The sequence below is a fragment of the Mustela erminea genome, chromosome 4 (assembly GCF_009829155.1).
Source record: "Mustela erminea isolate mMusErm1 chromosome 4, mMusErm1.Pri, whole genome shotgun sequence".
Taxonomy (NCBI): domain Eukaryota; kingdom Metazoa; phylum Chordata; class Mammalia; order Carnivora; family Mustelidae; genus Mustela; species Mustela erminea.
Window position 1 is genome coordinate 16,638,823 of NC_045617.1, and position 60,948 is coordinate 16,699,770.

A 60,948-nucleotide genomic window follows, 5' to 3' on the forward strand; every position below is an offset into this window, starting at 1 on the left:
TGAGTACCATTAGGATTTTATAATACCTCTTCTGCATAGAGCAGTCTAGATAAAGTTGAAGGTCATTTAGTGACACCTGGATGGCTCAGTCTGTTGAGCACCCAATTCTTGATTTTGGCTCAGGTTATGATCTTAGGGTGATGAGAACAAGCCCTGCATTGGCATCCACACTCAGCAAGGAGTCTGCTTGAGATTCTCTCTCCCTCTCCTTCTGCCCCTCCTCCTGCTCATGCACGTTCTCTAGAAATAAATAAATAAATATTTCTTAAAAATTATAAAAAATGAATTAATGAATCCATTCTTTTCTCCTCTTCACATTTTCCTACCTTTATACTGTCATTTTTGGTCTCTCCTCTCCACTCAAAGAGTCCCCTTTATCATTTCTTGCAGGTCTGGTTTGGTGGTCATGATCTCCTTTTGCTTTTGTTTACCTGGGAAACCCTTCCTCTCCCCTTCTGTTCTGAATGACAACCTTGCTGGTTAAAGTATTCTTGACTAGAGATTCTTCCCATTTCCCACTTTGAATATATCATGCCATTCCCTTCTGGCTTGTAAAGTTCCCATTGAAAAAGGTTTTCCTAGCTTTATAGGTTTTCTCTTGTCTTCTTTTGTCTTGTTCTTTAATTTTTTTTCTTTATCACTATATTTTGTCAATTTAATTATGATAGGTCTTCATAATTAAAGTCTATTTGGTTAATTTTGATTAGTTTTGTTAATTTTGATTGCTTTTATTAATTTGGGGGGAGATTCCCTGTGACTCCTGGACCTGGATATCTGTTTCCATCCCCAGGTTTTAGGGAAGTTTTCAGCTATTATTTCTTCCAAGAAACTTTCTGTCCTCTTTTCTCTTCTTCTTCTAGGACTATCCTAATAAGAATGCTATCATGTTTGATGGAGTCTCTTAATGTCCTAAGTCTATTCTCATTTTGCATAATTCTTTTTTTCTCTCTTTTGTTCAATTTGGTTACTTTCCATTACTCTCTCTTCTTGGTCACTAACTCATTCCTCTCCTCTTCCATCCTGCTCTTTATTCCATCATGTGTGTTGTTCACTTCTTTTATTGTGCCCTCTATCTCTGCCGTGTTATTCCTTATCTCTCTGTTCAGCATCTCGATCATAACTTCCACTCTTCTCAAGTCCAGTATCCTTATGATCATTGCTTTAAATTCTCTACCAGGCATCTTACTTGTATCTGTTTTACTTGGATCTCTAGCTGTGTCCTCATCCTGATCATTCATTTGGGATAAGTTTATGTCCTCATATTGTCTGCCCCTCTGTGTTTGTTTCTGTGTGTCAAGAAAGTCAGCTGTGTCTTCTGCTCTTGAAAGTAGTGACTTTATGAAAAAGAGTTGCTGGAGATCCCTACAGTGTAGTAATATCCCCTGTTCATCAGAACCTAGCACATTAGGAGATTATCCTTTGTGTATTGCTTATGACTTGCTATTGTTTGGGGGCCACCTGCACAGACTCTCTGCCTGTTGTGGCCTATGATTGCTCTCCATGGTATTAGTGGAACCCAGACACACCAGTTCTAATGGAGCACATCCACCAGGGAATGTGGGAGTGGGGCGGTGGTGTTAGCAAAATTTGCTTTGGGCTATGCATCCTGATCCCCGGGAGGACAGTGGCAGTTGGGGGCTGTAAGCCAGGGCAGTTGAGGGCTGAGACTGGATGTGTCATGTGTGTGTCTATGCCTAGGCACAGTGCTTGATGATATCTGGGCATGGCTGGGCCTGGTGGGAGACAGCAGGTGAGAACATGCTTCCGCCTAGCGGCATGGGAGAGGTGACTCAGCACAGGGCTATAACTGGGGGTGGTGCAGGGCAGCTGTGGTGCCTTGGCTGCTGGGCAAGATATGCCTGTGCACACCCACTGCTTTAACACCATTTGGCCTGAGCCAGGGCCAAGGCCAGCAAGCACAGAGTGGGTGAGCCATCATAAATCATGGATGTGGCACACAACCTTCCGGTTAGGTAGCAAGTGTCTGTTTAACCCCAACACCAGGATGGCCTGATGTTTATGCTGGGGTATGTAGGGGGAAAATGGCCCTCCCTCATTTTTGAAGAAGTCCCCCAACCCACTCCAAAATCCATATGAACAGATCTGTCCCCCTTATCACCCCATCATTATATAAGCTGCCGTTTTCTTGTTGCCTCTCTGCATGGGCTCCTGTCCTTTAAACATCATTTGCACTGACATGCTCCTGGCTCACCTTGTGCTAGGTCAGCAGATTTCTTTCTTAAGATTTTATGTATTCATTTGAGAGAAAGAGAAGAGGAGGAGGACCAGAGGTAGAGGAGCAAGCAGGATCTGCTCAGCATGGAACCCTGTGCAGGACTCCATCCGAGGATGGTTAGCTTATGACCTCAGGCAAAATCAAGAGCCAGATGCTTAACCAACTTAGCCACCCAGGTGGTCCAAGTCAACTGAATTCTAAACATCCAGGCTCCAAGTCTCACTGGTTATATCAGCTTACAGAATCCAGTCCACCTTGTTTTCAGAGCCAAATATTATAGGTATTAATCTTTCCTTTGGGAGGGGAAGAGTCCAAGATGGCAGACAGTTAGGAGGCTTTAGATATGTCTTGTCCCTGGAATTCTGCTAGATAGCTATCATATCATTCTGAACACTTAGGAACTCAACCAGAGATCTAAGAAAAGAATTGCTGCAATTCTACAACTAGAAAAGCAACCACTTTGTGCAAGGCAAGAGGTGTGGAGAAATGAATCCCAGGTGATATATGGAAAGATAAGCCACTGGGGAGAGGGGGAGCCTCCAGAAGTCAGCTATCAAAAAGTGTGAGAGCAGCAGAGCACAGTTCGAACTTTTAGAGTCTATTCTGATGAGGGACCACCCTGCCTGAAAGGCACTCAGTTTCTGAAGTGGGGCAGAAGTCTAGTTGGGACAGTGTGGTCTTGGGATCCCCCAGGTCACATAAAGAATAAGGGTGCCTGAGTGTGGCAGAGCTCCCAAGCAGTGGAGCAGGGAAGCCAACTGCAATCAGAGAGCCCAGGAGTGGCCTCTCAGACACATGTTGCCATATACACCAAACCATGAACCATGGTATAGTCCGACATCTGCTCTCCAAGCAGGAGCCCATCAGGTGAAGAACCATGTGAGATCACCCTTCCTCTCCATGAAGAGTAGGGCGGGAGCACACTGCATGGGTCTGTAGGGTTCAGAGACTCAAAATGGGGTTGTGTCCCTGAGTAAGAAACAGTCCATCACAGGCTGGGTAAGCAGAGAGGAATGCAGACAACAGAGACCAGGGAGATGGGAGTGATTGATTGCTTCTTCCTGAGGGTGCGGAGAGGAAAGGAGACTCAGTTCAGGAGGCTTCTTGGTTCATTTTCATCTTCTAGAGAACAGAAGCCACAGAGAGCAATCTGGAGCAGAGACTTAGGTTGGCCCCCTAGCAAGGGAAGTATAATTCTGCCCTGGGAAAAGACACTTGAGAATCAATGCAACAGGCCCCTCACCCAGAAAATCAGCAAGAACATCCAGCCAAGACCAAGTTTACTGATCAATGAGAACCACAGAACTCCAGTGCTAGGGGAAAATAGTATATAGAATTCATGGGTTTTTTTCTCATGATGCCTTAGTCTTTCTAATTTAATTTATTTTTTTCTTTCCTTTTCAACCAATTTCTTATTTTATCAACTCTTTTTTTTTTCATTTTTACAGTTACATTCTATCCTTTCATTGTATGTTTCTCTGCAATTTAGGGATGCAGTTTCTTCTAACAGACCAAAATACACACAGAATCTAGTGTATGGCTCTGTTCTCTTCATCTGTCTGTTTATATTTTTTTAAACTCTTCCTTGATTTTTATATTTACCATTACATTCTATCCTGCATAGTATGCACTATTGTATTTGTATATATGTAAGTTTTTCTCCCTTTACAATGTTGGGATGTAGTTTCTTCTAACAAACAGACCACAATACACCCAGGAGATACTTACTGCTGTGTTCTGTTCACCTGGCTGTTTATATTCTCCCTCTCTCTTTCTCTCTCTCTCTTTCTTTCAGTTTCTGATCTCTCCTGATTTGTTTATTGTGTTTCCCTAGGATCATTGCTGCCATTTCATTGAGAGGCCTGTATCCCTGCTCCCCTTTCTCTATTTAAGATGGTATTTAAGGCAATTCTAAATGGCCTCAGAAGCTATTTTTTCCCTGGGCTTCTCCCATGTGCACATGAGGTGTACATAGTAACAAATTTATGTTTCTTTCTCTTTTGTTAATCTGTCTTATGACAGCGGTTTTGGCCAATAACTCAGAAGGGAAGAGTGAAAATTATTTATCCTCCCCTGCAATACTAATATTTTAAAAAAACCTTCCATTCCCAAACTGAAGGTTTATCTAGCTTGTGCCATGGTGGCCATGAGAACGTGGCTCTCAGATCTTCAACTACAGGGTACTCACTTGACCACGGCCCCCCGGCCACACTCTGAAGCTCATTGTGGATGCACTAAGGTCACTCTCCCTAGGGCTGCTCCCAGCCTGACAGGGTACTAAGGCAGGCCTCTTCCTGGGAGACACGGGACTCCTCTGATGGCCCACTTCTCCTTACAGACTCTCCTGAGACCTTGAGGGACTTTCCCTAGACTAGATGGCAGTACAGGATGCCATCACACAAACTCTGCCCTTCATGCACTTGGAGTCAGAGCCTTTGATCTGAATGGTCTCGAAGACACCCCAGACTTTGATCTGAATGGTCTCAAAGACGCCCCAGACTTCCACTATTATTCTCAAGAGGCTTCACCCATTGACATCCCTGCATGTTAATCCCAGCGAGGTTTCTGCTTCTTAAAATTGACCGTCAGATGGATTTATTGCCTGAAACTCTATGTCATTATATTTCAAGTTCTGATAACCGCTAACATTGAACATTTCCTCTAAACATCAAAAGTGATAAGCTGGATTACTTAGTCATTGGGGCTCTTAAATTCTTCTGTAAATTCAACTTATTGAATTGGTTTTCATTTTATGTGTAATTTGGCAATGCTATAAAATGACATTGTTTGTTCAGTCATAGCTCTGGAAAATAGAAATCGCATCAAAATGTTATTCATTTGTCAAACCTTGAAAAAAAAGTTTCACATCTTCTGGCTAATTCTGAAGCTTTGTTTCAGTTGGCACAGGAATCCATAAGAAGGTAGAAAGCACCAACTCTTATTTGAAAGGTGTATGGAGGTAAAACTATTAATAAACAAAGTTCAAGATTCTTTGGTAGACCTGTTCTTGAGTAAATTTCTCAGTCCCTGTGGAAGATGGTCCTGAGCTTTCTGCTTCTCAAGTGCACCACAATGTCTGGGAAGGGGACACCGTCTGTGTCATTGCAGCTGAATAGCTCCTCACAGTTCTTTGCCCACAGGTGCACAAGTTCTCATGTGTACTGGGGACCCACATCCAGCCTGATATTTTGATGTAATATAATAGGATATGGATTTACAACACCAAAAAGAAGTAACTTTGCAAAACCAACATCGAATTGAAAACTAATCAAGTCTCCAAATCTAAAAGCTGGTTTATAGAAAATATTGTCAGAAGAACAATAGAAACAGGCACAGGGATTCAACCAGCCAAGTCCTAAATATGAAAATTCTCTAAGACCATCTTGTTTCTTCAACACATTAAGTACAAGTAGAAAAATAAGAAGGCAGAGCATAAAAATGAAACCAGGCCTTCCAGATCTGAACTGAGTCATGAGTGTGGAACGGAGCAAAGAGAGTGAGCACCGCTGAGGGAAACAGGTGGGGCCGGATGGGGAGAAAAGATCCTTTTAGGTCCCCCAGACTCTGTGACACCACAAGGAACCCTAAGAAGGGCTGGGCTACGAGACGGAGGAGCGTCCCTTCTCCATCTCTCCATCCTCGGCTCCGGATCCTCAACTTGATCCCCCTCCAGCTGTCTGAGGTTTGGGGACAATAGCAAATTCTCCAGACCATGCAGTGTGTCCACTGCTGCCGGTGTGTTCATTTGACAAGCATTCTGTTCATTGTGACAAGCAGAGCATGGGGATGGGTAGAGGGTGAACTGCAAGAGCACAAGACAGTTTCTGCCCTCTCACTGAGGTTGGTTCCTGTGGCCTATGATTCAGATGAGGAACTGCACTTGGCACAGAGCCTGGGGCCACACTGAACGAGGAGCTGAGGTCAGCAAGGGCTGCCAGTTTCCCCTGCCTCCCCAGCTCCCCGTCCTCAGCCCTGCCCCACTGCCTAGTAGACACTTATTCAATACATTATATTCAGTAAATGTCCCTTTTCTGGTCTTAATAAAAAGGGTATCAGTCCAACATCATCAATAGATGCTAAAATCATGGGCTGAATGGTTTTTGGGGAATAGGATATTCACATAGAAAATAAATTTTGGCCCACATTTAAAAAAAAAAAAGATTTATTCATTTATTTTAGAGAGAGAGCACCTGAGCTCGCCCAAGTGAGTAGCCGGAGGGTCAGAGGTAGAGGGAGAGAAGAAGACTCCCCAGTAAGCACAGAGCCTGACTCAGGGGGCTCCATCCCACAATCCTGAGATCAGGACCTGAGCGAAGACCAGGAGTCAGACACTTAATGGACAGAGCTTCCCACGGCCCCTCCAACCACATGTTTAACATGCAAATGTCACACAACCAAACTCAGCTGTTATCACCATTATCATCATCATATTTGTGAGTCTTTGTATCTGTTGACATTCTGGAGACTGGCTTGGGACGAACTCACCTGGCTTTCTTTTACCCCGGCTGAACAAAACCTCCACCTCCTTATGCATGTGGCTGTGAGGTTGCCACAGTCTGTATTTTAAGCTCTCAGTCCAATGGTGGCCATGACCAAGACTGCCTTAATGTTCTAGTTTCCAGCGGGACTAAACTTAAAATAATCTCCTTCCTGGCTCCAGCCTCCTGATCTCCCTTTTCTTAGAATATTTTATTTACTTATTTTTTCCTTCTACCTTTTAAGTAGGCCCCATGCCCAGCATGGAGTCCAACACAGGGCTTAAACTCATGACCCTGAGATCAAGTCCTGAGTTGCTATCAGGAGTCAGATGCATAGCTTTACTGAGAGTGAACCACCCAGGAGCCCCTAGAAAGCTTTTCTAAAAAACCTAGTAACTGTAAATTCTTTCTCCTCTTAACAGTTTTATAATGTATGACTATCTTTCTTAAGGTCCCGGGAGCCATCTTTTTCAAATGTGAACATCAAAGGAGATGGGGTCCTCACCTCCCAGTCTCTGCAGGAGGGAAGGAGCCTTTATTTGATAAGACGACCATAAACTGGGACACTTAAGCAACAGAAACATTTTCTACTTCCTCTTTTTTTTTTTTGAATGAAGTAGCATGATTTTATTGAAAAGTTTTAGTATAGGGTTGTATGATCTTAAAATCCTCTGTTCTAAACCAATATGAGCACTGTAAATTACAGACTCCTGAAACTAGTAGGCATCTAACCAGAGGTGAGTTCTAGCAGGATTATCTGCAGGTTGATTAATGCACTTTCCATTGGAGGACGAGCAGCATCAGAGTGTGTGTATTTCTGTGGTTCCCTTTCCTGTCTGGATACACATGAGTCCAGCTCCATTCAGCAGAGTTGCACAGAACTGATAAATCTGGTGGTTTCGCTTAATGTTTGCACACAAGCAGCAGGGGCTACACAAGTTTTGGGCCACTCCAGAAGCCACCTTCATCTTTTTTAACTAAAACCATCAAATACTTGAGGTCTACATTGCCAGTGTGTGGGGCCAAGTCTATTAGGATTAGCTAATATATCAGAACTACTTGAAAACAAAAGGGAAGGCTAAAAGGAAAAAATCAGTTGTTAATTCAATAATGATAATGCAGATTTTTTTTTTAATTTTTTTAATTTTTATTAGAAGCCTTTTTTTTTAAATGAAATACAAATTTTAATATTTTGAAGTAGCAATATTTAAAAAAATGAATGTTTGTGTACTCATATACATTATTGGTGGGAAAGTAGATTAGAAGAGTTTTTCTTTTTTTTTTTTTTTTTTTATTTCCAGCATAACAGTATTCACTATTTTTGCACCACACCCCGTGCTCCATGCAATCCGTGCCCTCTATAATACCCACCACCTGGTACCCCAACCTCCCACCCCCCGTCCCTTCAAAACCCTCAGATTGTTTTTCAGAGTCCATAGTCTCTCATGGTTCACCTCCCCTTCCAATTTCCCCCAACTCCCTTCTCCACTCTAAGTCCCCATGTCCTCCATGCTATTTGTTATGCTCCACAAATAAGTGAAACCATATGATAATTGACTCTCTCTGCTTGACTTATTTCACTCAGCATAATCTCTTCCAGTCCCGTCCATGTTGCTACAAAAGTTGGGTATTCATCCTTTCTGATGGAGGCATAATACTCTATACCCACGATAATGCAGATTTTTATCTGATGATAATTTTGAAACTATCGCTCTCTCACTGAGGTCGGTTCCTGGGACCTGTGGTTCAGATGAGGAACTGCACTTGGCACAGAGCCTGGGGCCACATTGAACGAGGAGCTGAGGTCTGCAAGGGCTGCCAGTTTCCCCTGCCTCCCCAGCTCCCCGTCCTCAGCCCTGCCCCACTGCCTAGTAGACACTTATTCAATACATTATATTCAGTAAATGTCCCTTTTCTGGTCTTAATAAAAAGGGTATCAGTCCAACATCATCAATAGATGCTAAAATCATGGGCTGAATGGTTTTTGGGGAATAGGATATTCACATAGAAAATAAATTTTGGCCCACATTTAAAAAAAAAAAAGATTTATTCATTTATTTTAGAGAGAGAGCACCTGAGCTCGCCCAAGTGAGTAGCCGGAGGGTCAGAGGTAGAGGGAGAGAAGAAGACTCCCCAGTAAGCACAGAGCCTGACTCAGGGGGCTCCATCCCACAATCCTGAGATCAGGACCTGAGCGAAGACCAGGAGTCAGACACTTAATGGACAGAGCTTCCCACGGCCCCTCCAACCACATGTTTAACATGCAAATGTCACACAACCAAACTCAGCTGTTATCACCATTATCATCATCATATTTGTGAGTCTTTGTATCTGTTGACATTCTGGAGACTGGCTTGGGACGAACTCACCTGGCTTTCTTTTACCCCGGCTGAACAAAACCTCCACCTCCTTATGCATGTGGCTGTGAGGTTGCCACAGTCTGTATTTTAAGCTCTCAGTCCAATGGTGGCCATGACCAAGACTGCCTTAATGTTCTAGTTTCCAGCGGGACTAAACTTAAAATAATCTCCTTCCTGGCTCCAGCCTCCTGATCTCCCTTTTCTTAGAATATTTTATTTACTTATTTTTTCCTTCTACCTTTTAAGTAGGCCCCATGCCCAGCATGGAGTCCAACACAGGGCTTAAACTCATGACCCTGAGATCAAGTCCTGAGTTGCTATCAGGAGTCAGATGCATAGCTTTACTGAGAGTGAACCACCCAGGAGCCCCTAGAAAGCTTTTCTAAAAAACCTAGTAACTGTAAATTCTTTCTCCTCTTAACAGTTTTATAATGTATGACTATCTTTCTTAAGGTCCCGGGAGCCATCTTTTTCAAATGTGAACATCAAAGGAGATGGGGTCCTCACCTCCCAGTCTCTGCAGGAGGGAAGGAGCCTTTATTTGATAAGACGACCATAAACTGGGACACTTAAGCAACAGAAACATTTTCTACTTCCTCTTTTTTTTTTTTGAATGAAGTAGCATGATTTTATTGAAAAGTTTTAGTATAGGGTTGTATGATCTTAAAATCCTCTGTTCTAAACCAATATGAGCACTGTAAATTACAGACTCCTGAAACTAGTAGGCATCTAACCAGAGGTGAGTTCTAGCAGGATTATCTGCAGGTTGATTAATGCACTTTCCATTGGAGGACGAGCAGCATCAGAGTGTGTGTATTTCTGTGGTTCCCTTTCCTGTCTGGATACACATGAGTCCAGCTCCATTCAGCAGAGTTGCACAGAACTGATAAATCTGGTGGTTTCGCTTAATGTTTGCACACAAGCAGCAGGGGCTACACAAGTTTTGGGCCACTCCAGAAGCCACCTTCATCTTTTTTAACTAAAACCATCAAATACTTGAGGTCTACATTGCCAGTGTGTGGGGCCAAGTCTATTAGGATTAGCTAATATATCAGAACTACTTGAAAACAAAAGGGAAGGCTAAAAGGAAAAAATCAGTTGTTAATTCAATAATGATAATGCAGATTTTTTTTTTAATTTTTTTAATTTTTATTAGAAGCCTTTTTTTTTTAAATGAAATACAAATTTTAATATTTTGAAGTAGCAATATTTAAAAAAATGAATGTTTGTGTACTCATATACATTATTGGTGGGAAAGTAGATTAGAAGAGTTTTTCTTTTTTTTTTTTTTTTTTATTTCCAGCATAACAGTATTCACTATTTTTGCACCACACCCCGTGCTCCATGCAATCCGTGCCCTCTATAATACCCACCACCTGGTACCCCAACCTCCCACCCCCCGTCCCTTCAAAACCCTCAGATTGTTTTTCAGAGTCCATAGTCTCTCATGGTTCACCTCCCCTTCCAATTTCCCCCAACTCCCTTCTCCACTCTAAGTCCCCATGTCCTCCATGCTATTTGTTATGCTCCACAAATAAGTGAAACCATATGATAATTGACTCTCTCTGCTTGACTTATTTCACTCAGCATAATCTCTTCCAGTCCCGTCCATGTTGCTACAAAAGTTGGGTATTCATCCTTTCTGATGGAGGCATAATACTCTATACCCACGATAATGCAGATTTTTATCTGATGATAATTTTGAAACTATCGCTCTCTCACTGAGGTCGGTTCCTGGGACCTGTGGTTCAGATGAGGAACTGCACTTGGCACAGAGCCTGGGGCCACATTGAACGAGGAGCTGAGGTCTGCAAGGGCTGCCGGTTTCCCCTGCCTCCCCAGCTCCCCGTCCTCAGCCCTGCCCCACTGCCTAGTAGACACTTATTCAATACATTATATTCAGTAAATGTCCCTTTTCTGGTCTTAATAAAAAGGGTATCAGTCCAACATCATCAGTAGATGCTAAAATCATGGGCTGAATGGTTTTTGGGGAATAGGATATTCACATAGAAAATAAATTTTGGCCCACATTTAAAAAAATTAAAAAAAAAATTAGCCTCAATCTTAAGAAGAAATAATATTATGTTTAAATCAACTTTTTTCAGTCATGTCAACGTGTCTACGTTTGTATGGCGACACTGTCTACCTGTGCATGTTTGTAACTGCATTTTCATTGGTTTGTGCATTTCATTTGCATTGGTTTCTTGGAATCAAGAAACATAAGCCCCCATTAATGGAAACTAAAAATTACATACATCTGAGAAGGCTCTTCACATGATTAAAGCAACTCTTCCTAGATAGAGTCAATCTATATGACATAGCTGAATCTACCAGGCTAGAATACCATTGTTTGTCTCAAAAACCATTTTAAGCAACAGGAAAATGCTAGTCTCTGCAAAGACCAAAACGAACATTTTCTCCCAGTTCTAGAGAATGGACGTCCATGATCAAGATGCAGGGCAGGTTGTTTCTCCTGAAACGTCTCTCCAGGGCTCCCACATGGAGGCCTTCCTGCTGTGTCCTCACATGGCCTTTCCTCTGTGTGCACACACTTCTGATGTCCCCTACCCTTCTCAGAAGGCACCAGTCCAACTGGATCAGGACCCCACCCGTGTGACCTCATTCATCCTTACTTACCTCTTACAGACCCTGTCTCCAAATACAGTTACCCTGGGGGTGAGGGCTTCAAACTGTGATTCTTCAGGGGACACAGTGGAGTCCATAACAGGGACTAAGTTTGACGGGAGCCACTAATTACAGAGTGGTCTAATTACAGAGCAGTACCTTTAAAAGCTCAGGAAATAACTCCATGTGCTCAACACATCCTGTTGCTCAATGTCCAGGACTTTCCCAATAGCTTCCTCACCTCTTAAACACCCCCTGCCCCTTGTTTCAGTGGAGCGATGTTCAGGCTGAGTACAGGCCTCCCTCCCCTATTACAGCAGCCTTCAATAAAGTCTTCCTGGTCTGTTCAATGGTGTCTCATGCACTTTGGCTTTCACAATTGTTATGTAAAGATGTAGATGGGCTCTCTTTCCTACTAACATCCATGATAAGTTTCTGCATACTTTTCTTCCAAAAGTTACCGTATTTGTTATGGATGTCTCTGCTTTATTTAGCAGAAATTATCTTGTTCCTTTGGAGCTCTTAGGAAATTATATTGTGTTGGTGCCAGAATAATTTTAGTACATTTTCCCCCAACATTTATAAGCTAATTTCAAAAACATACAGGGAAATTGTTAGAATTTTATAGTGAATACCAGTATACTGATCCCCCAAGATGCTACAGTTAGCATTGCACTAGACATGCTTTATCACAGATTATCCACCCGGTCATTCTTCCCTTCTTCCTTCAAGGTATCCTATTTTCTGCATCTCAACGTGGAAAACATTACAAAGTTGTCCCAAATGCTTCAGCTGGCACGTCCATAACTAAAGTTCTTATCTGCCTCTGAATGTGACCAAAAGGAATTAGTGAAACTCATGATAACCAGGTTGTCATAAATCGTTAATATCAATGAGGAACTACAACATACTCATCCCAAGAAAATATTAGTTAATGCTAGTCTATTGCATTCCAAGTTTACTGGGATCCTTCTAATTTGATGTTCACGGTGTTTCTGTGTAGATGTAATCCCCTCCTGTTGGCTTCTGAAACTTTGGGAGGGAAGTTGTGTGGAGCAGAGCCAGACGTCTGTGCCCCACAGAGAAGGGGAAAGGTAAGCCAGGGGAGAACAGCACATGAACACACTTGCACTGTATGCCCAGGCCTTCCAGTGCGGCCTACTTGCTGATTCCACCCTCGTGCTCATCTTTGTACTGACTCTGGCTCATCTCTTTGTCTAGATTATTTTATTATTTTTTCTGTCTGAACAAGTGATAAAATTCCTGCAGGGCTCAGATAACATCACCAGAGTTTTCCCAACCATTTCTGATGGAATTAATTTCCTCTCTTCTATGTTCTAAGAGTTCTGGCTACTGTAAGAATACAACCAGTGTTCTGGGTACGTGGACATCTAGCTGGCTCTCACCCTGGGTTCATTAGTTCTCTTAGTTCTCTTCCTCAGAGAAAATGGAAAATTCTTGTTGCCTTGACTCTCTAGGAGAAGATCTTAAACATTCTAGATGTTCAGTGAATGTTTAAGGAATTGATGTACTGAATTACTTTGGATGAAGCAGTTGCCAAGGATAGACTCTCCTTGGTGTTAGGGAGTTGACAAAAGCCTTCACTGGGTGTCTCTCAAGCCTACAATCCATGGCCCTAAGCATGTCTCTGGTGTTCTCTGGAGCACCCGCTCCCCTGCTCACCCTTTCTCACTGAGTCTTCTCTTGATCTATAACTAACTAGGTATACAAGAGCTCCCACTCTTTCCTCTGAAATTTCATGTCTTGGACAACCTTGGCTCTGAAGGGGAGAGAAGAGTCCTGGTATTTCACTTTTCCTTGGAGTCCCTACTGGTAGCTTCCTTAGATGCGACAGTTTCTTCAAAGCTCTTCAGACTTTCCCTGACTCTTAGATTAATGTGCTCCCAGCATCCACCTACTTTCCATTTGCAAAGCCACCCGCACAGTTAGTTCCACTTCCAAGTACAAAACTCTGTGAATTATGATATTGAATTGCACTGAAACTATGAATAGTAGCATTCTCTAACTCTGAATATAGGGGAAGGTCTGAGGTGTACAGAGATGGGGGAGAGCCTAGCCCCAAGTGGAGTTTCCCTAGGTCCTTCAACAAATGCAGGTTTCTCTCCTGAAGACCTGAGGATCATGTGAAGACCAGAGAGTTCAGCTCAGTTCAGCTCAGCTCAGTAATAATCAAAACAATGAGCAGATGGGTTCCTGGGTGACTCAGTGGATTAAGCATCTACCTTTAGCTCAGGTTATGATCCTGGATCTGGAGACTGAGTCCCGCATCAGGCTCCCTGCTCAACAGGGAGTCGGCTTCTCCCTCTGCCCTTCCCCCGACTTGCGCTCTTTCTCTCCCATTAATAAATGAAAGCTTAAAAAAAAATGGGCAGCCATTGTTTCACTTTGTTTCTCTGCTGGACCACAGGGAGATGTCTCTTAGCTACAACCCTGGCCTTTGCCAGCTCTTACAGTGAATATTGAAGGCACTCTCCTTTTATTCCCTGTCTTATCCTACTGGTTCTGGGTACATGGAAAAAATATTTCCTTGTGTTTTCCTCAATCCCAGTGCCATCCAAATGAGTCCTGTTGGAGGCATTCCTTCTGGATTCTGACTCCCACTCATGTTGTGTACTGTCCCCCTCTGTCCACAGGGACAGCCCTGTGAAGACAAGGATGACCCGAGTAAAGGAATGGTGACTGCCTACCTACAAAATGGCTCTCAGTGATTCTGGCCTCCTGGTACTCATGCCCCGTGTAATCCCCAGCCACAATGAACAGGGATAATGGATTCAGCTATCACGATAGAATGCAAATACTGAAACATGACTTTCAAGTCAAGCCACAAAAGACATTGAGGTTTCCACCTTTCTCTCTAGGTTCTCTCACTCTGGGGAAAGCCAACTGTCATGACATTTTTGTTGCATTTTGTTTTAAGATTTTATCTATCTGAGAGAGACAGCAGGAGAGAGAATGAGAGAGCACCAGCAGGGGGAGGGGCAGAGGGAGACAGAGAAGCAGACTCCATGCAGAGCAGAGAGCCTGACACAGGGCTCCGGGGATATTGGCCTGAGCCTTTGGCAGATGCTTAACTGACTGAGGCACCCAGGGGCCCCGGATCTCATTTTCCTGAAGTAGCCCTATAGAGAATTCCTTGTCATGAGAAGCTGAGGTCTCCTGCCATAGATGGGATCCAGCTTAGAAGCACTATCCAACCTGTATGCCCTATAGGCCCATCAGTAGCCCCAGTCAAACCCTCTGATGAGAGCAACCTTAGTTAACACTTGACTGCAGCCTCATGGGGGACTCTGAGCCAGAACCTGCCTGTGGTCCTGCTCCTGAATTCTTGACCCACAGAAACTACGGGAGATAATAAATGGTTATTGGTGTTCTAAGCCACTAACTTTTGGGGAAATAACAACACATATAAAGAAATATAAAATAATAGAATTGAATTAATAAAAGGAAATAATGATTCCATGTACCCTGAACCAGTAGGATAATATAGGGGATCAATAGAGCATGCGTGCCTTCAATAGAAAAGATCTGGAAATTCCCAGGGTCCCAGCTACGAGGCAGCTCCCTATTGTCCAGGAGAGAAGAAAAAATAAAACAATGACTGTCCGTGTTTTTAAGCTTTTATTTATTAATTTGAAAGAGAGAGCACAAGTGGGGTGAAGGGCAGAGGGAGAAGGAAACTCCCTACGGAGCAGGGAGCCTGATGCAGGACTCGATCCTGGAACTCCAGGATCATGACCTGAGCCAAAGGGAGATGCTTAACCCACTGAGACACCCAGGTACCTGTCTGACTATTGTTTTGATTATTACTGAGCTGAGCTGAACTCTCTGGTCTTCACATGATCCTCAGGTCTTCAGGAGAGAAACCTGCACTTGTTGAAGGACCTAAGGAAACTTCACTTGGGGCTAGGCTCTCCCCAGTTTCTACACACCTCAGACCTCCCCCCATTTTCAGAGTTAGAGAATGCCACAACTCACAATCTCAGTGCAATTCCATATCACAAGCCTCTCCTCATGGCAATCAGTGTGTTTGGCCCTATATTTTTCCTCCAAAACAAAACACCTAAAATGAATACATTTACTTTATTTTAATAGGATATACTTGATTCTTCAAAACCTAAATCAATTAATATTTCTATTGAGGGAGACAGTGCCAATTGTGAAACCACACTGGTCAGAGTCAGTAAAACACAAAAGAAGCCATGCTTTATTCTCTCCAGGGGGAAAGTGAAGACTATATGGGAGATAAATCCTGGGAATTAATGGGAATTATGGAAATTATGGGAATGGGAATATAAAATTTAGCCGGGTGGGAAAACGGGCAGAGCAATCTCTGGGGAAAGAATGAAGTCAAACTAAAGAGCTTACAGGCATCTCTGAGTCAGAAATCTTGAATTAGATCAGGATGACTGGACCATGAGTCATTGTGGAAGAAGATCTTATAGTGAAAAGAGGTGTCATGAGAACAGGTGGGAAATATCTGGAGTCATAGATGCTGCACAGAGAAAATCCACAAGACATCCCACCAATAATCCATCTGTCCATCCATCCATCCATCCATTCATCCATTTCTGCATTTCCTAACATATATTTTCTCTCTCCTCACCCCAAGCACAAAAGGGGTAGTTTGTAGCATTCTGAGCATTCTAGGTTCAGACCCAGAGACTGCTCCGTGACAGATCCAAGTGCTGTATGAGCCGCTCTACAGTCGGCATACATTCCAGCAGATTTAATGGTGCCTAAAGTATCAATGGTAGATACGGATGCTATTGGTTTCTACAGACTTTTTTTTTTCATTTTTCACATTGGAATAGGTTTTATTTAGATTGAAAGTTTTTCAATTAAATTTTTAGTTTGAGATAACTATACAATGAATTCATAGACAGCTCTTACAAATAATATAGAGATGCCCCAGGTATTCTTTCCCTAGTTTCTCCCAAGGGTAACAAATTACAAATACTGTAATACAATATCGTACCCAGGATATTGACATGGATACAATGCACATCTTATTCTAAGTAAAGATGATACTGGAGCCTTTGGCAAGCCTCTAGGGGTAAGGCACAGTGTCGGCCTCTTAGGATGGGGAGCAAGTCCCTGCCATCACCTACATAGAGCTACTCTCTTTTTGAAAAACCAGTCTTGGCCTGCCTGGGGCCCTCATGGGGACTGAACACTGATTGTGGGCCACCGAGTCACCAGGTGACCTGATCTGCCCCTCATGATCTGGGTGCTTTCAGGCCCATCAGCCTGAGGGTGGTAAGCACAGCAGCCCTCCATCAAATGGAAGCCATAGGTACATGATCTGGCCTGATCAGGCCCCGGGGCACAAGCAAGTTCCCTGAAGAAGTTGCCTGAATGCTCGTCATCCCCACTCCTACCCCACAGCTTCCCCTCTCTCAGTCTATATCTACTGCTCATGGGAAGGTCGCAACTATCAATGACAAGGGAATAGAGGACAGGGGCCCTGTTTCCAGATGCTTCTGTACGATCCACAGGTCCTGCCTAAAAGGGAAGAGCTTCAGTATTATAGCCCTTCTCCAGACTATTCCTGAAGGACAGTGGGTGAGGGAAATGTTCTCAGTGGACACAATGCTAAGCGGTACCCCAGGTGGTACACTTTGCTGGGGAAGGAGAAATGCACACCTGTGCAAGTAGATGTCCATTTCAAAGGTTTGGCTGGATGGCCAGGGACTTGGAAAATCCAAATGGAAACTTGGTGACATAGAAATTTGGGGGAGAGGTTTGTGGATAGAATTCTCTGAGAACAGAAGGATAATTGTGTCCCGTGGAAATGCTCCCCAAAGGGTGACCTCAGAAGAGGACAATTTTAAGAATCAACTCACTAGGATGACCATTCTAGGGCTATCAGTCAGCCTGTTTCCCCGGGACAGTCCTCATTGCCCAGTGGCCTCAGGAATAAAGGGGCAGGAATTAATGTCAGGCACGGGCTTAACAGCACAGACCTGCGTTTACCGAGGCTCAGCGGGCCGTCCCTACTGCTGAGGACCCAGCCTGCCAGCCACAGAGACCAATGCTGTGCCCTGATATGGCACTGATCCCCAGGATGATCAGCTCGCTGGCAGGTTCATGACCCTGAACCACTTTCATCAAGGTATGCACAGCATTCCTCTTTTTTTGAAATAGACACTTACCGCAGATATTGGTTTCTTTACCTGCAATGATTTTGCCAAAACTACCATTGGTGGATCCACATAATTCTTTACCCCACCCTCACTGTCTTCCCTACCCTGTTGCTCTGATCAAGGAACTCGCTTCACAAGAAAAGGAATGTGTCTGTGGGCCCATTGCTCATGGACTTACTGGCCTTCCCATGTTCCCCATCTTTTGGAAGCAGCTGGTTTGGCAGACTGGTGGATAGTCGCAGTGCTGGCTAGGTGGTAATGTGTTGCAGGGGTGAAGCCAAGTAGTCCAGAAAGAAGGCTGTATATGCTCTGAGTGAAGCTCCTCTCCCTGGGATTAAACCCTGGACCCTCTCCTCTTAGTTCCTGGATGCACCCCTCTTCCAGTTGGCATCTCACTGGGAGTCTGTGTAGTTCTCACCCAAATGGGAGTAATGTCCGCCACAGGTGTGCCTGCCCTCTGCCCTCACCCCACCCTCCTGACCTGGCAAATAATCTGTGCGGTGTCAGACTGACTTTTCTAAAACTCTCCAGCTTGGAGAATTCTTAAGCCTTGCTTCCCACCAGGCACTCTCTCCCTCTCTTGCCCTCTGACTCCCATCTCCTGGCAGTATTTTTTTCAAGTTGAAAAAATCTTTTCCATCTTCCTTTTCCCCAGAGCCCAAAGTCACTGAAAACAAAACAAAACAAAACAAAAAAAAAACAAAAAAGCACCTGAGGCAGAAGTGAGCCTGGGGAAAACTGATTGATAAGAGGGCAATAGCCAACAACAGGGTTTTTTCACGGCTCCCATAAGGTTTCTTGCCCCAGTCTCTCCCTGTTTCTCCCTAACTGCTCCCAGCAGGAGTGTGGTAGACACTTTCCTCAGCAATTTGAAGAGGCTGTGAGGAAACCTTGTCACAGCCACTCTGGGACCCCAGCCAGCATCAAACCACCTGCTTACTCCTGCCAGGCCATACTTCCTGAAATATTTCAATCTTCTCTGCTGCTCTTCTTTCCTTCTTCACCCCATTCTCCTCCCAACCTCTCTTTTCTGTCTTCATTCCCACTTTCCAAATCATCCCTTCTTGTGGTCAGAAAGTATAAACTTCCAGTTATAAAATAAACAAGTTATGAGATGTAATGTTTAATAAGGTGCATAACAATAGTTCATAATATACATACAAATACTGACTCTTGTACACTTCAAAATAATATGTTATATGTCAGTAATATCTCGATAAGAAACTTTAAAGGTAAATGAAAAGAAGGAATGATTATTTTTTGGTGGAATAGCGGTGGGGTGATAGAGTCTATGCCTTTTGTTATGGGTTGAATTGTGGTCCCCCAAAAGTTACGCTGAAGTCTAACTCCTGGTCTTGGGAAGGTGATTTTATTTGGAGATAGGGTCTTTGCAGCTATATCCACATGAAAACGAGGTCATTAGGGTGAAACACCATCGAGTGGGACTGTTGTCCCTGTAAGAAGGGACCAGAGACAAACAGGGAGGAAGTCCCGTGGATACTCAGAGGCAGAGAGGGAAGCCAACCCTGTGACAACAGAGACAGACATCGGGGGCAGCTGACCAGAGCCCCAGAATGTCAAGCATGGCAGGAAACACCCGGACGCCGGGAGACAGAACATGACTCTGCGGACGCCTTGCTCTCAATGTTCCAGCCTTCAGAACAGGAAGGAAAGAAAATCCCGTTTCGTATTATATTTTCTTTTTCAATTTATTTTTTATTGAGATATAATTGATACACAGCATTATATTAGGTTAGGATGTACAAGGTAATGGTTGGATATTCCTATATATAGTGAAGTGGTCAGCACAATAAGTCTCGCTTCGAGATCCACTCTCTCAATAACTTTGAAATATACAACACAGTATCATTAACTACAGTGAACATGCTGTACACAATACCCACATGAATTTATTTTTAAGATTTTATTTATTTATTTATTTAAAGGTTTTATTTGTTTATTTGACAGACAGAGATCACAAGTAAGCAGAGAGACAGGCAGAGCGAAAGGAGGAAGCAGGCTCCTTGCTGAGCAGAGAGCCCGATGTGGGGCTGGATCCCAGGACCCTGGGACCATGACATGAGCCAAAGGCAGACGCTTTAACTCACTGAGCCACCCACGTGCCTCATAAAGATTTTATTTATTTATTTGACAGAGAGAGAGAGAGATCACCAGTAGGCAGAGCAGCAGGTAGAGAGAGAGGGGGAAGCAGGCTCCTTGCTGACCTCGGGACCCTGAGATCATGACCTGAGCCAAAGGCAGAGGCTTAACTCACTGAGCCACCCAGGCGAACCCCCCACATGACTTTTAAATTCATAACTGGAAGCTTATACCTGTTGGCCACGAGAAGGGAAGGTACTGATGGTGGAAATGAAGATGGAAAAGTTAGGACAATGGGTGAAAGGGTAGCCGGCCAGCAATACCAGAAAGGACTGATATATTCTAGGTGGGCGGGTCCGGGGCGGAGTCAAGCCAGAAGTGAACATTTTTCTGCAGAAACCTCAGATCGCGGTGCAGTAGAGCTGCTAGGAGCTTCCCGCGGCGAATGGGGTGGACTAGGGTCTCCAGCGTCCGTCTTGGCCTCCTGCTCTGGTTTTTCCTGCCGGTCTGTCCTACAGCAAGCTGCAGCCCTGAGTACACAGGCAGAACCCGGGGTGAGAGTGGGGTGTTGGGAAGTGAACAGTAAGATCGAGAAGCGGAAATGGTGATGGTGTTGGGGGGCAGTTCTGGAGCCTTCTTTCGATGACGCTTCCTCAGTCACTCATTGTGGTCACTTTCTGACTAGATGTTTTCTGGAGGTTGTGGGCAACAAAACCACAAAGATAGAAGAGGAAATCTCAAAAAGTTTTGAAGTTGGGCCACGCTGTGAGGGCAGGAAGCAAAGCACAAGAGAGAGGGGCCCCCCTGGAGGTCTCTGGTTCTTTTTCTTTTATTTATTTATTTATTTATTTATTTATTTATTTATTTCAGCATAACAGTATTCATTGTTTTTGCACCACACCCAGTGCTCCATGCAATCTGTGCCCTCTCTAGTACCCACCACCTGGTTCCGCCAACCTCCCACCCCCCCACTCCCCCACCACTACCCCACCCCCCCCCACATCCCCCCCTTCAAAACCCTCAGATTGGTTTTCAGAGTCCATAGTTTCTCATGGTTCACCTCCCCTTCCAATTTCCCTCAACTCCCTTCTCCTCTCCATCTCCCCTTGTCCTCCATGCTATTTGTTATGCTCCACAAATAAGTGAAACCATATGATAATTGACTCTGCTTGACTTATTTCACTCAGCATAATCTCTTCCAGTCCCGTCCATGTTGCTACAAAAGTTGGATATTCATCCTTTCTGATGGAGGCATAATACTCCATAGTGATATGGACCACATCTTCCTTACCATTTGCCTGTTGAAGGGCATCTTGGTTCTTTCCACAGTTTGGCGATCGTGTCCATTGGTGCTATAAACATTGGGGTACAGATGGCCCTTCTTTTCACTACATCTGTATCTTTGGGGTAAATACCCAGTAATGCAATTTCAGGGTCATAGGGAAAGTTTTTCAATTAATATTTTAGTTTGAGATAACTATACAATGAATCCATAGACAGCTCTTACAAATAATATAGAGATGGGTAAAAATAACTGTGATTCTGTTAGATTTTTTGTGGAGACATAATTTAAGGATGACTCAGAAATCAACTTTCAGGAAATCATCTGTCAGTCTCAGACGAGATCCTGACACTTTGGAATTTAACAGACATTCTGGGAATGAAGCAGTGGAGAATCTTCCTGATTTCCCTAGGTCCCTTACCTACAGCACTGACTTTCCTGTCATCCTCCTTCAGTGCACAGTGAGCCTTCACAGCAGAAAGAGAACTGATTCTAACAGTTGATTTATTTCCTCATGAGCAAAGGATTGGTATCCAGAATATACAAAGAGCTCCTACAAATAAATAAGTATAAATATGGTTCTCCTGAAATCTGTGCAAATGCCTGGAGCAAGTCACCGACAGTAAATCAGCCTATGAAATCGCAGAACACATCCCAAGAAATCAAGATAACATGAAGAACAACGGGCTCGCTTTATACGTGCTTCAAACTGACAACATTTTAAAGAGGGTTATAACAAGTGGTGGACAGGAAATGGAATAATAAGGGTTCTCATGTCTGTTGGTAGGAGTTTAAATGGAATCACTCTTTTGCCCTATAATTCACCTTATCCGGATGGTGGTTGGTGTGCTCATTCCACCGCATGGCAATCCCGGTGTTAATTCAAGGCTGGAAACACAAGGGTACCAAAAAGCAATAGAGATGTAGGCTTGTTTACCGCAGTGCTATGTGCTATAGCCAAAAATTAGCCATAGGATATCCAACTGATGTACAATATATACAGTGTATTAGGAGATTTCTGTTTCTCTCTAAGACTAAATAATCTAAACTACTCTAAAAAAAAGACACAAAATTGGGTTAAAACACCAGCTGAACAAACCTTTCAAATATACATTGAGAGCTTCTGGATAACATTCAGTCCCAGTGGCCTCCTACATCTGAATCTCTTCACCTACATTTACAGATTAAACCAATCCACCAACAAGGCAAATAAAACACTCTAACCCTCATCTTCAACACTTCCAGGAAATGGAAAACACCAAGTCCATCGATCTCTTTGGCCATATTGGATGTTGCTGGAACAACTTGAAGCAGAGCCTGAGGACAAGAAGGCCCTCAGGTACCATGAGACCTACTAGGAGATGATCCTGTGGTGACCCAGGGGAATGTCCCAGTGTGGGGAAACTGTATGCTAAAATGTTGGCATCAGGACATCATGAAAACTGGGAGGACATCAGTGTGACACCTCTGTCATATGGTTCAGGAGAAAAGGTGTTCTGTACAAGACACACAACGTCTTAAGAAGTTTAGGCTTGTTTCAAAATATGTATGGTTCTGAAAAATGGGAACACAAGAAATACATCAGTTTCAGAATTTGACATGACAAGTTAAATGGCTCCAAACGGCTCCTGGTCATTTTTTTAAGTCAGGTCCTCCCTCTTTGTTCCCTTCTTTCTCTCTGTGCTCCAGCGTTCAGCAGCCTCTCCATCCTGTTCCTCATCAGCATGGTCACCCCAGGCCTTTCTAGAGAGGAGAGCAGCTGAGGACTGGAATTGGGAGGTGCGCACTCTTAATCTCTAGAGACCCTGACCCTCACTTTGGTGTAGGAGATGGCAGGCACCTGAATCAGCTCTTTGGAGATGAGGTCACCCTCTAAGCCTTCTGTGGATAGTGTATTCCCAGTGATATTTCTGCTTGAAATTCATGGCTGCTAAGGGATTTCCCACACAATCTCTCTGGCCCTACTCACCTCCTGAAATCTCTTCCTGTCCAAAACCCCAAGGTTCTCACCATCAGCCTCCAGGCTTTCTGTTCTAGAACCTTCCTGTGTCAGGTAGTTTGGATCACACAGGCCAACAGCCTGTGTCCTGCGAACGTTGGGCACAAATATCACCTGTTGTTAAGTCTTCTTCACCCACCCGTTTTAGTCAGACTTCCCCCCAAAATAGAAGCAGTATGACATGCAGACAGGCAGAGAGATAGTGAGAGATTTACTCATGCGCCTGTGGAGGCCGTCAACTCCACATCCTGAAGCCATCCTGAGACTCAGCGGTGCAGATGGAGTCTGAAGGCAGCCTGTGGGAGAGCTCCCCGTTCTTTGTGGGAGGTCATTCTTGTTCTTTTCAGGCCTTCCACTGATTTGACAAGGCCCGGCAAAGTTCTGAAGGACATTCTCCTTTACTTGAAGCTCACCCATTTAAATGTCAATTTTATCCAAAATATTCTCCAAGTGAACAGGCAAAATTAACCACCTCACATCTCTAGGCTTCCTCTCTTCCCTTCTGCGGGGCCTCACAAGTGAGTCCAGAGTAAGAATATCACACCCGGTACTTGCTTCAGATCCCTGCCTTCACCCTGTGTCCAGGCCACCTGCCTCCCTCCCCCCTGCTCTATGCCAGGCACACTGGCTGTGTTCCAAGTCTACAAACTTTAGGAACCTGGTGTGGCCAGGACCTCTTCTGATCCTTTGGGGGAAGGTCTCCCATGTTGGGACTGATGAGGCTTTCTCCCAGAGAGAAACCACACCAAGGAAAAGGAGCTTGGAGTTTGGAGTAGAGTGCAGCCAAACGCCAGCCTCAAGGTTAGCCACCCTCAGGAGGTGTCTCTGCCACCATGCTAAGGGGCTGGGGGAGGGGGAACACGATGGGGCCCACTGTTTCTTCTGTCCCCTTGGAAGCAATGCCACCTCTCCCACATGCTCCCTAAGAAGCAAGAACCTCTTTCCCAGTGCGTCCCAAGGGAACCTCAGATCAGGCTCTCAGCTCCCAAGCTGTCCGCCCGCCTTTTCCACAGGACCGCTGCTGTGCCTGCCAGACTCCACACCGGCCACAGCGCAGACTTCTGAAACTCCAGTCTTTGATCTCCGCTGGTTGTTGTCAAAACTCTCATCAACCCATCTTGTTTTCCCAGTCAGTGGCTTTGGGGAAGTGTTTGCCTTGTGCGGTCCCCTGTGCGCTCCTCTCTCCCTCCGTCTTTCTATCGCTTCTCTCCACGACCAGGGCCCCTTCACCTCTGCAGCACCTGCAGTACCCTTCTCCCCCAAATCACACCTCGGCAACCCCTACCCTCCATGATGACGTGGTCTCTTTTCTCCCTCTCATTGTGTAGTTTGTACTGTCCATCCTCAGTTCTCTGTCTTGGGTGTTCAGTATGATTTGATGTTTATCTAGCTGTGTTTGAGGGATGAGGGAAGCCTTGGTCCTCCCACTACTCTACGCCCTTAACTCTCCTCTCTAATCTTGTTTTACTAAGGGACTTGAGGTTGAATCACAGAAGAGAAAGAACCCCCGAGGTTCTCTAATGTCACATAATATTTTTTTTTAACAATGAACAGGATCATGATGCTGACAAGTATCTCACTTTCACTAGCAAAGGAGAAGCTGCACAATATTTTCTTCCTACAAAATTCTTGTTTAAGCAGTTAGAAGGCAAACTGTTGGGATTCCAGCAGTCAGCACCAACAGAAAACAGTGTTAATGTTAAGAAAGAGTGCGGAGGTGGATTATGACCAAGAATGAAGGCAATGAAATGTTCCATCTCCTCCATAATCATGGTCATCTGGAGGGTTCTCCCCTCACCCTAGGGGTCAAAGCTCCTGTTGGTTAAGGTGAACAGCAGATGGTCGAAAAACCATCCCACAGGAGGGACAGTGGGTGCAGGAGGGCACATGCCAGGGGCTCCTTGTAGCAACCTCAGCCTCTGAAAGATAGACAGGAGCTTGTTCAAGTGGCTGAGGAAATCCTGGGTCAGTCCTACTGCCCCCACTCCCCAGACACTCCCTTTCTCAAAGACCTGTCCTCACTGATGGCCCAGCCTCCCCCCACAGCTCCCAACCCTGGATCCAGAGCCTGAAGACCTTCTTCCCTCATTAGCACAACACAGAGTCAGCTCCAGACCCCCTACCAAAAAGTGGGGCTCAAGACTAAAAGGGGGGGGGCGGCGTCTGGGTGGCTCAGTCCTGAAGTGTCTACTTTCTCCTCAGGTCATGATCCCAGGGTCCTGGTATTGAGCCCTGCATCTCATCAGGCTCTCTGCTCAGCAGGAAGCCTGTTTCTCCCTCTCCCACTCCCCCTGCTTGTGTTCCCTTTTTTGCTGTACGTCTGTCAAATAAATAAATAAAATCTTAAAAAAAAAAAAAAAAGACTAAAACCAGGAATGAATCATCTTTCCATTTAATTACATCTTGATCCACCTTTTGGATCAGAAGCCATAAAGGAGCAGCTGGGAGGCTTACCCAAAGAGAGGGACCTGGATCTTGGTTTCTGTAGCCTTGGGGAGGCTTTTAGACACAAATCCATCTTCTCTTGTCTTCAGCCTCTCCTCACCTTGGTAGCTGAAAACAAGGTCTGAGTGTGACCGTCCTTGCCCTGCCACACCCTTTCCTGGTCCGATCAGGTGACAGCATCCCATTCTAACAGCAGCTCAAGCCCCCTCCTGAGCCACTCTGAGGCATCTCTGCTCAAGGCAGGGGCAGTTCAGCTGACTGGGGCTCTGGGCTCTGCAGGAGGCTAGCTGCCAGGTTCTGAGAGCACCAGGGCTGAGCCAGGTGTCTCAGGGGACTCTGGAGCTCTGGCCTTTAAATCTCATCCTGGAGAGTCTCTCCCAGGGGCCCTCTATCTTAGCTGCCACCACCCAAGGAGAGCTGTGTGTTCTGCCTCCTCGAGGGAGAGCGGAGCGTGCTGCTGCCTGTGGGTGGTCCTGGGCTTTGCCCCATCCCAGGAGCACATGGCTTTTACACCAGTGTTACTGGACCTAGCAACTCAGAGAAACTCAATGACTGTTCCATTTTTTTTTATTTGAGAGAGAGAATGATAGGGTAGGGGTAATGGGGAGTGTGACAGAGGGAGAGCGGGGAGCAGGCTGAGCACTGAGAACGAGGCAGGCAGAGGCCAAGATGGGAGCCTTGCCTCTCAGCATCCCAGGATCCTCACCTGAGCAGAAGGCAGATACTTACTGGACTGAGCCACCCAGGTGCCCCAATAATGGCTTCCAATAAAAAAATCAGATTTTCTCATACCAGTCAGGAAACAAGATAACCTATTTATTAAGTCACTAATTGAACTGAATTGTGTAAATGTCAGAGGAATTGGCTTCCAATTTTAGGCTAAATTTGATAAGCAAAAGTTTAATGAAAATTTTAAGCAACGTGACATTAAAGATTTGTCATAATAAAAGATGGCTTATTTTAGGAAATAGTTCTGGCAGTACTTAGTTAATCTTGGAATTACATGAATGTATAAAAAGTTTCCTCTTGAATTTTCTGGGTAAGATTCAGTTTCCAAGTAGTGGATTTTTTTCCCCTTTCATATGCTCTGGTTATATAATATAATATTTTAAGTTGACTGGATAGAATTTGAATTTTTAATATATTAAACTAATAGATATTTGTGTTTCAAAAAAAGATAAAGAATACACAGTTCCGTAATATTAACCATTGTCACTATGCTGCACATTAATCCCCAGAATTTATGAGTCTCATACCTGCAAGTTTGTATCTTATACCACCTTTTCCCATTCCCACTGTCCTTCCAAGTAGAGTTTTCTTGATTATTTGTGAGATTTTCAATCCTTTCATAGGCTTATTTGCCATGTACTGCAGCTTTGGAGAACCAGACTTGTTCCAATGGTTGTAAGAGTGCTTTAAATATTCTGGATACTGATCCTTTGTCCATGATAAAACATTTTTTTTATTATTACTATTTTGTATTATGTTATGTTAGGCACCATACAGCACATCATTTGTTTTTGATGTAGTGTTCCATGATTCACTGTATGCATTTAACACCCAGTGCTCCAGGTGATATGTACCCTCCTTAATACTCACCACCAGGTTCACCCATCCCCCACCCCCTCCCCATCTAAAACTCTCAGTTTCTCAGAGTCCACAGTCTCTATGGTTCATCTCCCCCTCCGCTTTCCACCTTCTTCATTCTTCCCTTCCTTCTTCTAATATTCTCCATATTATTCCTTATGTTCCATAAGTAAGTGAAACCATATGATAATTGACTCTCTCCGCTTGACTTATTTCACTCAGCATAATCTCCTCCAGTCCTGTCCATGTGTCTGATTTCCAACACTGAAGGAGAACTTGGGAAATATTCTTTGTTCAGAATTCTTGTTCAGACAGTTAGAAGGCCAAGTACAGGAATCCCAACAGTTATCACTGTTAGGTCTGTTATTAAATGAAATGAGACTGAGACAAAGTGAAAGCTACTTAAAGCTTTACTTATGATAAGTATTAGAAGTCAGACTGACTGGCCAGGGGTGTCTCCAAAGAGAGTGACCCCTCCCAATCTTACAGGCTACCTTTTATTGGGTAAAACAGTAACCCATATTTTGGTATCTCAACCCATTGGGTTTGTGTGTCTCTTGCTGATTGGCTGGTTTCATCCGGTCTGGTGACATGTTATTCAAGATTACTCCATACTAGGACAGTTACAAACAGTACTTTCTGGGAAGGCTTAGTCAGTTAACATATTCAATGTGAATAATAAGATCGTCATCCTTCCCAAGATGGAGTCATTTAGGTTTGGGCAAGACCTTCTCACTGTTACAAACAGTACTTTGTACTGATTAGATGTCTCTATCTGCCCTGACTCGTCCTTGTATTCTGGGTTCTGTTATCAGGAACTAGCCGACTACATTTCACTGGTTTCCCAGACTTGTTTCTAAGTAAGTTTCTCGGGGGGGGGGGGGGCAGGGTCAATTTAAGTTTTATTGCAGAAACAACAAAAATGGCTATTTACCCAAGATGGAGTCGCTCTGGCTAAATAGGTCCTTACAATCACCAGAGCATCCATGTTATGAAAAAGTGCAGAAGTGGGTCATTATGACCGAGAACGAAGGCAGGGAAATACTCCATCTCCACCATAATCATGATCTCCTGGAGGACTGGAGAATTCTGCCTTCACTACAAGGATCAAAGGTCCCATCGGTGGACATGGACAGCAGGTAGAAGGCACTCATCAGAAGGGAGAGCAGGTGCAGGAGAGCAGATCCTCAGGCCTTCTGTAGCAACTTCAGCCTCTAAAAGTGAAACAGGAGCTTGTTCCAGTGGCTATGACAATCTTGGGTCAGTCTTCTTGGGCTTCTCCCTCCCCAGTTACTGCCTGGCTCAAAGCCCAGCTCACACTGAGGGTCAAGTATCACCATACACTATCCGCCCCTCCTCCAACCCTGGGACACCCAACCCCTGGGTCCAGCAGGCTGACCAAACTCTTCCCTCATTACCATAAAACAGTCATCCAGGCCTTACTACTGAATACCTAGGTTCAAGAGTAAAGCCGCCAATAATTCATCCGTTCCTATGACATAGATCCTGGCCACCCTCTGGCCATGTGAGAAGGCCTAAGAGTGTGGCTGGGAGCCCTACCCAGAAAGGGACCTGGATCCTGGTTCCTGTAGCCTTGGGGAAGGTTACAGGCAAAGATCCATCTTCCTCTGTCTTCAGATTCTCCTCCCCTTGGTAGCTGAACACAAGGTCTGAGTGGGACTGTCCTTGCCCTGCCACACCCTTTCCTGGTCCGATCAGGAGACAGCATCCCATTCTAACAGCAGCTCAGTGCCCCCTCCAGAGGCACTCTGAGGCACCTCTGCTCAAGGCAGAGGCAGTTCAGCTGGATGGGGCTCTGGGCTCTGCAGGAGGCTAGCTGCCAGGTTCTGAGAGCACCAGGGCTGAGCCAGGTGTCCCAGGGACCCTGGAGCTCTGGCCTTCGAATCTCATCCTGGAGAGTCTCCCCCATGGGCCCTCTGGTTAGCTGCCACCACCCAAGCAGAGTAGCATGGGAGCAGAGCCCTGCAAGCCAGCCTTTGGTTGGGTGGGCAACGGCCTTCCCACCCCTTTTCTTTGGTTCAGACACAGGCCCCTCTCCTGGACGCAGCATGGAGAGGTCCCCATCCCTAGGGCACATCACGTGCGGCCACCTGCTGCTCTCCCCCAATCCAGAGTGTTGTCCATGCCTGGTGCTCCTACTGTCTGCACACCACCCCTTACTTGGGCGCCACCCAAGGTGAAAAGCTGGTCTGAGCCAGGCCTGATTTTGCTCAATCGCTTTAGCAAAAACAGGATGTAAAGTTTGGGGTCAGGGGAGCCCTGTGCTTTTCCAGCAGCCTTAGCAGGGCGATATCAGAGCTCAAGGAATAAGCTTGCCCAGGTAACAGCTATCAAGCATGTGAGAACTTGGTCCCGGCTCCTTCTATAGGTCAACTTGACGGGCCAAGGGACACCCCCCAGTAGCTGGGAAAACATTCTTTCTGGGTCTGTCTAGAGAGTGTTTCTGGAAGACATGAGCATTTGAATCAGTAGACTGAGTAAAGGAGACTGTCCTCATCGAATTCACGAGGGCCTGGATGGAACAAACGGCGGAGGAAAGGTGACTTTGCTCTCAGTTTGGCTGGGCCATCCTTCTCCTGCCCTCAGCGTTGGTCATTAGCACTCCTGGTGTTTGGTTCTTTGGACCTGGACCTAGACTTACACCACAGATGCCCTGATTCTCAGGCCTTCAGGTTTGCACTGGAAGCCCACCACCAGCTTCCCTGTTTCTCCAGCTCACAGACCCCCTAGTCGTGAGCCAATCCCTTGTAATAATTATCTACCTCAACCTCTACATCAACAGCTCCTGATGAGTCTCTTTCTTGGGAGAAGCTAATATAGTCCAACATATCTGGTCTCATGTTCAGGTGAGAAGGTTCAAGTAAAAGGACAAGGGCTGGCCATTCGCCTTTCTCAGTGCTCACCTCGGGCCATCTGCCTCTCACTTCTAACTCAGTTCTGCCCACAGTACCTGTCATTCAAAGGACCATGCCTTGGACAACAAGGAGGATTAAGTGCGTGAGGACTACAAGGAGGACAGAAGTGATCGGCCTGATGGCGGCGTCTTTGACCAGAGCTACAGGCAGGGTTGTGGCCGTTGCTCCTGAAATGAAAACACAGTAGTGAGAGCCCTGATCAGGGGCCCCAAACCGGGGGCAGGAGTCTTTAGCTGCTGCTTCCCCCACGTAATCCTACAGCCCAGATGTCTTCCTTCTGCCATGTTTGTGGCAGTCGCTGTGACTGGTCCTGGGGATGGAAGGTTCATGCAGATCATATAGCTAATGGGGGAAGCAAGGCTTTCCGTATAGACAGTCACTCGTGCTGTGACAGAAGAGGAGGGGACACGTATGGATGGTGACAGAGACATCTTGTCAGGAGCTGACATTTCACCTGGCACTGAAGGATTTCGAGAAAGAGACCAGGGGACACAAAAAACAACAATGAGGCCCAGAAAAGGGAACAGTAAGAAGTAAATCTCTGGAAACAGAATGAGGCCTGCAGGTTGGGGCCAGGAAGAAATCCAGAGAGAACTAAAGGTATGTGCAGTAGGGAGAGATGCCAGGAGGTGAGCAGGGAAAGGAAGGACACTAGGACACACTAGTGGCCCTTGTACTCCTAAGAACAACTCATCATGTATGCATCATCACACACACACACACACACACACACACACACACTCACATACACACACTATGGCGGGGTCAGCCAATCTCTTCAAGAGGACCAGCACTCCATCCAGTCTTGTAGTTACCTGTGATCTCCTGTGTCTCATTGCTGTGCTCCCGCAGTTTCTGGAGCCATCTCTTACAGTCTCCGTTTGCGATCTTCATGAGGAGCTCGGTCAGCTCTCTGTCACCGTCCAACATGTCCTTAACCTGTTGGCCTCCAGGAGGAAACTGTATCCACTTTCTGTTCTCCGGGTCAAAGAGGCAGGTTAACTGCTCAGTGAAGACAAACCGCCAGGATCCTCTGCTGTGTCCGTGGGCCCCACGCTCACACATCAGGCTGACCTGCAGGGTGAGAGAATCTGCCCCCGCCCCCACCAGGGGAAACAGTTCAGCCTCTGGTCTTGATCAATCCTTTGCCCCACCCACTGCATACTCCTCAGCTCCCCTTTGGCCCTCCTGGTCCTTCTCTGGCCTCCTTGTCTGCCCTGGCTGATGGGACCCACTTCGAAGTTTTACATGAACACCATAGCTCCCCAGCCCTGCCAAAGTGTTCTCCTTCTGCCCTGGGCCTTTGGACTCACCGCTCTTAGTGACAAACTCTGCTCTGATGTCCAGCAGTTTCTTTCTGAGCTCTTCCCCCAGGTCCTCCAGAGGTTCCCTCTGTGTGTCCCAGAATGCTGTGTCCTTCAGCTGCATCCCCCAAGGACCGACGGGTATGACCCGCTTGCTCCCACAGGCATAGTAAAGATACTCGTTTCCATTGACCTGGCCTTGAATCTCACACCACGGTTGTCCAGGCCTGGCCTGAGGTGTGATGGAGAAATTGTAGGAAAGCGAGAGAGCATCTGGGAAGGAAAAACACAGGTGGAACTTGGTGCTGGAAGAAAAAGAGCAGCAGGCACCCCGCTGCCATCCAGGAGACAGCAATAGAATGTGTGCAAGACAGAGCAAGGACTGTCCCTGCACAGAGGCTCCCCCAATGTAGAGGCTGGCGCCCTTCCCCTTTTGGGATAGGATCAGGATACCTCTGGAAGTACACATATCCCCAGATGGGAACCTGGGCCTACCAGGTCAAACCATCAGTCACTCTACCCAGTGCACACACAGGCCAGCCTGGCCATAGCAGAGGAGGCCTGCATGTCAGGACTGTCAGGACGCAGGCCAGTGTCCTGGAGGAAGATGAGGGGCAAGGAGGGGGCTGCTCCTGAGGAGCTGGGGCAGGGTAGGGGCAGTGAGGATAGCGTCCAAACTCAGATAAGGGAGAGTTCAGGAGCATGGGTCGCAGGATTCCGTAGGGCCCAGCAGATGGCGCTAATGTGCTGCAAGGATGAGTCCAGGTAAAGTGAAGAAAGGCCTGTCCCGTGTTGCACTAACTAAATGACTAAGAATTTCCTGAGCAGAGACTAGAGGAAGGGATCACAAGGCTCAGAGAAATGCATAAGTCAGAATGATATAAAATATAAGAAAAAACAAAACAAAACAAAAAAAACTCCCCAAACAGAAAAACCCAAAAAGGTCCACAAAATATATCCAGGGGGAGCGCTGGAGGGGCGGGGGTGGGGACTCCTGGAGAAGTTGCTTCAGTGCCAGAGTCGCGGGGGTGTGCGGGGTCCAGACCCTGCGCGATCGCCCTGTCCTGTAGGCAGCCCGGGCCTCCAGGGCTGGGCTCCCGCTTCCCGAGGGGGCAGGCGGGGGCTGGAGGCGACAGCGGACGCCCCGCCGCGGCCTCTCCCCCCTCGCCCCCGCTCCAGCACCCAGAGCCGGGCAGTCCGTGGTCGCCCAGGTCCCCTCTTTTCCACAGGGCGACAAAGTCCCGGCGGACTCCGCGGAGCGGGAAAGGAGCCCGCGGGCGGCGGCGGCGGCGGCTTGGTGGGGTTGGGGAAGTGGGGGGGCAGCCCAAGCCGGCGACAAGGGTCCCAAGATCCCGGGACTCACCTGTCCCTGCTCCTCCGCGCGTCGCGCCCACGACCAACCCGGCCGGCGCCGCCGTGATCCCGCGCAGCAGCCGCAGGAGAAACAGCAGAAACAGGAGCCCCGAGCGCCCCGTGAGCGTGGTGGCGGCCGTGGGCTCCATCGCGACCCCGAGCCGGGGGGGTGGGGGTTGCCAGGTGAGGCGCGGAGTGGCTTCCGAAGGAACCCCGGTGGGAAGCAGAACGCGCTTGCTGGGCCGGGCGGGCTGCGCGGGAGGGCGCCTGTCTCCCGCCGAGAGGGACCGGACGCCAGCTGGGGACGCGAATTCGCCCAACTTCAACTTCTTACATGTGTGACAGACGCGAGAGAACACGCGCGGGCGGATGCGGGAGAGGCAGAGGAAGCGGCGGAGGACCGAGCTAAAGGCGCAGATGCAGGACTCGCTGAGCCACAGGCCGCGAATGAATCCTGCTGGGGTCGGTGCGGTCGCCTGGGTTCGGGTCTCCGGGTGGGCGGGGCGCGGACGGGCGGGGCTCGGACCTGCCCTCGCAGCAAGGAATATTTTCTGCCTTTGAAAACCACTAGGGCGCCTGGGTGGCTCAGTGGGTTAAGCCGCTGCCTTCGGCTCGGGTCATGATCTCAGGGTCCTGGGATCGAGGCCCGCATCGGGCTCTCTGCTCAGCAGGGAGCCTGCTTCCCCCTCTCTCTCTCTGCCTGCCTCTCCATCTACTTGTGATTTCTCTCTGTCAAATAAATAAATAAAATCTTTAAAAAAAAAAAAAAAAAAAAACCACTAGAGAGAGACACGTGGGCCTATGGGTGTGACAAGATAACTGGATTCTTTTTGAGCACTTGATGAATTTTACCCCCATCTTTTGTAAGAACCAAGTTTGGTGAGATAATTTATATGCAATCCTCTCTTCTTTTTGCAGGCACCTAGCTTCAAGTCCTGTATCTTTGTAGGAGAAGCATATGGGCCTGTGGCCAACTTTTTTTTTTTTTTTCTTTTGAGCATAACAGAATTCATTTTTTTTGCACCACACCTAGTGCTCCATGCAATACGTGCCCTCCTTAATACCCACATTTAATGCACGTTCTCAGATTCTGGAAGTAGAAGGAGAGGAATGCTATTCCTCCAGCTATGGAACCACTTATCAACCCGTAAATTCTACAGAGAATCCTATTTCCAAGCACTGCTACCTTCAGGTTTGCAGAGGAGGAAAAAAAAATGAGTGATTTTTTTTTTCAGTGACCACACTTTAGCTCTGAGACAAAGCGAGTGTTGGAGCGAGATTACATCACTTTCACTCACGATCATCTCCCTATCCTACAAATTGCATAAAATCAGCCACATAATGCTAGACTTATTGTAAGTATGATAGATAATAAATTATCCCATCGCCTTCAGTCACTGGAAACACTCTTGTTAGTTCTGGGCTTTGAGAACTAAATAGCCACATTGTAAACAACAGCACCTGGAGGAACGGAGCTCAGCTGACTGAATCAGGTGTGACCCGATATGTGTAGGGCTCTACCAGAAGCTGGATGAACCGTTCTAGCCTGCATTTATTTATTTATTTATTTATTTATTTATTTATTCATGGAACATAGATTTATCTACTTTGGTTTCCTTTTACAAAGGAACTCAAGATATGTGGGTCTGTTGGTAAGCATGTCCTGTGTCAAACTGGAAAATGTACTATGACAAGTCACGTGTTTCTAAAAATTGTGAAAAGAATTTAAAATCTGCCAATCAGTTAGGAATGCCAGGATAAGAGTGAACTACCGTTTACTTCTCAATTTCCACCAGAAATTTAGGTTTTTAAGGGTTAACAATTCTAGTATAGAAGCTTAATGAATAATTTTAAGTAGTTTTAAAAGACATTTAAAGAATATACCTACACTGTGTGAATTGTAATAATACTTTACCTCTTGAGGGGAAATCACTAATATTGTTTTCTTTTTCCTATTTTTTAAAATTTAAACTCAATTAAATGACATATAATGTATTCCTAGCTTCCAAGGTAGAGGCTAGCGGTTCATGTCTCACATGAACAGAGCTGACTGCACCACGTGCCCTCCTCCCCCACAGTGTCCACCACCTAGTTTGTCCATCCTGCTCCCCCTCAGCCCTCCAGCAGCCCTCAGTTAATCTTCTGTGATTAAGAGTCTCTTATAGTTTATCTCCCTCTCTGGTTTCGTCTTCTTTTATTTCTCCCTCCCTTCTTCCATGATCCTCTGTTTTCTTTCTTTTTTTTTTTTTAAGATTTTATTTATTTATTTGACAGAGAGAGATCACAAGTAGATGGAGAGGCAGGCAGAGAGAGAGAGGGAAGCAGGCTCCCTGCTGAGCAGAGAGCCTGATGCGGGACTCAATCCCAGGACCCTGAGACCATGACCCCAGCCGAAGGCAGCGGCCCAACCCACTGAGGCACCCAGGCGCCCCTCTCTGTTTTCTTTCTTAAATTCTACATATGAGTAAGGCCATGTGATACTTGTCTTCTCTGACTGATTTACTTCACTTAGCAGAATACCCTCTAGTTCCATAATTCTTGTTGTAAATGTCAAGATTCCATTTTTTTTTTTTTGATGGCTGAGTATATTATTCCACATCTTCGTTATCCATTCACCTGTTGATGGACATCTGCCCTCTTTCCATAATTTGGCTATTGTGGACATTGTTGCCATAAACACTGGGGTGCACTTGCCCCATCCATTCACTACATTTGTATCTTTGGGGTAAATCCCCAGTAGGGCAATTGCTGGGTCATAGGGTAGCCCTATTTTCAACTTTTTGAGGAACCTCCATACGGTTTTCCTCAGAGGCAGCACCAGCTTGCATCCCCACCAACAGTGTAAGAGGGTTCCTCTTTCTCCACATTGTCACCAACATCTGTCCTTTCCTGACTTGTTAATTTTAGCCATTCTGACTGGTGTGAGGTGGTATCTCATGGTGGTTTTGATTTGTATTTCCTTGATGCTGAGTGATGTTGAGCATTTTTTCATGTGTCTGTTGGCCATTTGGATGTCTTCTTTGGAGACATGTCTGTTCATGTCTTCTGCTCATTTGTTGATTAGATTGTTTGTTTTTGGGTGTTGAGGTGGTAAGTTCTTTATAGATTTTGGATTCTGGACCTTTATCTGTCATTTACAATATCTCCTCCCATTCTGTAGTGGTCTTTTGGTTTTGTTGACTGATTCTTTGCTATCCAAAAGCTTTTTATGGGGTGCCTGGGTGGCTTAGTTGGTTAAGTGTCTGCCTTCTTCTCAGGTAATAATCCAAAGGTCCTGGGTTTGAGGCCTGCATGGGGCTCCCTGCTCAACGGAGAGTATGTTCTTCCCTCTCTCTCTGTCCCTCCTCCCTGCTTGTGCTCTCTCTCTGAAATAAATAAACACAATCTTTAAAACAACAGTAACAACAAAACCTAGAGCTTTTTATTTTGAGGAAGTCCCAGTAGATCATATTTGCCTTTGATTCCCTTGCCTCTGGAGACCTGTCTTATAAGAAGTTGTTGCGGGTGAGCTCATAGAGCTTGCTATCTATATTCTCCTCAAGGATTTTGATGGATTCCTGTCTCACATTTAGGTCTTTCATTGATTTTGAGGCTGTTTTTGTGTAGGGTGTTAGAAAATCGTCCAGTTTTGGGTCGCCTGGCTGGCTCAGTGGTTAAGCCTCTGCCTTAAGCTCACGTCATGATCTCAAGGTCCTGGGATCAAGCCCTGCATCGGGCTCTGTGCTTAATGGGAAGCCTGCTTCTCCTTTTCTCTCTGCCTGCCTCTCTGCCTACTTGTGATCTCTCTCTGTCAAATAAATAAATAAAATCTTAAAAAGAAAACGGTCCAGTTTCATTCTTCGGCACGTGGCTGGTCAATATTCCCAACACCATTTGTTGAAGACACTGCCTCCCCCTCCCCATAGGATATTCTTTCCTGCTTTGTCAGGGATTAGTTGACCATAGAGTCGAAGGCCCATTTCTGAAGTCTCTATTCTGTTCCATTGATCTATGTGTCTGTTTTTGTGCAGTACCATACTGTGTTGAAGATGATAGCTTTGTAATAGAGCCTAAAGTCCAGAATGTGATGCCACCAGCTTTGATTTTCTTTGCCAACATTGTGTTGGCTATTTGGAGTCTTTCCTGGTCCCATACAAATTTTAGGGCTTCTTGTTTCAGCTCTGTGAAAAAAGTTGATAGTATTGTCATAGGGACTGCACTGAATGTGTAGATTGCTCTGGGTAGCACAGACACTTAACAATATTTGCTCTTGCAATCCGTGAGCATGGAACATCTTTCCAACTCTTTGTGTCTTCCTCAGTTTCTCTCATGAGTGTTCCATAGTTTTTTATAGTTCTGTAGTTTGCTTCTTTGGTTAGGTTTATTCCCACATATCTTAGGGTTTTATGTGCAACTATAAACAGGATCACCTTTTTTTATTTCTGCTTCTTTTGTCTCATTGTTAGTGTATAGAAATACAACTGATTTCTATGCCTTGATTTTATATCCTGCCAGTTTGCTGAATTCCTATATGAATGCTATCAATTTTGGGGTGGAATCTTTTGGGTTGCTCATATAAAGTATCATGTCATCTGTGAAGAGTAAGAGTTTGACTTTTTCTTTGTCAATTCAGATGGCTCCTTATTTCTTTTCATTGTCAATTACTGAGGCTACAACTTCTAGGACTATGTTGAGCAACAGTGGTCAGAGTGGATATCCCTGCCTTGTTCCTGAGCTTAGGGGAGAAGCTCTCAGTTTTTGCACTTTGAAAATGGTATTCACTGTGGGCTTTCCATAAATGGCTTTTATGGCATGGAGGTATGTTCCCTCTCTTCCTACACTGTGACGAGTTTTCATCAGGAAAGGATGCTGTGCCTTGTGAAATGCTTTTTCTGCATCTATTGAGAGGATTGTATGCATCTTGTCTTTTATTTTATGAAGGTAGTGTATCATGTTGCTTGGTGTGTGGATGTTGAACCACCCCTGTAGCCCAGAAATACCAACCACCTGGTCATGGTGAAAAATCCTTCTAATGTACTGCTGGATCCTATTGGCTGGTATCTCAGCTGTCAAACTGATGTCCTCCCAGTTTTGGTGATGTCCCCTGATGCCGACATTTTAGGATGTATTTCCCCCACACCAGGACATTCATCTGGGTCACCACAGGATCATCTCCTAGTAGGTCTCATGGTACCTGAGGGCCTCCTCATCCTCAGACTCTGCTTCGTATTGTTCTAGGAATGTCCAATACGGCCAAAGAGATCGACAGACTTGGGCATTTTCCATTTCCTGGATGTGCTGAAGATGAGGGTTAGAGTGTTTTATTTGCCTTGTTGGTGGATTAGCTTAATCTGTAAGTGTAGGTGAAGAGATTCAGATGTAGGAGGCCACTGGGACTGAATGTTGTCCAGAAGCTCTCAATATATATTTGAAAGCTTTGTTCATCCTGTGTTTTGGCTCACCTTTGTGTCATTTTTTGACAAGAGTTCAGATTATTTAGTCTTAACTAGAAAGAAGCAGAAATCTCCTAACACATTGTATATATTGTACCTCATTTGGATATCCTATGGCTAATTTTTTGGTATGACACATAGCACCACAGAAAACAATCGTACACCTCTATTGATTTTTGGTCCCCACATACTTCCGCCCTCGAATTAACACTGGGATTGCCATGCACTGGGATGAACACACCAACCACTATCTGGATAGGGTGAACTATATGTTAAATGAGGGATTCCATTTAAACACCTACCAACGCAGAAGAGAACGCTTGTCATTCCATTTCCTGTCCACCATTTGCTATAGCTCTCTTTAAAATCTTGTCAGTTTGGGGTGGCTGGGTGGCTCAGTGGGTTAAAGCCTCTGCCTTCCGCTCAGGTCATGATCCCAGGATCCTGGGGGATTGAGCCCTGCATGGGGCTCTCTGCTCCGCAGGGAGCCTGCTTCCTCCTCTCTCTCTGCCTGCCTCTCTGTATACTTGTGATCTCTGTCAAATAAATAAATAAAATTTTTTTTAATCTTGTCAGTTTTATGCATGTATAAAGCAAGCCCCATTGTTCTTTGTGTTATATATATAGCCCATTGTTATATATACATAGCCCATTGTTCTTTGTGTTGAAAACTTGGGATGTGTTCAGTGATTTCTGAGGCTGATTTACTGTCTGTGACTTGCTCTAAGCATTTGCACAGATCTTGGAGAGCCAGACTTACAGATATTTATTTGCAGGAGCTCTTTGTATATTCTGGATACCAATCTTTTGCTCATGAACGAATAAATCAACTGTTAGAAGCAGATCTGTTTCTGCTGTGAAGACCCACTGTGCTCTGAAGGAGGTGAGTCGGTGGGGAGGGATGACAAGAGAGACAGTGGTGGGGGATCCAGGAAACTCAGAAAGATTCTCAACTGCTTCATTTCCAGAACATTTGTTTGTATGTGGCCTGTCAGGATCATGTCTGAGACGGACAGATGGCTGCTGGAAAGCTGATTTCTGAGTGATCCTTCAATTCTCTATCTCCACAACAGATCTAGCAGAATCACCACTTTTATTTACCCCATACAGTGGAGGAAGAACACAATTCCATGAGTTCTCTTGCGATATAAAAGAAATTCTGAAGGTACTTGTGTGCCTCAGCCAGTTAAGTATCTGCCTTCAGCTGAGGTCATGATCCCAAGGTCCTTGGATGGAGTCCCACAACAGCTGCCTGCTCAGTGGGGAGTCTGCTTTTCCCTCTCCCTCTGTCCCTCCCCCCAGCTTGATATGTCTCTTTCCCTCTCTCAAATAAACAATATCTTTGAAAAAAAATAAAAAATAATAATAAAATTCCAAAATAAGTATATTGTATAATAAAGATAATATTTATTTAAATATACGTTCCTGGACATAATTAACTAAAGACAACAATCACAATATGTCAATGAGCCTGTTTCTCAGTACACAGAAGAAAAAATCCCTAAGGATCTAGAGCTTCCATAAATATCTTTTTGGGGATACTGTCTGCAAGGACATGGTCCTCTTACAGAGAAGAATCCGATATTGCAGAACCAAAGGACAAGAAGGAAAATGTTCTCCTTGTTGAAAACAACCAAAGGTTGTTTGTAGAGATTCCCCATTCAAGTGTTTAACACTTCAGTACAGGAATTCCATCACTTAGCACCGGGAGAAAACGGCATAGAATATGCCAGTGCAAAGTGCTGAACAGGAGAGGTACAAAATGCAAGAAGGGACATGGGAGGTTCCCTGTCCTGCACAAGGTGGCTGGACTGAGGTTCTGGATTCGTAAACTTGGAAGTGCTACTGGTCTAATGATGAACAACAGCTCATACAAAGGCAGCTGGCCCAGAGCCAGAGTGGCTGAGCTGGTCCCCACACTGAAGGGTTTCTTGGTAGACTTGGCAGCCTAAGAAAAGAACAGGTGTTTATTTCTGTGGCTGAGAAAATCCTGGGTCCCCTGTCCTGGGTCTGCCCTTTACCAGCACTACCCCCCGCCCCCCAGAGCCCAGCCCTTGTCCAGGGGCATGCATTTCCCCCAGCCATGACCCCAGCCCTGGGCCCAGCCACCATTACAAACCTCCACCCTCCTGAACCAAATCACGGAGTCAGCCCCAGGCCCTATTACCAATGGTCTGGGCTCAGGACCAAAGTAAGAAACCAGTGTGCTCACGTGACTCGGGTTCCCAGGCTCCCTCTCATGGCAGATCCTAAAGGACCTGCTGGGGGATCTGACAGAAGACAGGGGCCTGCACTTGACACTTCTAACCTTGGGGAACCCTGTGGAAAAGTCCTTCTTTTCCCTTCCCTTCTAGCCTCCTGGAGAGTAGAACACAGAGCTCTTAGTCTGATGATCCTGCCCCCATCCCACCCACTCCTGGTCCGGCTCAGCTGGGAGCTCACAGGGGAGCGCAGTTAGCCCATCCCCCAGGTCAGCTCTGCTCAAAGCAGGGGCTGCTCAGGGGCTCAGGATCTGAGGTCTGCAGGAAGCTGGCTGCCAGGGACGGCACCAGCCTCAGCCAAGGTTCCCACTGTTGCACAGAGAACTCCTAGTCCCATCCTAGTCCCATAATGCTTGGTCTCTACTGGGCATTTGCTGCCTCACATGTGAAGACCCAAGCCACGACTGGGGGAACACGGCACTACTGTCCAGCCCTTTGAGTTGGTCTGCAGAGGCTTTCCCACTCCCTCTACCTGGGATGAGACCCTGGCCCCCTGTCCTTGTAACTGCCAGGAGGGAGTCCCCTTCTCCTTAAGATGTCCCATGGAGCTGCCTTGCTGATCTCTCTCAAAGGGGAGTACGGCCCATGCTGTGTGTCCCCACTGTCCCCACACCACCCACCCACCACTCTCTCCAGTGGAGAACCGGTCAGAGCCAGGAATGACTTCCCTCAATCCCTTTAGCACCAACAGGCCTTAAGCAGTGGTCTGGGCCCCACCCCTTTCCCAGTGGCCTTATCAGTGACTGAGGCCACATCAGAGCTCAGGGCTGAGCTTGTTGAAGCTGTTGCCAACATGTGAAATGAGATCTCATTCATCTAGTCCCACTGCCCTCTGAGAAGCTTCAGGCAGTGGGCAGAGGTGAGGCTGGGAATTCACTATTCCCTGTGCTCACACCAGACCATCTGCCCCTCCCTTCCGTCTCAATCTGCTCTCACTACCTGTGGATCTAATGGTCTCCGACAAGGACGCCCATTATGACCGCACAGCTGAGGAACAGGGGAAAGATCCAGGTGCAGGGTCCGATGGCCGTGGCCTTGCCAGGGTCTGTACCTTGTTGCATGGCTGGTGGTACTGAAATGAAAATACAAGGGTAAGAGCCTAGGTCGGGAACCCAAACTGGGGGAAGCCTTAGCTCCTGTAGTTGCATCCTACCAATCAGTGTCTATCACTGTCCTTGTGGCAGCTGCTGTGACCTGTCCCCCAGGGGCTCCTCCTGCCAAAAGGGGAAGCAGGGTTTGCAATGTAAGCAGTCGCTCCTGCTGTGACAGACAGGAGGTGATGCAGGATAAGGATGGTGACAGCAACCACCTCTGAGGAGCTGACAGTCCAAGTGGCACTGAAGGATTTCTGGTAATACACCGGATGAAAAGAAAAAGACAGTAATTCTCAGTAAAGGAACATAAGACCATCTCTGGAAACAGGCTGATGCTCCCCTGTTTGGGGCCAGCAAGAAATCCAAGAAATACCCAAACACAAAGGTGTATGCATTGAGGAAGTGATTTCAGGAGGTGAGACGGGAAAGGAAGAATTCTAGAACATTCCTGTAGCCATTATTCTGCCAAGAAGAATTTCCCATGGATGGATCAATTTCTCTCTCTCTACACACACACACACACACACACACACACACACACACACAGACCGCCCACACTGTGGGTAGGTCGAGGTCATTTCAAGAGAACCAGCACTCCATCCAGTCTTCTGAGTTACCTGTGGTCTCCTGCACCTCATCCCAGTGCTCCCACACGTGCTGGAGCCAGCTCTTACAGTCTCCGTTTGCGGTCTGCACAAGGAGCTTGGTCAGCTCTTTGTCATTGTCCAACATGACTCTGAACTGTTGGCCTCCAGGAGGAACCACTGTCCACTTTCTGTTTTCTGAGTCAAAGAGGTAGGTTAACTGTCCATTGAAGGCAAACTGCCAGGATCCTCTGGTGTGTCCATCGGCCCCACGCACACACATGAGCCTGCCCTGCATGGTGAGACAATCTGCCCCCACCTCCCAGTGGAAACAGGTCAGCCTCTGGTCTTGAACAATCCTTTGCCCCACCTGCCGCATACTCCTCAGCTCCCCTTTGGCCCTCCTGGTCCTGCTCTGGCCTCCTTACCTGGCACAGCTGCTGGGCCATGTGTTTGGGACCGTTTTGAAGTTTTACATGAAAACAATATCTCCCTAGCCCTGCCAAAGTGTTCTCCTTCTGCCCTGGGCCTTCAGACCCAATGCTCTCAGTGAAAATCTCTGCTTTGATGTCCAGCAGTTTCTTTCTGAGCTCTTCCCCAGGTTTTCCAGAGGTTCCATCTGTGTGTCCCAGAATGCTGTGTCCTTCAGCTTCATCCCCCAAGGACCAGTGGGTTTGACTCGCTCGCTCCCATGCAAGTAAGAAGAAAACTCGTTTCCATTGACCTGACCTTGAATGTGAAATCTCGGTTGTCCAGGCCTAGGCTTAGATGTGATGGAGAAATTGTAGGAAAGCGAGAGAGCATCTGTGAAGGGAAGACGGAGGTGGAGGTTGGGGCTGGAAGAGAAAGAGCAACAGGCACCCCGCTGCCATCCAGGTGACAGCAATCGCATCCCTGGAGGGCTCACCTGGCAGAGTAAGGACTGTCCTGCAGTATGGCTCCCCGTAGCCTTGGAGGCTGGCGCTCTTCCCCTGTTGGGATTGGATCAGGATGTCTTTGCTTGGCAGGAAGTCACACAGCCCCAGATAGGAGCCCACAGAGAATAATTGAGAAGAAGACTCCAGAACCGCTCTGGGGACACCGTTTCTGCTCCCCGGTCTTACTGCTCACTTCCCAACACCCCTCTCCCACACTCCCGCGTTTCGCCTCTGAACTCACGGCTGCAGCATGCTGTAGGACAGACCGCAGGAAAAACCGGAGCAGGAGTCCAAGACAAATGGTGGAAACCCCAGTCGCCAGTCACCCCAGGAAGCCATCGCAGTTGCAGTTCTACTAACCACAAGGTGCAGATTTACAGAAAATTTCCACTTGGGGCTTGACTCTGCCCTGGGACCCGCCCTCTCCTGCCATATTTCCTGAAATTATGATGCTGCTAGTCTGCTCCGCTTCCTTTTTTCTTTTCTTTTTTTTTTGGGGGGGGGGGGATGGGGGCTGGTCATTTTTTTAATTTTTCATAAACATATAATGTATTTTTATTCCCAGAGGTACAGGTCTGTGAATCGCCAGGTTTACACACTTCACAGCACTCACCATAGCACATACCCTCCCCAATGTCCTTAACCCTACCCCCCTCTCCTAAACCCCCTCCCCCCAGCAACCCTCAGTTTCTTTTGTGAGATTAAGAGTCACTTATGGTTTGTCTCCTACCCAATTCCATCTTGTTTCATTCATTCTTCTCCTACCCCCTTAAACCCCCATGTTGCATCTCCACTTCCTCATATCAGGGAGATCATATGATAGTTGTCTTTCTCTAATTGACTTATTTCACTAAGCATGATACCCTCTAGTTCCATCCACGACATCACAAATGGCAAGATTTCATTTCTTTTGATGGCTGTATAGTATCCCATTGTATACATATACCACATCTTCTTTATCCATTCATCTGTTGATGGACATCTAGGTTCTTTCCATAGTTTGGCTATTGTAGACATTGCTGCTATAAACATTCGGGTGCACATGCCCCTTAGGATCACTATGTTTGTATCTTTAGGGTAAATACCCAGTAGTGCAATTGCTGGGTCATAGGATAGCTCTATTTTCAACATTTTGAGGAACCTCCATGCTGTTTTCCAGAGTGGTTGCACCAGCTTGCATTTCCACCAACAGTGTAGGAGGGTTCCCCTTTCTCCACATCCTCGCCAGCATCTGTCATTTCCTAATTTGTTAATTTTAGCCATTCTGACTGGTGTGAGGTGATATCTCACTGTGGTTTTGATTTGTATTTCCCTGATGCCGAGTGATGTGGAGCACTTTTTCATGTGTCTGTTGGCCATCTGGATGTCTTCTTTGCAAAAATGTCTGTTCATGTCCTCTGCCCATTTCTTGATTGACTATTTGTTCTTTGGGTGTTGAGTTTGCTAAGTTCTTTATAGATTTTGGACACTAGCCTTTTATCTGATATGTTATTTGCAAATATCTTCTCCCATTCTGTCAGTTGTCTTTTGGTTTTGTTAACTGTTTTCTTTGCTGTGCAAAAGCTTTTGATCTTGATGAAATCCCAATAGTTCATTTTTGCCCTTGCTTCCCTTGCTTTTGGCGACATTCCTAGGAAGATGTTGCTGTGGCTGAGGTCGAAGAGGTTGCTGCCTGTGTTCTCCTCAAGGATTTTTTTTCTTTTTTTTTTCTAAATATTTTATTTATTTGACAGAGAGAGATCACAAGTAGGCAGAGAGGCAAGCAGAGAGAGAGGAAGGAGGAAGCAGGCTCCCTGCCGAGCAGAGAGCCCAATGCGGGACTCGATCCCAGAACCCTGAGATCATGACCCGAGCCGAAGGCAGAGGCTCAACCCACCGAGCCACCCAGGCACCCCTCCTCAAAGATTTTGATGGATTCCTTTCTCACATTGAGGTCCTTTATCCATTTTGAGTCTATTTTAGTGTGTGGTGCAAGGAAATGGTCCAATTTCATTTTTCTTCAAGTGGCTGTCCAATTTTCCCAACACCATTTGTTGAAGAGACTGTCTTTTTTACATTGGATATTCTTTCCTGCTTTGTAGAAGATTAGTAGACCATAGAGTTGAGGGTCTATTTCTGGGCTCTCTATTCTGTTCCATTGATCTATTTGTCTGTTTTTGTGCCAGTACCATGCTGTCTTGATGATGACAGCTTTGTAATAGAGCTTGAAGTCCAGAATTGGGATGCCACCAACTTTGGCTTTCTTTTTCAATATCCCTTTGGCTATTCTAAGTCTTTTCTGGTTCCATATAAATTTTAGGGTTATTCATTCCATTTCTTTGAAAAAAATGGATGGTATTTTGATAGGAATTGCATTAAATATGTAGATTGCTTTAGGTTGCATAGACATTTTCACAATATTTGTTCTTCCAATCCAGGAGCATGGAATATTTTTCCATTTCTTTGTGTCTTCTTCAATTTCTATCATGAGTACTTTAGAGTTTTCTGAGTATAGATTCTTCGCCTCTTTGGTTAGGTTTATTCCTAGGTATCTTATAGTTTTGGGTGCAATTGTAAATGCGATTGACTCCTTAATTTCTCTTTCTTCTGTCTTGTTGTTGGTGTAGAGAAATGCAACTGATTTCTGTGCATTGATTTTATATCCTGAAACTTTACTGAATTCTTGTATAAGTTCTAGCAGTTTTGGAGTGGAGTCTTTTGGGTTTTCCACATATAGTATCATATCATCTGCAAAGAGTGATAGTTTGACTTCTTCTTTGCCGATTCGGATGCCTTTAATTTCCTTTTGTTGTCTGATTGCTGAGGCTAGGACTTCTAGTACTATGCTGAATAGCAGTGGTGATAATGGACATCCCTGCCGTGTTTCTGACCTTAGCGGAGAAGCTTTCAGTTTTTTCTCCATTGAGAATGATATTTGTGGTGGGTTTTTCATAGATGGCTTTGATAATATTGAGGTATGTGCCCTCTATCCCTACACTTTGAAGAGTTTTGATCAGGAAGGGATACTGTACTTTTCAAATGCTTTTTCATCATCTATTGAGAGTATCATATGGTTCTTGTTCTTTCTTTTATTAACGTATTGTATCACATTGATTGATTTGCAGATGTTGAACCAACCTTGCAGTGCTAGAATAAATCTCACTTGTTCATGGTGAATGATCCTTTTAATGTACTGTTAAATCCTATTGGCTAGTATTTTGGTGAGAATTTTCACATCTGTGTTCATCAAGTATATTGGTCTGTAGTTCTCTTTTTTGATGGGATCCTTATCTGGTTTTGGGATCAAGGTGATGCTGGCCTCATAAAATGAGTTCAGAAGTTTTCCTTCCATTTTTATTTTTTGGAACAGTTTCAGGAGAATAGGAATTAGTTCTTCTTTAAACGTTTGGTAGATTTCCCCTGGGAAGCCGTCTGGCCCTGGGCTTTTGTTTGTTTGGAGATTTTTGATGACTATTTCAATCTCCTTACTGGTTATGGGTCTGTTCAGGTTTACTATTTCTTCCTGGTTCAGTTATGGTAGTTTATATGTCTCTAGAAATGCATCCATTTCTTCCATATTGTCAAATCTGTTTGCATAGAGTTGCTCATAATATGGTCTTATAATTGTTCGTATTTCTTTGGTGTTAGTTGTGATCTCTCCTCTTTCGTTCATGATTTTATTTATTTGGGTCCTTTCTGTTTTCTTTTTGATAAGTCTGGCCAGGGGTTTATCAATCTTATTACTTCTTTCAAAGAACCAGCTCCTAGTTTCATTGATTTGTTCTATTGTTTTTCTGGTTTCTATTTCATTGATTTCTGCTCTGATCTTTATGATTTCTCTTCTCCTGCTGGGTTTAGGGTTTCTTTCTTGTTCTTTCTCCAGCTCCTTTAGGTGTAGGGTTAGGTTGTGTACTTGAGACCTTTCTTGTTTCTGGAGAAAGTCTTGTATCACTATATATTTTCCTCTCAGGACTGCCTTTGCTGTGTCCCAGAGATTTTGAACCATTGTGTTTTCATTATCATTTGTTTTCATGAATTTTTTTTAAATCTTCTTTAATTTCCTGGTTGACCCATTCATTCTTTAGAAGGATGCTGTTTAGTCTCCATGTATTTGGGTTCTTTCCAAATTTCCACTTGTGATTGAGTTCTAGCTTCAGAGCATTGTGGTCTGAAAATATGCAGGGAATGATCCCAATCTTTTGATACCAGTTGAGACCTGATTTAGGAACCAGTGATATAGTCTGGAAAATGTTCCATGTACACCAGAGAAGAATGTGTATTCTGTTGCTTTGGGATAAAATGTTCAGAATATATCTGTGATGTCCATCTGGTCCAGTGTGTCATTTAAGGCCTCTATTTCCTTGTTAATCTTTTCCTTGGATGATCTGTGATTTCAGTGAAGGGAGTGTTAAAGTCCCCTACTATTATCGTATTATTATTGATGTGTTTCTTTGATTTTGTTATTAATTGGTTTATATAGTTGGCTGCTCCCATATTAGGGGCATAGATATTTAAAATTGTTAGATCTTCTTGTTAGACAGATCCTTTGAGTATGATATAGTGTTCTTCCTCATCTCTTATTATAGTCTTTGGATTAAAATCTAATTGATCTGATATAAGGATTGCCACCCCTGCTTCCTTCTGATGTCCATTAGCATGGTAAATTGTTCTCCACCCCCTCACTTAAAATCTGGAGCTGTCTTTGAGTCTGGAATGAGTTTCTTATAGGCAACATATAAATGGGTTTTGTTTTTTTATCCATTCTGTTACCCTGTGTCTTTTGATTGGGGCATTTAGCCCATTAACATTCGGGGTAATGATTGAGAGATATGAATTTAGTGCCATCGTATTGCCTGTAAGGTAACTGTTACTGTATATTGTCTCTGTTCCTTTCTGATCTACTACTTTTAGGCTCTCTCTTTGCTTAGAGGACCCCTTTCAAGATTTCCTGTAGAGCTGGTTTGGTGTTTTCAAATTCTTTCAGTTTTTGTTTGTCCTGGAAGCTTTTTATTTCTCCTTCTATTTTCAATGATAGCCTAGCTGGATATAGTATTCTTGGCTGCATGTTTTTCTTGTTTAGTGCTCTGAGTATATCATGCCAGTTCTTTCTGGCCTGCCAGGTCTCTGTGGAGAAGTCTGCTGCCAATCTAATATTTTTACCATTGTTTGTTACAGACTTCTTTTCCCAGGCTGCTTTCAGGATTTTCTCTTTGTCGCTAGGACTTGTAAATTTTACTATTAGGTGACAGGTTCTGGACCTATTCTTGTTGATTTTGAGGGGGATTCTCTGCACCTCCTGGATTTTGATATACAAGCATCAAAATCAGGTGGTGCAGAGAACCCCCCTCAAAATCATGTATATGTTTGCAACATTTATATGTTGCCTATAAGCACATCCCTTTGCCATATTAGGGAAATTCTCTCCAATAATTCTCTCCAATATACCTTCTGCTCCCCTCTCTCTTTCTTCTTCTTCTGGAATCCCAATTATTCTAATGTTGTTTCGTCTTATGGTGTCACTTATCTCTCGAATTCTCCCCTCGTGGTCCAGTAGCTGTTTGTCCCTCTTTTGCTCAGCTCCTTTATTCTCTGTCATTTGGTCTTCTATATCACTAATTCTTTCTTCTGCCTCATTTATCCTAGCAGTGAGACACTCCATTTTTTATTGTACCTCATTAATAGCTTTTTTGATTTCAACTTGGTTAGATTTTAGTTCTTTTATTTCTTCAGAAAGGGCTTTTATATCTCCCAAGAGGGTTTCTCTAATATCTTCCATGCCTTTTTCTAGCCCAGCTAGAACCTTGAGGATCATCATTCTGAACTCTGTATCTGACATATTACCAATGTCTGTATTGATTAGGTCCCTAGCCTTCGGTACTGCCTCTTCTTCTTTTTTTGTGGTGAATTTTTCTGCCTTGTCATTTTGTCCAGATAAGAATATATGAAGGAGCAAGTAAAATACTAAAAGGGTGGCAAAGACCCCAGGGAAATATGCTTTAACCAAATCAGAAGAGACCCCAAATCGTAGGGGGGAGAAAGGGGATAAAAAGAGTTTCAGAAAAAAAAAAGAAACAATTAAAAAAGAAAACAAAGAAAAAATATTTTAAAATATATATATATATATGTGTATATATATATATATATATATTAGATAAACTTGTTAAAAACATTAAAAATGAAAAGGGTAAAAGTTTAAAAAAATTGAGCAGAAGAAAAAAATTTAAAAAAACAAACAAATTAAGTTAACTGCAAGACTAATGAATCATGGGGAGAAAGCCTGAGTTCAGTACTTTGCTTTCTCCTCCTCTGGAATTCCGCTGCTCTCCTTGGTATTGAACCTGCACTCCTTTGTAGGTGAACTTGGTCCTGGCTGGATTTCTTGTTGATCTTCTTGGGGAGGGGCCTGGTGTAGTGATTCTCAAGTGTTTTTGCCCCAGGCGCAATTGCACCACCCTTACCAGGGGCCGGGCTGAGTAATCTGCTCAGGTTCACCTTCAGCAGGTTTTGTTCCCTGAACTCTCTCCGTAGAGTTCCGGAGGACCAGAATGAAGATGGCGGCCTCCGGTCTCCGGCCCGGAGGAGCCGAGAGCTCGGGGCCCTACTCCTCAGTGCGCACTCAGAGAATAGCGCCCAATAACTCCCATCTACCTGGCCTCCGGCCGCGCTCTGAGCTCACCCCAGGCTGCGACCAGTTCAAGGTAACCCCGAGCTGAGACTCACTCCTCAGCTCTGTCTCTGTAGCTGGCTTCCCCGTTCTAATACCTGCAAGCTCTGTGACACTCAGACATCCCCGATCCTTCTGTGACCCTGTGGGACCTGGGGCCACGCTGACCCCACATGGACTTCACCCCGGTTTAGCCTCTGGAGCGATGTCCCTCAGCGGAACAGAGTTTTAAAAGTGCTGATTTTGTGCTCCCTTGCTCCGCCGCTTGCCAGGAGCCGGCCCCTCGCCCCAGGGTCTATCTTCCTATTGCTTTGAGTCACTTCTCCGCCAGTCCTACCTTTCAGAAAGTGGTTGATTTTGTTTCTAGAATTGCTATCTCCCGTTGGGTTTGTAGGTGTTTGCAATGTTTAGATAAGCTATCTAGCTGATCTCCTGCTACCTGATGTTGTCTCAGCCTGCTACTTCTCCGCCATCTTGACTCCTCCCCGCCTCTTTCACCCATTGTCCTGACCACCCTAATTTTCCCATCTTCATTTCCACCACCAGTATCTTCCCTTCTTGTGACCAACAGGTATAAGCTTCCAGTTATGAACTTAAAAAGTTATGCGGTGGCGCCTGTGTGTCTCAGTGGGTTAGGCCTTTGCCTTTGGGTCAGGTCATGATCTCAGGGTCCTGGAGACAGCAGGAGCCTGCCTCCCCCTGTCTCTCTGCCTGCTGCTCTATCTACTTCTGAGCTCTTTCTCTCTTTCAAGTAAATAAATAAAATCTTTTTTAAAAAGTCATGTGGATATAGGGTACATGTTCCCTGTAGTTAAAGATTCTGTGTTATATATTTCAAAGTCACTGAGAGAGTGGATCTCAAAATGAGACTTATTATGCTGACCATTGTACAATATATACAAATATCCAACCACTAAATTGTGCATATGAAACTAATATAATGCTATGTATATCATATGTATATGTTTATCATAATGTATATCAATCATATCTCAATAAAAAATAAATTGAAAAAGAAAAAATAATACAAAGCAGAATTTTCTTCCCTTCCCTTTCTGAAGGCTGGAACATTGAGAGCAAGGCATCCTCAGAGCCATGTTCTGTCTCCTGGCTTCTGGGTGTTTCCTGCCATGCTTGGCATTTATTGGCTCTGGTCGGCTGCCCTCTAATGTCTCTCTCTGTTGTCACAGGGACGGCTGCCCTCTCTGCCTCTGTGTATCCATCTGACTTCCTCCATGTTTGTCTCTGGTCCCTTTTTACAGGGACAACAGTCCTATAGGACGGTGTTTCACCCTAATGACCTCACATTCATGTGGATACAACTGCAAAGGTCCTAAGTCCATATAAAATCACCTTCCCAACACCAGGAGTTAGGACTTCAGCATAACTTTTGGGGGACCACAATTCACCCCATAACAAAAGTCATAGACTCTATCATCCCATGCTAACATGACCAAAAAAAGAATCATCCCTTTTTCCTTTACTTCTAAAGTTTCTTATTGAGATATTAATGACATATAACAAATTATTTTGAGGTGTACATGAGTCAATATTTGTATATTATTAACTATATTTATGCACCTTATTATACATTACATCTCATGACTTTCTGACCACAAGAAGGGATGATTTGGAAAGTGGGAATGAAGACAGAAAAGAGAGGTTGGGAGGAGAATGGGGTGAAGAAGGAAAGAAGAGCAGGAGAGAAGATTGAAATATTTCAGGAAGTATGGCCTGGCAGGAGTAAGCAGGTAGTTGGTGCTGGCTGGGGTCCCAGAGTGGCTGTGACAAGGTTTCCTCACAGCCTCCTCAAATTGCTGAGGAAAGTGTCTACCACACTTTCCTGCTGGGAGCAGTTAGGGAGAAACAGGGAGGGGAGAGGGGATGGGGTTAAGACTGGGGCAGGGGTGGAGGGTGGGGGGAAACCATATAGGAGAAGTTTAAAAACTCTGTTGATGGCTCCTGCCCAGTCATCAGTCTTCCCCAGCCTTGCGTGTGCCTTGGGTTGTTTTGTTGTTGTTGTTTTTGTTGTTGTTTTCAGTGACTTTGGCCTCTGGGCAAAAGGAAGATGGAAAAGATTTTTTCAACTTGAAAAAAATACTTCCAGGAGATGGGAGCCAGAGGATTGGACAGGGAGAGAGTGCCTGGTGGGAAGCAAGGCTTAAGAATTCCAAGCTGGAGAGTTTTAAAAAAGTCACCTGACTCCACACAAATTATTTGCCAGGTCAGGAGAGTGGGGGTGGGGGAGGCAGAGGGCAGGCACACCTGTGGCTGACATTACTCCCTTTTGGGCGAGAACAGCACAGACTCCCAGTGAGATGCCAACTGGAGGAGGGGTCCATCCAGGAACTAAGAGGAGAGGGTCCAGGGTTCAATCCCAGGGAAAGGACCTGCACTCAGAGCATATACAGTCTTCTTTCTGGATGACTTGGCCTCACCACTGCAACACATTACCACCTAGCCAGCACTGCGACTGTCTACCAGCTGCTTCTGAAGGACGGGGAGCATGGGAAGGCCAGCAAGTCCATGAGCAATGGGTCCACTGCCACATTTCTTTTCTTGTGAAACAAGTTCCTTGATCAGAGCAGTAGGGTAGGGAAGACTGTGAGAGTGGGAAAAAGAATTATGTAGGTCCACGGATGGTAGTTTTGGCAAAATCATTGCAGGCAAAGAGGATAAATTAATATTTGTGGTAAGTATCTGTTTCAAAAAAGAGGAATGCTGTGCCTTACTGTTAAGAAGGTGGCCCAGGGTCATGAACCTGCCAGCAGGCTAGTCACCCTGGGGAACTGTGCCATATCAGGGCACAGCGTTGGTCTCTGTGGCTGGCAGACTGGGTACTCAGCAGTGGGCATGGCCTGCTCAGCCTCCGTGGACCAAGCAGCAACAGGACTGTGCTGCTAAGCCCATGCCTGACATCCATTCCTGCCCCTTTGTCCTGAGCCCACTGGACAATGTGGGTTGTCCTGGGGACACAGGCTGACTGATAGCCCCAGAATGGTCATCCTAGCAATTTGATTCTTAAAAATCCTCCTCTTCTGAGGTCACCCTTTGGGGAGAATTCCCGTAGGACACAAATATCCTTCTGTTCTCAGAGAATTCTATCTACATAACTCTCCCCCAAATTTCTATGTCACAAGTTTCCAATTGGATTTTCCAAGTCCCTGGCCATCCAGCCAAACCATTGAAATGGGCATCTACTTGCACAGGTGTGCATTTCTCCTTCCCCAGCAAAGTGTACCACCTGGGGTACCACTCAGCGTTGTGCCCACTGAGAACATTTCCTTATACACTGTCTTTTGGGAATAGTCTGGAGAAGGGCTATAATGCTGCAGCTGTTCCCTTTCAGGCAGGACCTAAGGATCCTACAGAAGCATCTGGAAACCAGTCACCAGTCCTCTCTTCCTCTGTTTGGAGCTTCCCATAAGGCCTAGGTACAGGCTGGGAGAAGGAGGCTGTGGGGTAGAAGTGGGGACCACAAGCATTCAGGCAACTTCTTCGGGGAACTTGCTTGTGCCCTGGGGCCTGATCAGGCCAGATCATGTACCTACCGCTTCCATCTGATGACAGAGGGCTGCTGTGTTTACCACCCTCAGGCGATGGGCCAGAAAGCTCATGAGGGGCAGATCGGGTCACCTGGGGGCTTGGCAGCCCAAGGTCAGTGTTCAGTCCCCATAAAGGCCCCAGGCAGGCCAAGACTGGCTTTTCAAAAAGAGAGTAGTTACATATAGGTGATGGCAGGGCCTTACTCCAAATCCTAAGAGGCCTATACTGTGCCTTACTCCTAGAGGCTTGCCGAAGTTTCCAGTGTCCTCTTTACTTGGAATAAGATGTGCACTGTAGCCATGTCAATATCCTGGGTGTGATATTGCACCACAATATCTGTAATTTGTTTCCCTTGGGAGAAAAGAGAAAAAGAATACCTGGGACATCTCTATATTATTTTGAGAACTGTCTGTGGATTCATTGTATAGTTATCTCAAACTATAAATTTAATTGAAAAGTTTTTAAGCTACATAAAACCTGTTCCAATACGAAAAATGAAAAAAAAAATCTGTAGAAACCAATAACATCCTTATTTACCACTGATACTTCAGGCACCTTTAAATCTGCTGGAATGTATGCCGGTGGCAGAGAGGCCCATACACCACCTTGGATTTGTTATGGAACATTCTCTGGGTCTGGACCTAGAATGCTAAGAATTCTATGAACTACCCCTTTTGTACATGGGGTAGATAGAGAAAATATATGTTAGGAAGTACAGAATGGATGGATGGATGGATACATGGATGGACAGATGGATTATTAGTGGGATGTCTTGTGAATTTTCTCTGTGCAGCATCAATGACTCCAGATACTTCCCACCTGGTCTCCTGACACCTACCTTTGCTGTAAGATCTTTTTCCACAATGATTCATGGTCCAGTCATCCTGATCTCATTCAAGATTTTTGACTCAGAGATGCCTGTAAGCTCTTTAGTTTGTCTTCATTCTTTCCCCAGAGATCACACTCCCCATCATCCCACTGGGCTAAATATTATATTCCCCCAGGATTTATCTCCCATGAAGTCTTCACTTCTCTCCTGGAGAGAATCAAGCATGGCTTCTTTTGTGTTTAACGTCTCTGACCATTGTGGTCAAACAAGTGGTATGTCGGCCTCCCTCAGTAGAAATATTAGTTCCTTTAGGTTATTGAGAACCGAGTACATCCTACTAAAACAAAGTAAATGTATTCATTTTAAGGTGTTTTTTTGTTCGTCTGTTTGTTTGCTTGTTTGTTTGTTTTGGGAAAAAAAATATGTAAACCAAATACACTGATTGCCATGACGAAAGGCTTGTGATATGGAATTGCACTGAAACTGTGAATTTAGACATTCTCTAACTCTGAAAGTAGGGAGAGTCTGAGGTGTGCAGAGACTCGGTTGAACCTAGCCCCAAGTGGAGTTTCCCTAGGTCCTTAAACAAAGTAGAGGATTCTCTCCTGAAGACCCAAGGATCATGTGAAGACCAGAGAGTTCAACTCATCTCAGTAGTAATCAATACAATGGGCAAAATTTTTTCACTTTCTCTTTCTCTCCTGGACAACAGGGAGCTAGCTGTCTCTCAGCACGGACCCTGGGAATTGCCAGATCGTTCTATTGGCGGCACTCTCTATTGATCCCTATACTATCCTACTGGTTCAGGATACATGGAAAAATTATTTCCTTTTATTAATTCTATTCTGTTCTATTCTTTTCTATTCTATTACATTTTTTAATATGCATTGTTCTTTCCCTCAAAAGTTAGTGGCTTAGAACAGCAATAACCATTTATTATCTCCCACAGTTTCTGTGGGTCAAGAATTCAGGAGCAGGACCACAGGCAGGTTCTGGCTCAGTGTTCCCCATGAGGCTGCAGTCAAGTGTTAACTGAGGTCACTCCCATCAGAGGGTTTGACTGGGGCAACAGAAGGGGCTATAGGGCATATAGGTTGGATAGTGCTTCTAAGCTGGATCCCTTCTATGGCTGTTGGCAGGAGACCTCAGCTTCTCATGACAAGGAATTCCCTATAGGGCTGCTTGAAGAAAATGACTGTTGGGGGTCCCTGGGTGCCTCAGTCTGTTAACCATCTGCCATAGGCTCAGGCCATGTTCCCAAGAGCCCTGTGTCGTGCTCTCTGCTCAGCATGGAGTCTGCTTCTCCTTCTCCCTCTGCCCCTCCCCCTGCTAGTGCTTTCTCATTCTCTCTCTTGCTGTCTCTCTCAAATAAATAAAATCTTAAAAAAAAAAAAAAAAGTCACAGCAGTTGGCTTTCCCCAGAGTGAGAGAACCTAGAGAGAAAGGTGGAAACATCAATGTCTTTTGTGGCTTGACTTGAAAGTCATGTTTCAGTATTTGCATTCTATCCTGACAGCTGAATCCATCATCGCTGTTTATTGTGGCTGGGGATTACACGGGGCATGAGTACCAGGAGGCCAGAGTCACTGAGAGCCATTTTGTAGGTAGGCTGTCACCATTCCTTTACTTGGGTCATCCTTGTCTTCACAGGGCTGCCCCTGTGGACAGAGGGGGAGAGTACACAACAGGAGTGGGAGTCAGAATCCAGAAGGAATGCCTCCAACATAACTCATTTGGATGGCACTGGGATTGAGGGAAACACAAGGAAATATTTTTCCCATGTACCCAGAACAAGTAGGATAAGACAGGGGATAAATGGAGAGTGCCTTCAATATTCACTGCACAAACTGGCAATGACCAGGGTCCTAGATAAGAGACAGCTCCCTGTGGCCCATCAGAGAAACAAATTGAAACAATGACTGCCCATTTTTTTAAGCTTTCATTTATTAATGGGAGAGAGAGAGCACAAGTAGGGTGAAGGGCAGAGGGAGATGCATAATCCCTGCTGAGCATGGAGCCCGAAGCAGGACTCAATCTCAGGACTCCAGGATCATAACCTGAGCCAAAGGTAGATTTTAATCCACTGAGCCACCCAGGAGCCTGTCTGCTCATTGTTTTGATTGTTATTGAGCTGAGCTGAGCTGAACTCTGGTCTTCACATGATCCTCAGGTCTTCAGGAGAGAAACCTGCACTTGTTGAAGGACCTAAGGGCTTAGGCTCTTAGGCTAGGCTCTCCCCAGTCTCCGCACACCTCAGACCTTCCCCTATTATCAGAGTTAGAGAATGCCACAATTCATAGTTTCAGTGCAATTCAATATCATAATTCACAGAGTTTTGTACTTGGAAGTGGAACTAACTGTGCGGGTGGCATTGCAAATGGAAAATAGGTGGATGCTGGGAGCACATTGATATAAGAATCAGGGAAAGTCTGAAGAGCTGTGAAGAAACTGTCACAGGAGCCTCATCACATCTGAGGAAGTTGCCAGTAGGGACTCCAAAGAAAAGTGAAATACCAGGGCTCTTCTCTCCCCTTCAGAGCCAAGGTTGTCCAAGACATGAAATTTCAGAGGAAAGAGTGGGAACTCTTGTATATAGTTAGTTACAGATCAAAAGGAGACTTGGTTAGAAAGGACGGGCAGGGGAGTGGGTGCTCAGGAGAGCAGAGACTTTGTTAGGGCCATCGATTGTAGGCTTGAGAGACATCCAGTGAAGGCTTTTGTCAACTCCTTAACACCAAGGTGAGGTTATCCTCAGGACCTGCTACGTCCAATGTAATTCCATATGTCAATTCTGTAAACACTCACTGAACGTCTAGAATGTTTAAGATCTTCTCCTAGAGAGAAGAGTCAAGGCAACAAGAATGTTCTGTGTCCTCTTAGGAAGAGAACTAAGAAAACTAATGAACCTAGGGTGAGAGCCAGCTAGATGTCCACGCACCTAGGACACTGGTTGGTATTCTAACAGTTGCCAGAACTCATAGAAATTAGAAGAGAGCAAATTAGTTCATCAGAAATGGTTGAGAAAACTCAGGTGACATTATCTGAGCCCTACAAGAATTTTACCACTTGTTCAGACAGAAAAAATAATCTAGACAAAGGGATGAGCCAGAGTCAGTACAAAGATGAGCACAAGAGTGGGAATCAACAAGTAGGTCACACTGGGAGGCCTGGGTATATAGTGCAAGTGTGTTGATATGCTGGTCTCAAGTGGCTTACCTTCCCCTTCTCTGTGGGGCACAGACATCTGGCCTTGCTCCACACAACCTCCCTTTCGTAATTTCAGAAGCCAACAGGAGGGGATTACATCTACACAGAAACACTGTGAACATCAAATTAGAAGGATCTCAGTAAACTTGGAAAGCAATAGATTAGCATTAACTAATATTTTCTTAGGTTGAGTATGTTGTAGTTCCTCGTTGATATTAACGATTTATGACAACCTGGTTATCATGAGATTCACTAATTCCTTTTGGTCACATTCAGAGGCAGATAAGAACTTCAGTTATGGATGTGCCAGCTGAAGCATTTGGGACAACGTTGTAATGTTTTCCACGTTGAGATGCAGAAAATAGGATACCTTGAAGGAAGAAGGGAAGAATGACCGGGTGAATAATCTGTGATAAAGCATGTATAGTGCAATGTTAACTGTAGCATCTTGGGGGATCAGTATACTGGTATTCACTATAAAATTCTAACAGTTTCCCTGTATGTTTTTGAAATTAGCTTATAAATGTTGAGGGGAAACGTACTAAAATTATTCTGGCACCAACACAATATAATTCCCTAAGAGCTCCAAAGGAACAAGATAATTTCTGCTAAATAAAGCAGAGACATCCATAACAAATAGGGTAACTTTTGGAAGGAAAGTATGCAGAAACTTATCATGGGTGTTAGTAGGAAAGAGAGCACATCTACATCTGTACATACCAATTGTGAAAGCCAAAGTGCACAAGACACCATTGAACAGGCCAGGAAGACTTTACTGAAGGCTGCTGTAATAGGGGAGGGAGGCCTGTACTCAGCCTGAACTCCACTCCACTGAAACAGGAGCAGGGGGTGTTTAAGAGGTGAGGAAGCTATTGGGAAAGTCCTGGACATTGAGCAACAGGATGTGTTGAGCACATGGAGTTATTTCCTGAGCTTTTAAATGTACTTCTCTGTAATTAGACCACTCTGTAATTAGTGGCTCCCGTCAAACTTAGTCGCTGTTACAGACTCCACCATGTCCCCTGAAGAGTCATAGTTTGAACCCCCAGGGTAACTGTATTTGGAGACAGGGTCTGTAAGGGGTAAGTAAGGATGAATGAGGTCACACGGGTGGGGTCCTGATCCAGTTGGACTGGTGCCTTCTGAGAAGGGTAAGGGACATCAGAAGTGGGTGCACACAGAGGAAAGGCCATGTGAGGACACAGCAGGAAGGCCTCCATGTGGGCGCCCTAGAGAGACGTTTCAGGAGAACCAACCTGCCTGCATCTTGTTCATGGACGTCGATTCTCTAGAACGGGGAGAAAATGTATGTTTTGGTCTTTGCAGAGACTAGCATTTTCCTGTTGCTTAAAATGGTTTTTGAGACAAACAATGGTATTCTAGCCTGGTGGAGTCAGCTATGTCATATAGATTGACTCTATCTAGGAAGAGTTGATTTCATCATATAAAGAGCCTACTTAGATGTATGTAATTTTTAGTTTCCATAAATGAGGGTTATCTATTTCTTGGAATTTCTATGCACAGATTTTCATTGCACTCAATGAAAATGTTGTTATAAAAATGCACAGGTAGACAGTGTCGCCATACAAACGTAGACACATTGACATGACTGAAAAAAGTTGATTTAAACATAATATTATTTCTTTTTAAGATTGAGGCTAAGATAGAGAGCTAATTTCAAAATTACCTTCAGAAAAAAATTTGCATTGTCATTATGGAATTAACAACTGATTATTTCTTTTAGCCTTCCTTTTTGTTTTCAAGTAGTTCTGATGTATTAGCTAATCGTACGAGACTTGGCCCCACACAGTGGCAATGTAGACCTCAAGTATTTGATGGTTTCAGTTCAGAAAGATGAACGAAGGTGGCTTTAGGAGGGGCCCGATCCTAAAACATGTGTAGCCCTTGCTGCTTGTGTGCGAACATTAAGGGAAACCACCAGATGTATCACTTCTGTTCAACTCTGCTGGATGTGGCTGGACTCACGTGTATCCAGCCAGAAGAGGGAGCCACAGAAATCCACATACACCAACGCTGCTCGTCCGCCAACTGAAAGTGCATTAATCAACTTGCAGATACTCCTGCTAGAACTCACCTCTGTTTAGATGCCACGAGATTCAGGAGTCTATCATTTCCAGTGCTCATATTGGTTTAGAATAGAGGATTTTTAGGAGGACAAGATGGCAGGGAAGTAGGAGGAGATGCCTTTTAAACCTATACCCTAAGGTGAGCTGATTACCAACCAAAGAATTCCAATCACCCATGAAATCAGCCTGAGATCAGAATTATACACATCTAGATCTCTACAGGGGCAGAAGACGCCAGTGGGCAGGTAAAGCGGAGTGGGAACTGCGGACTGATACCGGAAGATAAACAAAAGGGGGAGGGAGCCACCAGAGGCGACCGGTTGGAAAGTCATACCCCAATACGAGCGAGAGTGCCCTGCGTCTGGGGACCAGCATTAACTCGGAGACTGGTTGAAAGCACTCCAAAAGAGCAAAGGATCGGGGGGTGGGGGGGGGGGGGGGGGTGGGGGGGGACTGGGAATCAGGGCGGTTAGGGACAGTGGCTTAAGTCCCCGGTCCCAGGACAGCCTCCCCTGGTGCTGAGACAGAAAGAGTGCGGCAGAGAAACCAGGTCTTGGTCCCTAAGCCACCAGCACGCCTGAGAACGCGGGCTCCTGTGAGGGGCTGCAGCCTGGCCAGAGGACAGAACACGCAAGCATTGCTATACAGCCTGAGATGCGCGCACCCTCATCCTCCCCTGAAAGAGGTACACAAAGGCCCGGCCGGCGCTCTTTGACCTGCGCCACTGTCTCAGAGCCTAAGACACGTGCAGCAAACTCTCCCCCCAGAGAGGCGTGCGAAGGCCCAGCCTGGTGCTTTCCGACCTGCGCCCCGTTCTCAGAGCCTGAAACACGTGTGCGACCCACAGCCTCCCCTGAAATTGGTGCGCGCAAGCTGGGTGCTCTTAGACCCAGGAAGACCAGACACTCCCAGCCGGGCCAGCGGGAAAATCTCAGCGTGTGATTGCTGCTTGGAACCTCTCTGGTGGTCTGGAGGTGCCCAGACAGCCACCACTGCCATGGTTTTGGGTACAAGCAGCAGATCCTGCATCCCCAAGGACTGCAACTTGGAACCTGCTCTGCCAGCGGCCAAGGGGAAACTTATTTGGGCTCTGCAACCAGACTGAGGCTTCTCTCTGAGAGGGAGGTCAGGGTGCGGTTTGTTTTCCTCTAAAACTACAAAAACCATCAAAAGCGGTCAAGGTCAGAGGGGAAAAAAGTGAACAAACATAAAAACCACCAGAGAACAAAAGACTGAAAAAAACAGTTTCCTCAGAGGCCACCCCCTTGAGGGGGGCGGGGGACTTAACTCAGGGAACATCATTGACTGACAACCCACATGGCAGGCCCCTCCCCCAGAAAAACCAACCAAGAAAGAAAAAAAAAAAAGACTACAAGAGAACAACTACCACTACTTCATAGGACAACTTTTATTTTTAACTCGTTCCCACTATTCTGATTCATTTTTTATATAGATAATTTTTTAATCTATTTACCATCA

General features: G+C 45.3%; 2 protein-coding genes across 2 annotated transcripts; both read right to left on the reverse strand.

Moving 5' to 3' along the window:
- Positions 1 to 30,977: 30,977 nt before the first annotated feature.
- Positions 30,978 to 38,058, reverse strand: LOC116589291 (UL16-binding protein 2-like). Its single transcript, XM_032341322.1, has 4 exons — positions 38,043 to 38,058; positions 32,880 to 33,323; positions 31,526 to 31,789; positions 30,978 to 31,303 (listed from the first exon to the last, which is right to left on the reverse strand). Exons 1-4 carry the CDS (start codon positions 38,056 to 38,058, stop codon positions 30,978 to 30,980), a joined length of 1,050 nt encoding a protein of 349 aa, XP_032197213.1.
- A 3,451-nt stretch (positions 38,059 to 41,509) lies between these two features.
- LOC116589292 (UL16-binding protein 3-like) lies at positions 41,510 to 54,218 on the reverse strand. Its single transcript, XM_032341324.1, is given in 6 exon segments — positions 41,510 to 41,634; positions 42,274 to 42,553; positions 42,783 to 42,841; positions 42,844 to 43,044; positions 43,387 to 43,509; positions 54,185 to 54,218. Coding segments are annotated over 6 exon segments (822 nt in total).
- Positions 54,219 to 60,948: the final 6,730 nt, after the last annotated feature.

Coding starts and splice junctions, on each gene's coding strand:
- LOC116589291 (XM_032341322.1), bottom strand. Junction 31,790..32,879: donor GCGCGGAGGAGCAGGGACAG/GTGAGTCCCGGG, acceptor TTTCCTTCCCAG/ATGCTCTCTCGCTTTCCTAC. Junction 31,304..31,525: donor AGAGTTTGTCACTAAGAGCG/GTGAGTCCAAAG, acceptor GGGCGGGGGCAG/ATTCTCTCACCCTGCAGGTC.